General features: G+C 42.9%; 1 protein-coding gene and 1 pseudogene across 2 annotated transcripts; one reads left to right on the top strand and one right to left on the bottom strand.

Moving 5' to 3' along the window:
* The first annotated feature begins 937 nt into the window (after nt 1-937).
* On the top strand, nt 938-26,065 carry LOC311145123 (tricarboxylate transport protein B, mitochondrial-like). The gene is made up of 9 exons (XM_084181316.1): nt 938-1,224; nt 15,314-15,421; nt 18,650-18,749; nt 21,360-21,498; nt 22,972-23,056; nt 23,299-23,403; nt 23,636-23,751; nt 23,878-23,951; nt 24,102-26,065. Exons 1-9 carry the CDS (start codon nt 1,122-1,124, stop codon nt 24,214-24,216), a joined length of 945 nt encoding a protein of 314 aa, XP_084037442.1. The 5' UTR covers nt 938-1,121; the 3' UTR covers nt 24,217-26,065.
* Nucleotides 26,066-33,521: 7,456 nt separating this feature from the next.
* On the bottom strand, nt 33,522-38,972 carry LOC311145118 (arrestin domain-containing protein 3-like; annotated as a pseudogene). The gene is made up of 6 exons (XR_014615576.1): nt 38,548-38,972; nt 38,279-38,345; nt 38,035-38,182; nt 37,236-37,338; nt 36,385-36,650; nt 33,522-35,953 (listed from the first exon to the last, which is right to left on the bottom strand). The product of XR_014615576.1 is annotated as an arrestin domain-containing protein 3-like (transcript).
* Nucleotides 38,973-57,913: the final 18,941 nt, after the last annotated feature.

Genomic DNA, 57,913 nt, shown 5'->3' with positions numbered 1-57,913 from the left:
CTCGCTACTAGCACTGTTCCGGGACCAGTCCTGAGGGTCTGTCTGATGAAGGTCTCTGACTGATACATCAGGCTGTTTTTAACTTTGGATTTACAATAAATAGTGGAGAAAGGGTGGAGAGAGTGTTGTGATTTGTGCCTCAACTTCTGATGCCACAGTCCTGAGGATCACCAGTTGAAGCTGAGGAGCAAAACTGTCCCAGGATCAGTGGAGTTGAAATGTACTGCTGCACTTCATCCTCATCCTGGGAACCCCTACAGATGGAGAACGGCCTTTTTGTACACCTGCCCTTATAGGCCTTTTTGTACACCTGTTGTAGTAGGCCTTCTGTACAGGCTACATCACTTCTATTCAAAGCAGCATCTATTCAACTTGATAATCAGAATAGATAGCTGAAGAAAAGTTGGTTAGGTAACAAAATAAATGATGTAAGCATAGGTCTTATTTGTAAATGAGGTTGGGAACGGAAGAAAATGGTTGGTGGTTTACAACTTTATTTTGATATGATTTTTCTATTCATAGCAAGACAAAGACATCTGTATTAATATTGTTTTGGTTGCAGTCTTCTCATGGATGTAGCATATAAGGGGGATGGATGTTACTGAGGCACACCACTTGATTGATGGTGTTTTGGGTCTGAAGCGCCTTTGTACAGCCTTGACCACGGCTCTCTCTCGCTCTGATGGGAGCAGGGTGGAGGAAGGTGCTGTTTCAACATTACGCTCTCTACAGGGGTTGATACTTTAATTTACATCGCTGTGTGTTTGTTTGCTTAGCTGGTAAATTGATGCTTTGCTAATGTAACGCTCCACCTTATTGCGAGTTTGGCGCGTGCAAGGATGTGACGCGCCTTGACTAAAGAGAGAGAGCGAGAGGGAGAGAGAGACAGCCCCGCCCTTCTTGTGTGGAACGAAACTGCCCGGTCTCCCTCGGCTCCAGGGATAGATAGGCTTTCTCCGCGCACCTGCGAGCTGTGTAGTAGCTTACTGTCCACATACAGCAGAGGTCTGACATAGTGTCAATGGTATGCACTGAACGTTATATTAACTAGAAACTAGTTTAAGGACTTTCGTAGACTTAGTTTATAGTTAGATAGATATTTGTTTAATTCTTTCTTGACAATGGAAGAAATTGTCAGCCCCTTTCACAGACCCCGGTGTCTGGCGGCGGCGGCACCTGGAGGAAAAGCGAAATTAACTCACCCAGGGAAGGCGATTCTAGCAGGTAAGTTTTGCCATCCTTTGTTCAGACACCACCTATTGCCAATAGAGATGACTTAACATTTTTGTGATACACACTAAAGTGCCTTTACTGTATAGAGCATCGTCGTGGAGAGAAAGCATTAGCCTGTAGAATTAAGTAACATTGTTTCTGATCATGTCATTTTCAGTTGACAGCCAGGGGTTGTTGTAAATGATGTGCTGATGGCAGTGGCGGCTCCTGAAAAAATTCTCAGGGGGGGCAATTTTTCTGATGATTTAGGTGACCTACACACATTTTAAAAAAGATATGTCCAGCAACAACATGAAGACAGGGGCAGCATATAAGTCAATACCAGAAGCATTTATTGACTGATCTCAAAAGTGTTGGCTTACCAGGGTTGGTGGAGCCCTCAGTTTCATCTTTGCCTCGCAAAGCTAACTCAAACACTCCGCAAAACTTCACACACTGGATTAGCCGGCTGAGGATGTGGCGGTTCTTGCTAATGTCGTAGTAAATATATTTGTTATAGTGAATATGGAATATGATATGTTGAGTAAAATGTTGTGCTAAGATCTATTTAGGTCAGGAGCTGGTTATAAGTTCTGTTCCTATCCAATAACAATGGACAAAAGGGTCCTATCTTGTCAGCCTTGTCAGTTTCAGTTCTCCAGTAAACTTGTGATTATCAACACTAACCTCATCGTTGTGGCGGCGGACAGCTAGCCTGTATCCCTCATCCAGTTGAGTGGGAATGTTCACTCTCCCCAAAGCAGACAATCTCAAACAGCTATCCATGTGGGTCTTTGACAGCTCATGTTTCTTAATCTTTCCTGAAAGATGGTGCATGTCCGTTACACACCAGTCGCTGTCCAAGCGGTGCTGTCTGCCGTGCCGCCTTCAGGGTGAAAGAGTAAGCAGGGGGTAGCAGAAGACTGCATTAGCTACATCGCAGCCTGCTAGCCAGGTTTTTCGTTCGTACCAATTTTTGGAAAATCCTCGGGTGTAGGACTTCCCCCCTTTAGTAGAAACCTGTTGAATTATTAAATTTGGTCTGGGAGGTCCTAATTGTTTCGTTGCCAATTTATCTTCATTTGTTCGCCGACAAAAAGGAACTTCTTTCAAAGACACAATCGAGTTGCACTGAAGCCTAGCCATTTTGATAGAAGTAGTGAATTGATTGACGCTGCTACCCGCTCTTTTCTTAGTTACGTTCATGGTTATATGTTACGTATGACGAAAGCGCGTAAGTGCAAGCCCTCAGAAACCTATAGAGATTGTATTGAAAGCTCTGATATTTGAAAAAAATTGATTTTACATGGGAGTCTATGACAGACTTCTGGGCGATTTTCAACCTGACTGAAATCGCCCCAAAAGGGGGGGGGGGGCATTTGAAGCACGACTTTAGCCTGATTGGACATTTAGTGGCACTGTGGCAGATCAGACGTCTAGATTACAACACTGATAACTACTGTTGCCGTGATATAATTGATTAGAAAAAAAATCCCTTCCTTTTCCCGTTTGGCAGTGCGTCGCCCATATCGCCCTATTGAACACACCGCCCCTGGCTGATGGTGTTTCATTGGTAGCGGTGCACGAAGCGAGAACCACCATGTGAATAAGTTAGAACTGTCAACTGTCATGTGTTGTATTGTGTTCAACAGTTCATTCACAACAAAAGCTGGATATGCTTGTCTTCGATGTTATTATTGTCAGTTTCACATGCGCTGTATGTTTGCATTTCAATAAAGAGGCGATTGCCTTAGCTGCCTGTAGAGTGCATGACAAAATAATGGAACTCTTTTTAGACTAGTAGCTACATGGATCTGTTGAATTGTAGGCTTTATTATTATTATTATTATTATTATTATTAGTTTTCACTTAATATTATTTAGATTCTAATGAATACGATTTCGAATATACTTTCAAATGGATTATTATGAAATTATCTTGTGATCTTTTCTGTAACTGACAATCGTAACACTCTAGCCTTCTAATACTGTATTGCAGAACAACTGCCTGTTTATGAGAGGACACCACAAAGCCAACACCCCTCAGTTTTCTCCCTTAGCGGCAGACAGTAGTTACTCAGATAGAAGGACTGGGGAATGCTCAAATGTTTACCTCCTCCTGCATATGTTAGGATATACAGATCCTTCATTCATGTTACTGTGCAATTTACCTGAGATGACAGAGAGCATCTGTTGCATCTCCATCTGGTTCAGATGAATTAACAGGTAGACTCTTAGCAGGCCAAATCATGTAGTCCCCACTCTGCAGCCCTGTTGTTTTTAGGCAGCAGACACAGTCATCTTTCTGGGGTGTATCCTTCTCTGAAATGACATGTTTCTCTTCTAGACTGCCTCCTCTCCACACAGTGCAATTAAAACGAATAACCCTGAAATTGGACTGGAATGACTTTGAAGTAAAACCACCCAAAACCACCACCTCTGTCTCTGAAGAAAGACCATAACAAACATTGGATGAGGATCAAATATAGAAACCCAAACACTGTGGACTGAACAGGAGAATGTCTCTAAAATGAGTTTTGAGTAGCTCAGACATCTACCTATTAGTAGATGTAGCCTTCATCTCTGAAATCTCCATTCCTGTGAGGGATACTGGTAGAGCGAGGTCAGGTCTTACTACATTCTCAAGCACTGAATGAAGGAATCTGTTTTCTACTTGTGTCCTTATCCTGCCTGGCTGGCAGGGTCTCTCTCTGTAGCCCCAAACTGCCACGGTCAGATCAGTGCACTGACATTATTCTATTACTCTGATCTAGTCTAGTGATCACTGCTAGTGCCCTTTAACCACATCAGACTGGATATATTTAAATGTAGACACTGCTGAAGGAGAGAGATGCTGTCCTTCGATAATGCTATTGAGTTCAATTAAGGCTTTAGGAATCTGGGGTTGTGCTTGTACTATACATAAACCATTGATATGCCATTTTGTTTCAGTAGTTTGTATGAGTAGTTTGATTACAAAGTTGCCATACACTAGGCCTACATGTAGAAACCATGAGATTCACAATGAAACATATTCCTCAGTGGAGTGAGTGCATGTATAAAATGGCAGAATCAGGTCTGTTATAATGGAGTACTAGGTCGAATAATGCAGTAGTAATATACAAACTCATACAGACTCTTAGTAATGCTGCAGTATGCAATTATAACATAGGCTCATATCCCATACTCTTCCATAGGATATTACGCATAGTGGTTTGTCAAAGTAACCTCAGACTGAACTAGGTTGCATTTGAAACTCATGACCTAACACCCCCACCCCCCTGTGGCGAGTCACATTGTGTGTGATTAGAGTGAGCCAGGGCAGGCTTGTGCATTTCGTGGCCTTGAGAGGCAGCCTCATGGAGAGGCATTTAGCACAGCTCTATTGATTATAGCCTTGACAAGAGACCAAATTGACCCTGACAAACCTTGTACTGTAGTAACGTTGTTGCAACTGTGGAGCAACAATAAAACCAGCCAGCATGAACAGTTTCATACAGTACTCTTTGGTACTGCAGGTTTGTGCAACCATTTTTTCTCTGTAGATATCCTTTCACAACCCTAACAGCCTATGGTGCCATTTCATACACAGTCTCTCCTGACTCTCCTCCTCCTCTCAGCCATTGGTACATTTAAATGAGGCCATCAAGCCAGATGTTAGATTGGAGAAACCCGCCTGGCCTCCTCCCTCCCTTCCTATCCTTTTACCCAGACTAACCAGACAAGCTGGCCGGGAACGCTAACAGCCGAACAGCCAAAGAAACCGGCTCCATCTCTCTTCACTCTCTCTGTCAGCCCAACTCTTATTTAACCTGTTTGTCTAGTTGTACACTCCACTCCTTAAAGCCAGTTGATTACTCCTTATCTATAGAATATATTTCTCTCTCTCTCTCTCTCTCTCTCTCTCTCTGTTTTTCTTACTATCTGAATCTATGGGTGCAAATTTAGGGGGAGACCAAGAATATTTTGTTATTTTGATTAATGGCTTGTGTATGTATGTATAGTATATGAGTGTGTGTGTGTGTGTGTGTGTTGAAATCACAGTGTGGTACCCAACGAACTGATCTACTCTCAGAGAAGGAGTCGCTATGACTCAGCAAGATAAAAGCAATCAGGGAAAATGCTTTTGTGTCTATAACTCTGACCTAAGATATTACTCAATCAACAGCCAAGCCAATGCTTTACTATGCCAAGATACATAATCCTCCTGACACCCGGTTTGACAGTTAATACATTTGACTAGCACTTCTCTCAGTGCTTAGACATGGAACCACAGCTATATCTGGTTATTTAACCCTGCACTTGGAGTGGTAATGAGTGTGTGTGTATGCGAGAGATTGTGAGTGTGTGCTGCTTGTTAGCGCCCTCTCTCCTTTGCCCGCAGTCTTTTCTCAGTAACTGGCAGAGGCCCAAAGTACATATCCTTGAGAGTATCGTTGTTACAAGACATCTTTCTGTGCCATAAACTTGGTTGTTTGAACTCTGGGCTGTAGATAAAGACCATAGCCAGGATGCCTCTAGTTTGACTCCATGTGTCTGGTGCCATAACTGACTTAGCTTAGCTTGTGAGAAATATTCCACTTTTGGGACTGGTGTAAAGTAGGATGGGATGAGAGGGTGGAGTGAGTGAGAGAGAGAAAGAGAGGGGGAGAGAGAGCATGTCTTTTTAGATGACATCTGGCATTGTAAAATAAACATTGTTTAGTCTTAGCTAATGGTGCTGTCTCACACTTACAGTAACCCCCTGTGTGTGTGTGTGTGTGTGTGTGTGTGTGTTTGTGTGGTTGTATCGGTCTCTTGTATAGGCCTGGAGGCACTGGGGGGAAGAACATAAAAAGTCGTAGCTTAATGGAAGAAAAGTCCTACATCTCTTACAAACCCAGACAATGGCTATGAGGCACATTTCTACACGAAGGGTGTATGAGCTCTTTATACTCCCTCTCCTGGGCTCAACAGCCAATGGCGATGGCCGATGTTGAGAGGTGGAGGCTATGATATGAGTCAGGATTGGCCTGGTGCTGAGAGCTTTAAATGGGTTTCTGGCCCTGATTTTATTGTCATACATTGTGTGTGTATGTGTGTGTGAGTGCATGCGTGTATGTGCATCTGTGCGTGTGTGTGAGGTCTGAGAGAGTATTGTATTGCTCTGTGTTTGCAAGACTGTCCGGAGCAACTTTTTATCTCTCTCTCTCTCTCTCTCTCTCTCTCTCTCTCTCTCTCTCTCTCTCTCTCTCTCTCTCTCTCTCTCTCTCTCTCTCTCTCTCTCTCTCTCTCTCTCTCTCTCTCTCTCTCTCTCTCTCTCTCTCTCTCTCTCTCTCTCTCTCTCTCTCTCTCTCTCTCTCTCTCTCTCTCGCCGCAGGGCAGCCAATTAAGTTATTTGAGTGGCTGTCTCTTAGACTCAGAGGGCTTGTCAAAGTGTGCACTCACTCCCTGCTCATTCACACCCCACTGCACTCTGCACACTATGCACTAGGTAATACACTCTACACACTCTGAATCTACGACTCACAACCCACCAGCGCCTTGGGGGGCAAGACGTCAAATCACGAAACTCCTGTTGCCCTTTCTGTCAGACACATACACACTCTCCCTGCCTCTCTTTTTCTCTTTCACCTCTCTCTCGCTCTGACATATGTATTCATTGCTGTCTAAGAAAGTGGCAACAACATCCCACTCATCCTCATGAGACACAAACAAACAAACAATTTAAATTATTATATAAAATTCAAAAACAAACAAAATAGAATTATTGTAAAATTGACTGTGTCCATAAAATGTAGATAGTAAGTATAAGCTGGAAGTAGAGGCCTAAGCATTGTTGTTCACTAATTTACCCCAAGTAGGGAAAGGATGGCGGGGTTGAAAAGTAATAAAGGGGAGTATATATATAAAAAACATGGGGGATTGGAAGTGATGCAGACAATTACATTGATGGAAGTTACAATCTATCTGCAATATTAAGCTGATCCACCCCCAAAAAAACAAAAACAAAAAACAACAACAAACAAACAAACTGTTTTAGGAATACACAACAACATTGACAGAACAACATCAGTCTCCTTCCATCCTGTCTGCAGGGAACGGCCTACTGGAGGGTTAGAAGCAGTTCAAAAGATTCTCCATGTAAAATTAATAGACATGTGTAGTTAAACATTAGTGTAGCGTTTGGGAGCGGTGTTTTGAACAGGCGAAGCCTAAAAAGGCAGACGATAGATTAATAATTCCTTTCATCTTTCAGACGAGGCAAACAGCAATATTAAGACTGTATTCATATATCATGTTTGATGTTAAGACATCCTCTGGCTACGGTCTACGTTGGGTTTGGGGAATAGGGACATGAGGCACCATCTTTCTACACTCTCCCCTGTATTCTCATATTCTCATCTCTCTTCACACCAGGTCCCTGGTAAACACATTTTACATAAATGAGATGAGCCTGTATAATTAAAGGTTAGCTATAGAGAGGGTTTTGGGGTAATTTGGTGTCCAGGCTTTTGCACATTATAGTGTTCTGGTCCATAAATGTAGATGGTTAAATATATGAGTTGGCCTGAAACAACTTGTAGTTTAATCTCGCTCTCTCTCTCTCTCTCTCTCTCTCTCTCTCTCTCTCTCTCTCTCTCTCTCTCTCTCTCTCTCTCTCTCTCTCTCTCTCTCTCTCTCTTCTTGTTGAAGAACATGTTTCATTATAATGTGACTAGTCTGGATAAGTAAGAATACATTTAAAGTGTAAATGATTTGCACATTATGGTCCATAAACTGTGTTCTGGTCCATAAACTGTGGGGTTGCCAGATTTGTTTATGTTTATTGGTTGCCAGGTTGGTATTTGAAAGTTAGTTTTTCTCAGTGAAAAACAGGAAGTTCTCATCAGGAGCAGATGTGGCCAACACTCATTAGAGTTAACTCAACAGCAGAAAGATAGATAGCACTTCAGAGGTCTTTTCTTCTCTATTTACCTCTCCCTTTGCCAGGCCATCATTGTAAATAAAGTTGAAATAAATAAATACATTTATTTTCTCCCTCTTTCTCTCTGTCTCTCTCTCCATCTCTCTCCTCTCGCTCTCTCTCTTTCTCTCTCTCTCTCTCTCTCTCTCTCTCTCTCTCTCTCTCTCTCTCTCTCTCTCTCTCTCTCTCTCTCTCTCTCTCTCTCTCTCTCTCTCTCTCTCTCTCTCTGTCTCTGTCTCTCTCTGACTCTCCTCCATGTTTGATCTAATAGTGTGTAATGGTGTGAAAAGTGGGTGTCTTGGCTGGGATGTGTGTCTCTACTGCTGGGCTGCAGCCTATCCACTCAACCAGGCCCACAGTTATACAGTGCCTTCATAAAGTATTCATACCCCTTGACTTATTCAAAATGTTGTTATACTATTGTTATACTTATTCCAAAGTTTGTTATACTTATGTAAATTAGATATTTCTGAATTTCATTTTCAATATATTTGCAAACATGTTTTAAATATTTTTTCACTTTGTCATTATGGGGTATTGTGTGTAGATGAGTGAGATACCTAAAAAAATATATCCATTTTAAATTCAGGCTGTAACACAACAAAATGTGGAATAAGTCAAGGGGTATGAATACTTTCTGAAGACACTGTACATGCTCTGGACTCTGACGATCAGCTTCGGTGGTGTATGTGTGGGTGTGTGTGTGTGTGTGTGTGTGTGTGTGTGTGTGTGTGTGTGTGTGCTCTGAGTGGCTGTGATGCAAGCAGGAAACCAGCTGTGAAGTCTGAAGGGTGTTGATTAAACTATAAATCTGCTTTGCGAGGGCGGAGTGTGTGTGTGTGACAGAGGGATGGTAATGTTCACATTGTTTCCTTTCTCTTCTCCTTTTTTCGTAAAAATGTTTGCCGTGTCATCAATTGCCAAGTGTGCTTGCCTGCGGTCATCAACGTTCACGCGATCGCCGAGTTGATTTTTAAAACACAAACGTTTGCTGTAACTCTATTGTGTCCTGGTTGGTCGATGGGTTATATTAAGAGTAAGGTTGGACAGGGTGGTGTAGGGCTATATTTAGGAAAGTGTTATTTATATGAGGTGATACACAACTGCAAATAAACTCACTAGTTCCTCTATCAAAATGTATTGACGAAAATAGCAACATACTGTAGATTTTCAACATATTTCCTAGTTGTCTGATTGGTTTACATGCTGTGCATGCTCTGTATTTGATAGCCACTCTGTCTGTCCCTGCAGAGCCTTTCTCCCAGTGACTGCTGGGTAGGAAAGGTAAACTAGTTTCTAGGTACATCCATTCCAACTAATAACAAGTGTCAGTGTCGTATGAAAACTCATTGATTTTGTGACCTGACACAGAAAGGTAGAGAGAGAGCACCGCCTAGGGAAGAGGTAGAGAGAGAGGGAGGGTGAGAGAGAGGGGGGGAACTGGCGGAGAGAGAGAAGGAGAGTACTCTGATGAATGTTTCTGTGCGTCTGGTTCAGGAGTAGAGATGCATCAAGATGAAAGGTCTGCTCATTCAGTTGTAGTATAGAATTACTGGAGTCATTTAAGGGCTCATATCCTCATATCTGTGTGTGTGTGTGTGTGTGTGTGTGTGTGTGTGTGTGTGTGTAATGGATTGGATGGCAAACATGTTCCTGTACCTCAGTATGTCTGATGAGAATTAATAATGTGAGTTGTGTTAGTGCGCATGCATACAGTGGCTTGCGAAAGTATTCACCCCCCTTGGCATTTTTCCTATTTTGTTGCCTTACAACCTGGAATTAAAGTGGATTTTTGGGGGGGTTGTATCATTTGATTTACACAACATGCCTACGACTTTGAAGATGCAAAATATTTTTATTTTTTATTGTGAAACAAACAAGAAATAAGGCAAGTCTCTTGTAGCTCAATTGGTAGAGCATGGCGCTTGTAACGCAAGGGTAGTGGGTTCGATCCCCGGGACCACCCATATGTAAAAATGTATGCACACATGACTATAAGTCGCTTTGGATAAAAGCGTCTGCTAAATGGCATATTATTATTATTATTATGTCTCTATAAGCTTGGCACATCTAGCCAATGGGAGTTTTGCCCATTATTCAAGGAAAAACTGCTCCAGCTCATTCAAGTTGGATGGGTTCCGCTGGTGTACAGTAATCTTTAAGTCATACCACAGATTCTCAATTGGATTGAGGTCTGGGCTTTGACTAGGCCATTCCAAGACATTTAAATGTTTCCCCTTAAACCACTCGAGTGTTCCTTTAGCAGTATGCTTAGGGTCATTGTCCTGCTGGAAGGTGAACCTCCGTCCCAGTCTCAAATCTCTGGAAGACTGAAACAGGTTTCCCTCAAGAATTTCCCTGTATTTAGCGCCATCCATCATTCCTTCAATTCTGACCAGTTTCCCAGTCCCTGCCGATGAAAAACATCCCCACAGCATGATGCTGCCACCACCATGCTTCACTGTGGGGATGGTGTTCTCGGGGTGATGAGAGGTGTTGGGTTTGCGCCAGACATAGCGTTTTCTTTGATGGCCAAAAAGCTCAATTTGAGTCTCATCTGACCAGAGTACCTTCTTCCATATGTTTGGGGAGTCTCCCACATGCCTTTTGGCGAACACCAAACCTGTTTGCTTATTTTTTTCTTGAAGCAATGGCTTTTTTCTGGCCACTCTTCCGTAAAGCCCAACTCTGTGGAGTGTATGGCTTAAAGTGGTCCTATGGACAGATACTCCAATCTCCACTGTGGAGCTTTGCAGCTCCTTCAGTGTTATCTTTGGTCTCTTTGTTGCCTCTCTGATGAATGCCCTCCTTGCCTGGTCCGTGAGTTTTGGTGGGCGGCCATCTCTTGGCAGATTTGTTGTGGTGCCATATTCTTTCAATTTTTTTATAATGGATTTAATGGTGCTCCGTGGGATGTTCAAAGTTTCTGATATTTTTTTAGAACCCAACCCTGATCTGTACTTCTCCACAACTTTGTCCCTGACCTGATTGGAGAACTCCTTGGTCTTCATGGTGCCGCTTGCTTGGTGGTGCCCCTTGGTTAGTAGTGTTGCAGACTCTGGGGCCTTTCAGAACAGGTGTGTATATATTGTGATGTCACGAGAGGCTGTGTCCTGGAGGGACGTTACATCCCCCTGAGATGGCTGCAAACCCAGACAGCTATGGCTCCATCTGCTGGTATGGTCGGGAACTCCACCCCTCTATGGCCAATCTTCCCACGCAGCTGAAACAGATCAGGAGCTGATGAGCTGGAGGTTTTGAAGGGAAGAGACACACTGAGAGTGAGGGTGTGGGTTGTGAAGTAACACAGTCTCCAACCTGGGCTCTCTGGAGGACAAGAGTGCTGCACGTCCACTTCCATGAGGGATATAAGGATTTGGAGATACTTACCTTTGGGAAATACTCACCTTTGGATATATTCGCCTGTGGAACTACGGGAGAGACATTTGGAAGGACTTTTTGCTGGGTTGGCCACTAGCTGCAACGTGGACTACAGTAAGGCTGGGGAAAAGTTATCTGAGCGAGTGAGAACTATGATTTTGGATGTGGAAGAGACATCCCTGAACTGTTAACCCTTAAAGAGCCACAAGAGAACAGAATTTGGTTATATTTTCGTTAATTTCCCAAGACCTTTAATAAAATCCTTGTTTTGTTTGAACCTTGTCTCCTTGCACTACTTGAGCAATCCCGCTGAAAGCTGTGTAGCCTCTCGTGACGTCACAATATACTGAGATCATGTGACAGATCATGTGACACTTAGATTGCACACAGGTGGACTTTATTTAACTAATTATGTGACTTCTGAAGGTAATTGGTTGCACCAGATCTTATTTAAGGGCTTCATAGCAAAGGGGGTGAATACATATGCACGCACCACTTTTCCGTTATTAATTTTTTAGAATTTTTTGAAGCAAGTTATTTTTTTCATTTCACTTCACCAATTTGGACTATTTTGTGTATGTCCATTACATGAAATCCAAATAAAAATATATTTAAATTACAGGATGTAATGCAACAAAGTAGGAAAAACGCCAAGGGGGATGAATACTTTTGCAAGGCACTGTATGTGTTTGTGATGGAGACACTGCTTCCCTAATAGCCTTCGCATGTAAAACTGTTGTAGTGCTGTCTGGAATGAATGAAGCCTAATGTAGACATACAGTGCATTTGGAAAGTATTCAGACCCCTTTAATTTTTTTCCACATTTTGTTACGTTACAGCCTTATTCTAAATTTTAATTTTTCCTCACCAATCTACACACAATACCCCATAATGACAAAGCAAAAACAGGTTTTTAGAAATGTTTGCAAATGTATTAAAAATAAAAAACGGAAATATGACATTTACATAAGTATTCAGACCCTTTACTCAGTACTTTGTTGAAGCATTGATTATTATTGGGTATGACACTACAAGCTTGGCACACCTGTATTTGGGGAGTTTCTCCCATTCTTCTCTGCAGATCCTCTCAAGCTCTGTCAGGTTGGATGTGGAGCGTTGCTGCACAGCTATTTTCAGGTCTCTCCAGAGATGTTAGATCGGGTTCAAGTCCGGGTTCTGACTGGGCCACTCAAGGACACTCAGAGACTTGTCCCGAAGCCACTCCTGCGTTGTCTTGGCTGTGTGCTTAGGGTTGTTGTCCTGTTGGAAGGTGAACCTTTGCCCCAGTCTGAGGTCCTGAGCGCTCTGGAGCAGGTTTTCATCAAGGATCTCTCTGCACTTTGCTCCATTAATCTTTCCCTCGATCCTGACTAGTCTCCCAGTCCTTGCCGCTGAAAAACATCCCCACAGCATGATGCTGGCATCACCATGGTTCACCTTAGGGATGGTGCCAGGTTTCCTCCAGACGTGACACTTGGCATTCAGGCCAAAGAGTTCAATCTTGGTTTAATCAGACCAGAGAATCTTGTTTCTCATGGTCTGAGAGTCCTTTAGGTGCCTTTTAGCAAACTCCAAGTGGGCTGTCATGTGCTTTTTACTGAGGAGTGGCTTCCGTCTGGCCACTCTACCATAAAGGCTTGATTGGTGGAGTGCTGCAGAGATGGTTGTCCTTCTGGAAGGTTCTCCCATCTATACAGAGGAACTCTGGAGCTCTGTCAGAGTGACCATCGGGTTCTTGGTCACCTCCTTGACCAAGGTCCTTCTCCCCCAATTGCTCAGTTTGGCCGGGCGGCCAGCTCTAGGAAGAGTCTTGGTGGTTCCAAACTTCTTCCATTTAAGAATGATGGAGGCCACTGTGTTCTTGGGGACCTTCAATGCTGCAGAAATGTTTTGGTACCCTTCCCCAGATCTGTGCCTTGACACAATCCTGTCTCGGAGCTCTACGGACAATTCCTTCGACCTCATGGCTTGTTTTTTGCTCTGACATGCACTGTCACCTATGGGACCTTATATAAACAGGTGTGTGCCTTTCCAAATCATGTCCAATTAATTGAATTTACCACAGGTGGACTCCAATCAAGTTGTAGAAACATCTCAAGGATGATCAATGGAAACAGGATGCACCTGAGCTCAATTTTGAGTCTCATACCAAAGGGTCTGAATACTTTTCTGTTTTTATTTTTAATACATTTGCAAACATTTCCAAAAACCTGTTTTACTTCGTCATTATGGGGTATTGTGTGTAGATTGATGAGGATTTATTTTTATTGAATCCATTTTAGAATAAAGCTGTAACGTAACAAAATGTGGAAAAAGTCAAGAGGTCTGAATACTTTCCGAATGCGCTGTACTGACCTGTCCGGACTGGGTCAGTGTGCTAGTGTAGTGTAGTAGAAATGTATTAGATTTCATGTTATCTGCTGAACCTTACTTAACACTGGGATTAGAGGAATTAGAGTTGTTTGTGTGTGTGTGTGTGTGTGTGTGTGTGTGCACGTGCGCGTGTGTGGGGGAGGGGGGGGGGGGGGCATCATGACTCAGCTTTCTAGACTGTTGTACAACCTTATCTTGCCTGCGGAAAATACTGTACAAATGCATTATGCATCAGCTACTGTATACAGGCCTTTGCCTTGTTAGGGCAATTTGCTTTGCTGAATACTCTCTCAACCATACAGGAATGTGTAATTGACCACCAACCACTTAAAATCCTTCTATATCTACTGGACATGTATTGTATGTGTCAAAGGTTAAATATATCTCCTACCACCTCCAGAATGCTAAAATGCTAAGTGCTGTAGAGAAGAGATAGAGATAGAGAGGCTTGGCCTACAATAACGGCAGCAGTGGGATGGATGCCAAGCTGTCACACAGTTGGATGACATATCTGTATACTTCCCGTTATTTATTTATACAGAGAGGGCCTCTGGGATTAGAATGTGAGTGTGTGAGGGAAAGAGAGAGAGGGAGAGGGGAAATGTGGAAAGTGTGTGTGTTATTGAGCTAATGGAGGGTCTTGGGCTGTGTAAGGGAGCCCCTCCCTCTGGGCAGAGCAGATCATTTAATTAACGTCAGCCTCCTCATCCCTCCCTCCCTCCCTCCCTCTCTCTCTTCCTCCCTTCTTCCCAAGTGACTCATCTGCATAGTTCTGCTCTTAACACTCTCATCCCCATCCTCTGAACTCATCCACAATATAGAGCTGTCCAACATCCTACATCATATATTAATTCATTCATCGATTCATTTGTTTGTTTGTTCGTTCCTTTGTTCGTTTGTTTGTTTGTTTGTTCGATCTAATAGCTACACGTTCATACATAGAGAAAATGGCTGCATCTCCCCATAACATTCCTCTCATACTCTCTGAGCTTTTAAGGTTTATGGATGGCAGCTATCTTTAGGGTTATTGTTATTTATCATGATATAATGACTTTGCCCAAAGTGAAGCCTGCTTCAGCCAGCCTTTAATTTTGTAAGGCCATTGGTTAAAAGCAGAAACAGTCTGGTACCAAGGCTAGCAACCTGAAGATTCACAAAATATATATTCTGGTTGATAAGCTTTAGCTGACCATTGCTCTCTGTTCAGCCCAGTTCAAAGGAGTTCACTAAACTGTAATGGCATACACAGCCCCAGTAAGCACAGATGGTTCTGAGGACATTTTACAACGTTTGGTTCATCCCTGAATCCTTAGCAGTGCCAGGTTGAAGGTAACTAAATGGTGCTATCTATTCTACAGGTGGTATAGCTTTATCTGACCTCTGCTCTCTGTGTTTTCTACAGGTGGTATAGCAGGGGGTATAGAAATCTGTATCACCTTCCCTACAGAGTATGTGAAGACTCAGCTACAGCTGGATGAGAAGGCCAACCCTCCCAAATACAGGGGCATCGGTGAGTTTCTGACTGTATGTTTGTGTGTGTGTGTCCTCCCACCCCACAACACAACACACAACACATATACAAAGATCCCTGATAAGTACAAAGTCATCCCCCGCCCCCACTTCGGTCAATCAGATCACGTCTTTCTGTTTCTACTCCCAGCCTACAAGCAGCAACTCAATAGGGAGCCACCAACACAGAGAGTAGTGGACAGAGGCAGACTCAATGCTGCAGGACTGTTTTGAGAATAATAATTGGAATATGTTCAAAGATTCATCCACCCAGGACTCATCCATCAACAGAGAGGAATATACATCGTTAGTCACAGGCTTCATTAGGAAATGTGTTGATCATGTTGTACCCACAATAACAGTCCGGACATACCCCAACCAAAAACCCTGGATGAACAGAGATATCCGTACCATGCTGAGAGCCCGTACTGCAGCATTCAATGTCAGCAGAATGAACTCTGATGACTCGTACGAGCTCCGCAAATCCGGGACGCAAAAAGAAAATACAGACTCAAACTTGAATTGATGTTAGACATCTCAGACTCACAACGCATGTGGCAAGGACCACAGCCTATCACAGACTACAAAGGCAAATCCAGCTGTGTGGTGCCCACATAAACTCCAATTTGCCTCCCAGATGAGTTTAACACATTCTATGCTCGCTTCGAGGCACACAATACCGAGGCATCCAGGAAAACTCTCGCTGCTCCGGACAACAAGGTGCTTTCACTCTCCAAGGCTGACGTGAGGAAAACTCTCAAAAGAGTGAATACTCACAAAGCCGCCGGCCCAAATGACATCCCTGGCGGGTGTCTTCTCTGACATCTTCAACCTGTGACTGTCCCAGGCTGTAGTCCCCACCTGTTTCAAGGAGACCACCATCGTCCCAGTGCCCAAGAAAAACACTGGACCCACTCCAATTTGCCTACCACTCCAACAGATCCACGGAAGATGCCATTTCCATTGCTATTCATATGGCCGTAACACATCTGGACAAGAGGAACACCTACAGTACCAGTCAAAAGTTTGGACACACCTACTCATTCAAGGGTTTTTCTTTATTTTTACAATTTTTTACATTGTAGAATAATAGTGAAGACATCAAAACTATGAAATAACACGTATGAAATCATGTAGTAACCAAAGAAGTGTTAAACAAATCAAAATATATTTGATATTTGAGATTCTTCAAAGTAGCCACCCTTTGCCTTGATGACAGCTTTGCACACTCTTTGCATTCTCTCAACCAGCTTCACCTGGAATGCTTTTCCAACAGTCTTGAAGGAGTTCCCACATATGCTGAGCACTTGGCTGCTTTTCCTTCACTCTGCGGTCCAACTCATCTCAAACCATCTCAATTGGGTTGAGGTCGGGTGATTGTGGAGGCCAGGTCATCTGATGCAGCACTCCATCACTCTCCTTCTTGGTCAAATAGCCCTTACACAGCCTGGAGGTGTGTTTTGGGTCATTGTGGACAGATTTCCACCGGTCTAATGTCGATTGCTCGTGTTTCTTGGCCCAAGCAAGTCTCTTCTTCTTATTGGTGTCCTTTAGTAGTGGTTTCTTTGCAGCAATTTGACCATGAAGGCCTGATTCATGCAGTCTCCTCTGAACAGTTGATGTTGAGATGTGTCTATTACTTGAACTCCGTGAAGCATTTATTTGGGCTGCAATTTCTGAGGCTGGTAACTCCAATGAACTTATCCTCTGCAGCAGAGGTAACTCTGGGTCTTCCTTTCCTGTGGCCAGTTTCATCAAAGCGCTTGATGGTTTTTGCGACTGCACTCGAAGAAACTTTCAAAGTTCTTGAAATTTTCCAGATTGACTGACCTTCATGTCTTAAAGTAATGATGGACTGTCGTATCTCTTTGCTTATTTGAGCTGTTCTTGCAATAATATGGACTTGGTCTTTTACCAGATAGGGCTGTCTTCTGTATATACCCCTACCTTGTCACAACACAACTGATTGGCTCAAACGCATTAAGAAGGAAATAAATTCCACAAATTAACTTTTAACAAGACACACCTGTTAATTAAAATGTATTCCAGGTGACTACCTCATGAAGCTGCTTGAGAGAATACCAAGAGTGTGCAAAGCTGTCATCAAGGCAAAGGATGGCTACTTTGAAGAATCTCAAATATAAAATATATTTTGATTTGTTTAATACTTTTTTGGTTACTACATGATTCCATATGTGTTATTTCATAGTTTTGATGTCTTCACTATTATTCTACAATGTAGAAAATAGTTTTAAAAAATAAAGAAAAACCCTTGAATGAGTAGGTGTGTCCAAACTTTTGACTGGTAGTGTATAAATATTTTTTATCCAGTCGGATAAACACTCCAAACAGCCTACCCGACCACTCGGAGGCGTCGGCATGGTCCTAAAGAACACTGTTGCCTTGTTTTGTATCACATTCCAATGATAAACCCCGTCCCCAGTAAAAGTTGTGCCCCTGGATACGACTAATAAAACTTGAAACAATAATCCTAAGCCTCACCCTAACCCTCACACTAACCCTCACCCTAACCCTCACCCTCACCCTAACCCTAACCCTAACCCTCACCCTAACCCTAACCCTAAGCCTAACCCTAAGCCTAACCCTTACCCTACCCATATCCTTTAATACATGTATACCTTTTCTCCCCCAATGCATCTAACCCTCCAAAGATACAAGGTCGTCATTGTGTTTACCAAACCAATCAACGTTCATCTATCTTTTGTTCTCTCTCCATTTCTCTCTCTCTCTCTCTCTCTCTCTCTCTCTCTCTCTCTCTCTCTCTCTCTCTCTCTCTCTCTCTCTCTCTCTCTCTCTCTCTCTCTCTCTCTCTCTCTCATTCAGGATCTAATGATCAAATTATCCATCATCCTCAGGTGCATTAGTGATTCAGGCAGGCTGTCACTCTGCTTGTTAGTATGACTATAAACAGGCACACACATACACACACACACACACACACACACACACACACACACACACACACACACACACACAGTGTCAGTCTGGTTTCTCTTGGCTGGAGCTCTGAGGATCTGATACCATCTTAATGAGCCCTGCAGACAGATGTCTCTGTCTCATACTAGCTAGCTATGCTTATCAACGAGTTTTCATACCGTTGTCTCTTTCTGTGTGTGTGAATATGAATATGTGATTATAATGCTCTCTGTTTGTCTATAGCTGGTTGTATGTTAATTTGATGTTGTGTGTTACTTTTGTGTGTGTGTAGGTGATTGTGTGAAGCAGACAGTACAGGGTCATGGGGTGAGGGGACTGTATAGAGGACTCAGCTCACTGCTCTACGGATCCATACCCAAATCAGCTGTCAGGTATGTAGAAGGCACCTAGCCCCACACAAACACATGCACACTCACTCACATACCCACAATGCATAGCTCAGATGTCACGCTGGTCTCCTGTGTAATAATTGTGTTATTCTTTCCGCAAGATGACATTTCAATAGAGACCTCTGTAGGGTGGCAGACAGAAGCGTCTTAGACAGGGGCATTTAGCATCTCTCTCTCTGTGTGTTAAAGGGCAGAGCCTGTCTGTAGACTGGACAGACAGAGCCATCCAGGCGGAGCAGAGCTGCCACTCAGTGTCTCAGTGGAGATACAGAGAGGAAAACCTGTGGATGTGTGTGTGTGTGTGTGTGTGTGTGTTTGTTTGTGTGTGTGTGTCAGTGTGTGTCGGTCAGTCAGCCTAGGGGATGGGGACAGTAGGCAAACAGGGCATAGAGGTGGACAGGCCAACAAGAGTAGGCCACATCATCTGTCTACACTCTCAGTCTGACAGCCGTGTGTGTGTGTATGTGTGTGTGTGTGTGTGGGGGGGGGGGGTTGTCTTCTCCTCACCTCTCCCTCTTTTCCCTCTTTCCCTCCTCCCCCTACCAATCCATCATTTTCTCCCCTTTCCCACCATCTCCCCCATCCCATTAGCTGATTGCCTGTTATGTACAGTGGTGGAGGGGGGGGGGTGTATAGGAGATGAGGGCGGTGCCAGAAAGAGACACTTGGCTTTAACGTAGAGAGACTGATCTTTTTTATCCACCCACCTAACTTCACCTGCCTCCCCTCCTCATCCTTTTCCCCCTCCTTTCTTCCCCATATCTCCCCCCTTTCTCCATGTACTTGCCTCCTCCCTCCTGCCCCCCATCTCTTGGCAAAGAGTGACTGACCTTGCAGATAGAGCCCTAATGGGGTTTAGGAGACGTTCCATGGTCTCCGTGACGACCAAAGTGCCTCTGACTCATCCTGGACTATGGGTGCAGGCCCGGCTGTCATCCGTCACGTTGTAACAATTCACCTTTTTCTGTTCCGTTTGAATTGGCTAAAGAGAGGAGGTAGTTCAGCCATAGTATATTTTTGTCTATTTAGTCATTTTAATGGGCTAATCTAAAGTGTAGTTTAAAAAAGTATGTTGCCACTTCCTTGCAGTCCAGGTAAGGTGGATGGGAGAGAGTGAGAGACCGAGACAAAGAGAGAGAGAGAGAAATAGAAAGAGAGAGAGGGAAAAGAGAGACACCTGTATAAAGGTATCATTGCCTTCTGTTTGCCAGTCAGAGTGTGTGTTCCTGCACGGTAGAGAGAGTATGCGAGTCGTGAAGCGGCTGTCACTCAAGCAAACAAACATGAGTCTTAAGTAGAGACAGATAAACATATGCTGAATTTTAAAGAACAAAGAAATATGAGGCGAAAAAAAAGAGAAAGAAAGTTAGTGAGAGCAAAAGGAGGGATAGAGAGAGAAGAGATGATGTAATAGAACAGCGAAACAAACCCAGAGATAGAGACAGATCGTCAATGTCTGAGACAGACATGAAGACATCGCTCAGACCAGACACTCTTGGGTGAGAGGGCAGAGGCACAAGAACTCTAGCCTCGTGAAACCAACCTGATCTGTGAGTGTACTGCTTTAACAGGCTACAAGAAAACAAACTGTTAATCAACACTAAGTGGCAAAGTGTCTTTCCTTCCCCTCTCCTCCTCCTCCCCCTCTCCTCCTCTCTTCCACCATGTTCAGTTTGTTCCTGCTATCACCAAAATCCAATTCCTGCTATAAATAACTCTATGGCACAGCATCTCCTAACTGATTACACACGCGCACACACACACATACACACTCCCTGAGGTGAGACGGAACTCTCAGCTCGCTTCCATGGTAGCAGTTGCAGTTGCTGGGCATCCGTTGCTTGCCGAGGCATCAGACACCTTTTAACATGGAAGTGCCTTGTGCTGGGTAGTAAAAAAATCTAGTTCACTAGCAGTTTGTTTCACTTCACCTGGGCATCGAAGGAAGTCATTTGCCTCTTACCTTGAGGTGTATCTATGTATCCACTCCCATAGGACTGAGGCAAGACTTCTACTGTGATTACTAAGCAGTTCTGTGCTATGGGGCTCAGAGAGGAACCTGGTGTGAAATTCTGTAGTAAGGAACCTGGTGTGAAATTCTGTAGTAAATCTGTAGTTTAGCTGATTAAACCCAACATGGCTTCCTCTAAGGTGTCCAGTGGGGTTAGAACTCTTTGAAGATTTTTCGTTGTTTCTGTATCTCATCCAGATATATCAGTAACTCTGATCTTCACAGTAATACAGTATCAGTTTCTGTGCTTTACTGTCACCTAGGTAACAAGCTCAGCCACTCAGCTGAAGAGGAGGCAGGCTAGAGGGAGATTATATTGAGAGTCTAATAAGATTCTAAAACATTTTAGATTTAGGTTCTAGTCTGATATACTATGAGATAGACTAATATTCAAATTCCAAGTGTACCACACTCAAACCTGAGCAACAGCAGCTCTGCTTGTTATTGATGACTCTAACTCAGAAGAACCACATTGATTGAACTGGTCAAACTGACTGGACTGGACCGTTTACTAACCTGTTCTCTCTCTCTATCTCTCTCTTTTTCTCCTCCCCCTCCCCCTCCCCCTCCCCCTCCCCCAGGTTTGGTGTGTTTGAGTATCTCAGTAACCATGCCCGTGACGAGGCAGGGAAGTTGAACAGCACCAGGGGTCTGCTATGTGGGCTGGGGGCTGGAGTCATGGAGGCTGTAGTCATAGTCTGCCCCATGGAGACTGTCAAGGTACGTCTGAGACAGAGCATCTCTTTACCTACCTCTCTCATCCCACCCTATATACTCCCTCTCCTCTTCCTCTCTCTCCTGTCTCTCTCATTTTACATTTACATTTTAGTCATTTAGCAGACGCTCTTATCCAGAGCGACTTACAGTTAGTGAATGCATACATAATTTTTTTCCCTACCCCCTGTGGGAATCGAACCCACAACCCTGGCGTTGCAAACGCTGTGCTCTATCAACTGAGCTACATACCTGCCGGCCATTCCCTCCCTTACCCTGGGCCAATTGCGCACCGCCCCGGTCATGGCCGGCTACGACAGAGCCTGGATTCGAACCAGGATCTCTAGTGGCACAGCTAGCACTGCCTTAGACCACTGCGCCACTCGGGAGACTGTCTCTCCTCTATACCCCCTCTCCTCTTCCTGTCTCTTATCCTGTCCTATATACTCCCTCTCCTCTTCCTCCTCCTCCTCTCTCTCTCTCTCTCTCTCTCTCCTCTTCCTCCTCCTTGTCTTTATCCCCCACTCCCCTCCTCTCAGATTCAGTGTCACTGATATCCCCTACCCACTGGTCTGGGGTCAGATTGGCTGTTCAGCTGATGATAATAATATTTAATAATCATTTGGTGGGTGTGTATATTTGTCCTATTTCACATATGTACAAGTGTGTATTAATATGCATGTGTTTTTTTGTTGCATATCCCACTCTCCCTGAGACACCCTCAGAGATAGAGGTCACGGTCTAGCATTATCAGCGGCGACCCTGGAGAAATTAGGGTTAAGTGCCTTGCTCAAGGGCACATAGACATATTTTCACCTTGTCAACTCAGGGATTTGAACTAGCGACCCATGGTTACTGGCCCAACACTCTAACCGCTAGGCTACCTGTTTTAGATGTGGAGATGGGTAGAAAGAGCTGATCCCAAATCAGTTTCTAGATTTGTTAAACGTCTAATCCAACAGCTGAATGAGGGTGAGTTGACCCGAGCCTTCAAGGAGTGTACTCTTTGATATTCTCTGAAGTAAAGCCCAGACAGACAAAAACATCCCTCAAGGCTGTCTTGTCTGCTCTCAGTGCTCTGAGAAACTGATAATAAATTATTATTAAAAAAAATATATTCACCTTTATTTAACCAGGTAGGCCAGTTGAGAACAAGTTCTCATTTACAACTGCGACCTGGCCAAGATAAAGCAAAGCAGTGCGATAAAAACAACAACAACACAGAGTTACATATGGGATAAACAAAATATACAGTCAAAAACACAATAGAAAATCTATATACAGTGTGTGCAAATGTAGTAAGTTATGGAGGTAATAATAAGGAACAGTGGGAAAAAAGTGATAATGCTCTTTTCCTGGAGCAGGCATGGGTTTGTTAATACAACTGTATGTGTGAGTTTGTGTGTGTGGGTGTGTGTGGGTGTGTGTGGGTGTGTGTGTGTGTTTGGTGATCACGCTGTCCCTGTGTTCTTTCTCAAGGTTAAATTCATCCACGACCAGTCTTCAGCCAACCCCAAATACAGAGGCTTCTACCATGGAGTCAGGGAGATCATCAGAACCCAAGGTAAGAAAGGGGGAAGTTACCCCTAGACACTCATCTAAGGTCGCTTTTGCATTTCTCCATGGTAAGGTTAGGGTTTAGGGAGGATAATCTGGTCCTACCACCCTAAACTGGAGCGGTCAACAAAGGCCTTACATGTGGATTCACACTGACATCCACTGTTTTAAGAGGGTAATGCATATGCTGCTACTACATCCAGTGATGCTAACTGCTGCTAAGTGCTGCTGTCTGCTGCTGTCCCCCAGGTATTAGGGGGACGTACCAGGGCCTGACAGCCACCGTTCTGAAGCAGGGCTCCAACCAGGCCATCCGCTTCTACGTCATGACCTCCCTCAGGAACTGGTACAAAGGTATGAGACTTCAAGGTTGCGTGCAAGATGATATCCTATAGGGCTCTGTTCAAAAGCACCCAGAGCCATCATCATCATCATCAGGAAGCTTGAGTACATGTCTACGCCACACAGAAAATGCTGACCTCTAGTGGTCACTTGTAAAACGGTACTCTCTTTGACAAGCGTACTGTATGCATCCGACTTGGGTGAGTGTTAAACAGCATTCTGTCTGTGTGTCTCCTCTTCCCAGGGGATAACCCCAATAAGGCTATTAACCCCGTGGTGACGGGAACGTTTGGAGCCATTGCAGGAGCAGCCAGTGTGTTTGGGAACACCCCACTGGATGTCATTAAGACCAGGATGCAGGTACAGGATAGGGTACAATCCATAGTATGGGCACTTGTGTAGATCTGAAAGGATTGGATGTGTTAGAAATACATATGACATAACTCCACCTCTGTCTGAATAACCCTGTTTTTTTCTCTCTCTAAGGGTCTGGAGGCTCATAAGTATAAGAGTACGCTGGACTGTGCCGTCAAGATCATGAGACACGAGGGTGTACGAGCGTAAGTGCACCACTATACTCTTCTATACAATCAAACTTTATTCATGACACCCTTCAGGAGCATAAGGATTCTTGAGGTTCTACTCCATAGAGATCATGTGTTCTATATGCAATTCAGTGTTCTACTCTCTCCTTGTTCTGTGTTCTCTAGGTTTTATAAGGGGACGGTCCCTCGGCTGGGCCGTGTGTGTCTGGATGTGGCCATCGTCTTCATCATCTATGAGGAGGTGGTCAAGGTTCTCAACACGGTCTGGAAGACGGAGTGAGGGGGCGCGGCGCGGCTGGAGCCTCTGACCTCTCTGGGCCAAACAGGATGTGACCGTACAAATACCTACTATCACTCTGTAGTGGGTGCCCTATCATTCTGAGTTAAAGCATAGTGGTTCTGCCTTGGCCTCAGGGTCTAGTTACAGTAGCAGCTATATGAGTTGTAACTTATACCATCCCATGGAAAGGGTTTTCCTTTTGAGAATTTATGACCAAGCCTTTTATGCAATAACTTTACATGTGTGATATGACATTTATTTTTATAATGCATATGATTATAACAATTGATGTTTAATTGCAGTTCCAGATTCCATGCCCTCCAGTAGCAAGCTGCCAAGTTGTGACAAACCTAATTATTGTCACAGTTCTACTGTAATACAATAATTTAGGGCTGGCTAACAGCGTTTTCCTCAAGTGAGAAGTAATATATTCTGACCAAGAGAAGAGAAAAATGTAAATAATCTACTGATTCATAATATATTGATCAGAGTCTTTATCAATGTATTTATTGAACGTTGAATGTTGACTAATGTGTCTTTGTGTTCGAGACCGTTGCTGTTATACTGTGCAGTGTTATGAACTAACTAGTAAGCTAATGCGCTACAGTGTAGGGATTGGGTGGGTGCAAGAGGTCGCATTGGGTTCATTACAGCTCATTCCGACTCAACCATAAGTCAGTTTCCTAGCTCACAAGGCATCCTACCACAGATGTTTGTATTCCAGACAGATGAGCCACGTTCTGAGATGGAACCCTAGGGGAACATTCACATTCCATCCACACACATTCCAATCATTTCAGAGGCCTTTGTTGTCAAGCGTTCTAAAATTCAAAATCATTGACATTCTGTTATATTTGGTGCCATTTTGGGGGTTGTTTTTGTGTTTTACATTTACATTTACATTTTAGTCATTTAGCAGACGCTCTTATCCAGAGCGACTTACAGTTAGTGCATACATTATTAATTTTTATTTTATTTGTCATACTGGCCCCCCGTGGGAAGCGAACCCACAACCCTGGCGTTGCAAACGCCATGCTCTACCAACTGAGCTACATCCCTTTTAATTTCTTTCATTATTGTTGCCTTGCAGATGTGCCTATTCATTTACGAAAACAACAATTTTGAAACCATTACAAGTATTATGTATTTCTTAATCCATCATCTCATCTAGGTTTTCAGGGTCTTGATTGTACAGTGTAATAATGTGAGAGCAGTCTGAGTCTGCAGTTTGCCCTAACGACAAGAAAACATGGCTTTATTTTGCATCAGTGGAATAGCAAATTAAATGCATTGTTATTTAGCTTTTAGCGACCAATACCTTTGACTCTGTGTTCTCAGTAACGGTAGATTGACTGTTTTGACTCTGTGTTGTCAGTAACAGTAGATTGACTGTTTTGACTCTGTGTTGTCAATAACGGTAGATTTACTGTTTTGACTCTGTGTTGTCAGTAACGGTAGATTGACTGTTTTGACTCTGTGTTGTCAGTAACAGTAGATTGACTGTTTTGACTCTGTGTTGTCAATAACGGTAGATTGATTGTTTTGACTCTGTGTTGTCAGTAACGTTAGATTGACTGTTTTAGCTCTGCTTTTACATACAGTAAGTGCTGCATAAAATATGTACTGTAAGGTGCGGAAGGCCTCAGTCCTCTCCTCAGCATATGCTGTTTTAGGGCTGGATTCAATCATTTCCGATTGAGCCGACATATGCAGAGTTTACAGTGAAAATTGCCTTTAAATTTCAATCAAGCTATAACGCGGATCTTCTGTGATACTTCTGTGATCGGATTGAATCCAGACAGATTCCATAATATCACCATCAAAATTAAATGGATATCATTTCAAATTCCTAGAGGAATTCGCTGTGTTTCTTACCTTATTATAACCTCTAAATCTAAGGTGGTATTACATCAAGGACCAATAAATAACCACTTTGTCTTTTTCGGTCTTTCTCCAGCGCCATCAATGCCTCCTTGTATGTTTCCTTCTCCTTTTTCTCTTCCTTCATTCTCTACTTCCCTCCTTCCATTATCCTTCTCACTCTCTCCCTTTCATCCACATCCTCTCTCATCCGCTCCATTATCCTTCTCACTCTCTCCCTTTCATCCACATCCTCTCTCATCCGCTCCATTATCCTTCTCACTCTCTCCCTTTCATCCACATCCTCTCTCATCCGCTCCATTATCCTTCTCACTCTCTCCCTTTCATCCACATCCTCTCTCATCCGCTCCATTCTCCTTCTCACGCTCTCCATTTCATCCACATCCTCTCTCATCCGCTCCATTATCCTTCTCACTCTTTCCCTTTCATCCACATCCTCTCTCATCCGCTCCATTATCCTTCTCACTCTTTCCCTTTCATCCACATCCTCTCTCATCCGCTCCATTATCCTTCTCACTCTCTCCCTTTCATCCACATCCTCTCTCATCCGCTTCTTTATCCTTCTCACTCTCTCCCTTTCATCCACATCCTCTCTCATCCGCTCCATTATCCTTCTCACTCTCTCCCTTTCATCCACATCCTCTCTCATCCGCTCCATTATCCTTCTCACTCTCTCCCTTTCATCCACATCCTCTCTCATCCGCTCCATTATCCTTCTCACTCTCTCCCTTTCATCCACATCCTCTCTCATCCGCTCCATTATCCTTCTCACTCTCTCCCTTTCATCCACATCCTCTCTCATCCGCTCCATTTCCTTCTTCACCCTCTTCTCCATGTACTCCTTCTCTCTCTCTCTCCCTCTCATTCTTTTTCTTTTCCATTTCCTCCTTCACTTTTTCCACCTCTTTTTCACTCTCCTGAATCTTCTTCTTCAATCCTTCCAACTTCTCCATCAATCTCTCTACCTCTTCCTCCCTCTTTCTCTCAATCTCCTCTTTTAGTCATCTCTGACTTCCACTTGTCGTCCACCTCTGCCTTTATCAACCTCTCTGTCTTTCTTCTTCATCTCTGCTGTTACTCTGACTACCTCCATCTTTACCTTCTTCTCCATATCCAAAGTCACACGCTCCACCTCCTTCTCCCTCTTCTCAAACTCCTCCCTCCCTCTTGCCATTTCTCTGTCCTTTTCTCCATATCTTAATATTCTCCTTCAATCCCTCCAACTCCTCTTTCACCTTCTTCACCTCTTCCTTTGCCTTCTCTTCCACATCTATTTTCATTCTGTCAATAGCTTTCTCTTTCTTTTTAATAATCTCCTGTTCTTGTCATTTTCTTCCATCTATCATCCACATCCACTTTCAACCTTTCTACTATTATTATTCTTCCTCACTAACCTCTCTTTCTCCTTTTCCAACTCCCTCAAAAATGTCCAGCTTCTTGCTCTTCTTCTCCAGTTTCTGTGTATGGTGTCAGCTGGGTTAGCTACTGGGAAAGCAAAACACATTTTTCAGACATACGGAATATCTATGTTATTGTATTCTATTGTATTCTTGTCTAGTCCAGTCTAATCTAGTCCAATCAAGTCTAGTCTACCCAGTTATCTTAACATGGCAAAGTCAGATTTAATTACCCTTACTAATTAAAAACTGCATATACAGTGCCATGAAAAAGTATTTGCCCCCTTTCTATTGTTCTCTACTTTTGCATATTTTTGATACTGAATGTTATCAGATCTTCAACCAACCCTAATATTAGATCAAGGGAACCTGAGTGAACAAATAACACAACAAATACATACTTATTTCATTCATTTCATAAACATAGTTATGCAACACCCAATGCCCCTGTGAGAAAAAGTAATTGTCCCCTTACACTCAATAACTGGTTGTGCCACCTTTAGCTGCAACGACTCCAACCAAACGCTTCCTGTAGTTGTTGATTAGTCTCTCACGTCGCTGTGGAGGAATTTTGGCCCACTCTTCCATTTAGAACTGTTGTAACTCAGCAACATTTGTGGGTTTTCAAGCATGAACTGCTAATTTCAAGCCCTGCCACAACATCTCAATTGGGATTAGGTCTGGACTAATAATGTCATCCAAAAAGTTATGCTTTTGACTCATCCGTCCATAGAACATTCTTCCAAGAGTCTTGATGATCATCCAGGTGCTTCCAGGTGCTTTTTGGTATACTTGAGTCAACTTTTTGGGTCCCATTATGCCTGGCGAAAACCAAACACTGCATTCCACAGTAAGAACCTCATACCAATGGTCAAGCATGGTGGTGGTAGTGTGATGGTTTGGGGACGGTGTCACTCAAGCCAATAGGTCGCTGATAGGTTTGCTTGCATCCTGTTCCAGGTGTTCAGCAGAAGTGAATGAGAAATGGAATTTGTGCAACATCCGGATTGTTGGGTATGTTGTCATGACAACAGCATTATGATCCTCCAGAATGATGGCCCCAGTGTTCTGCTACTGTCACATTGCCTACATTCCCTGTGCTGGCCTAATGCCCCATGTAGACTACCATTCCTTATATCTGCTATGTAATGAGTGTTGCTGCTATTTCGGGACCGGTCTCGAAAATAGAGATTCTGGATCTCAATGAGATTACCTGTATAAACAAAGGATAAAAAATAACAAACGCCAACAATTATGAAAATATTTGATATCAGGACATTTTAGTGTAAGACACTTTTTGGAGTTGAGTGTTCTAAAAAAACATTTACACAAAATACACTTAAATTCACTCAGTTATAAATAAGTTATGATACAATAGACAGTGTGCACTTGAGACAGAGCCAACAGCGATGGGTAATTCAATCGCAGGGTCTTTAGCCAAAGGAACATCCAGGTGGACCTGAAAAGAAGAAGAACCGATATGTCTTTCACATTACTGAGCCCTTACTGTTGGGAAATCATTAACTCAGGAAAATGGGAATAACATGATGTACGTGATTTACTAACGTAAGTGAACTTCAGCTGAATGGCCATAACTTGCAGTGTTCTTCAATCCTGGTCCTGGGAAACACATGGCGTGGTACATTTTTGTTATTGCCCAGCACTTACAGTCCTGATGCATCTTATCATGGGCTTGAGGATTAGTTAATTAGTTGAATCAACAGGTAGTGGTGGGCTAGAGCAAACATGTGCACCGCATGTTTCCCTACAACCAGGATGAATAAACCGTGGCATCATTGTCTCCTACGCGACACTCATCCCTCAACCGACCAGTGCAGGCGGATCTGCCGTCAGACAATGCCCTGCCCTAGTATGTACCCTGAGCTTGTACTCCACTTTGATGATGGAGCAGTCGAGGAGAGAGCGGGCCAGGTCCCCTGGGATCAGCAGCTCCTTAGTTACACTTTGTTTAGACTAGAGGAAGATAGGATGGGCTCCCTCACCTCTTTTATGATCCGCACGTTGTGAACACGGGTATTACAGGTGGAAACAAAGGTCTGCCTCTGGTCCAGAGCCCTTTGAAGAACCGTTGAAGATCTCAGCTGTGAATTTCATTTTCAATTTCACCTGCAGTCACAATGAAAAAAGTAGACAGTTGTTTTAGCCTGGAATGCAGCTCTATGGTCAGCTCTATGTGGCCTCCCGAGTGGCGCAGTGGTCTAAGGCACTGCATCGCAGTGCTAGCTGTGCCACTAGAGATCCTGGTTCGAATCCAGGCTCTGTCGTAGCCGGCCGCGACCGGCAGACCCATGGGGCGGCACATAATTGGCCCAGCGTCGTCCAGGGTTGGGGAGGGAATGGCCAGCAGGGATGTAGAGCATGGCGTTTGCAACGCCAGGGTTGTGGGTTCATTTCCCATGGGGGGCCAGTATGAAAAATAAAATAATGTATGCACTCACTAACTGTAAGTCGCTCTGGATAAGAGCGTCTGCTAAATGACTAAAATGTAAATCTATCTGTGTATGCAATGTAAACTAGTTTCTCTACATCACTCACACCTATGACAGTGAATTCCAAGTCAAGTAAATAACTCACTTTATCTAATGTATAAACTCAAATTTGATAAAGATGATGAAATAAACTAAACCTGGCAGATCCTGTCCACTTTGACACTGATAGTGACGTTGCCGGATGTAGGGACCCACTGGGCAAAAACTGGTTGTTTCAACATAAAAGTAATCAACGTAAGGGAATTTCGTATTTTCTTCACCCAACTTTTAACCTAATTCCAATGACATGGTGAAATGTTTTGTTGATTTCACGTTAGTTGACAACTCAAATATAAATCAAAACTAGAAGTTGAAATGACATCTGTGCCCAGTGGGGAAACTGAGTTCCTTCTCCATGGTGCCATCCTGAGGCGACAGCAGGCGTGGAGTGGGTGCAGCCAGTTTTGAGACAAAGTTGAAAGCAGCTTGGGCTTTCAACGCATAGATCTGCTGAGTTCAGCCTTCACTGAGTAGACAACCTCCCCATGAAGGCCTTTATAGGATGATGGCATGTCTCTGATGACAGAGGTGAAAAGTGCATTTCAGGATATTATCTAGGCTATATGGAGAAATGTTTACTTTTTTTCAATAGAAGGGATATTGTAATATAATTTAACTGTCATCCAAAGTGTATTATAGTGAGTGAATAGAACTTACTTTTTAAGAATCTGAAAAGAAAAGGGGTAGGCTACTCATGCCGTCCAGTTTCAATAATGTTCACACACACACACACGCTTTACCCTCGGCTTTCATCAATAAAGACTGTATTTCGACATCTCCTAATAGACCTTTCCCGATATGACATCTCCATTCAAAAAAAGTATTAGACTCATGTATTGCCTCGTATGTCACTGACAACTCTGGATAACATTATTGACGCACGACGAGACTTTGCTGCCAAGCCAATGCATAATTGTAGGCTACTCTGTATACCTGATGCTCTTATAGGCTACTGTATATGCTACCTGGTGTAATGCTTGCTCTATGAGAGGAATAACACACCTAATCCTACTGTACATAGACTATAGTCATAAGTCATGTGGGGATGAGGATGTGGTTTAACCAGTTAAGTTGCCAAGGTGAACGGTCACCTGATACGCACTGAGAAAAGAGACACCTGACCTGAGTCACACCTGAGTGATCTATTACATCTGGTCACAAGACCGAGACTATTAGCCTGATGATCTCTCACTCGTGATTTATAATCTAGCTGTGATAAAACATACCTCCACTCCACAATTAAATGGATTGGAAACCACTGTATGGGCTCAGGATAGACCTACTGGTTGTAATATGCAGAAGGAAGAGGTTACTACCTGTACCTGCAACCTGATGCTACAGATAAGATGAGCCATGGAAATTCTCCATGAAATGTCCTTTGAATATTTCAAGAGTAGGCTTTATACTGTAGGACCCAAATGAATACACACACTTGACCAAGGACAGAGATTGAAATCCTTATGGCCTTGAGAAATTAGCAATCTCATTTATAGGCCATTTTATTTTGGGAGAATACTTAGGTCACACTTTATTTAGTTTGTCTATATTGGACTATCAACAAACTATCTGTTGATAAGCAACTGCTTGCTAAGGGTAAGGTAAGGTTTAGGGCTAGTGGATAGTTAGAACATCTACAAACCATCTACTTGGGACTATCCAAATAAAAAGTGTTACCAATACTTTTATGGGGTTTTAATACTTCATAATAGACCTATCATAGTACAAGGGAAAAGCCTAATGCTGCTTACACAATTGGCTTTTTCAATGCACTATATAGGCACATTGTACAAATACTATTTGTACTACCACTATTTGATATAGTATTTTTGTCGCATATATTCATAAGGCACTACATTTAGGCACTACCATCAATTAAGGAAGGTTGAAGCAATGGAGTTATTGAATCAATGAAACCTCGTTACCTCAATAAATACAATACACTACCATCCATTTACCAGTTTGGGAAACCCTGCACTAGACTACTGCAACACCATTTCCCCTGCCATAACCCCTCACATTGGTGCCACAACAAAAAGAGAGAAGTTGATGTGCAGGTCCGCGGAAAAAACGTGTGCTGTTTTTGGATATTGATTAGCGATTGTCAAGGATGCACAGAAATTCAAAAATATATGTGGAGTTTTTAGTTCAGATTATTTGTTTGCAATATGTGATCTATAAATTAGAGAGGTTCATAAACTGTTTATTCGATTGTGGGGTTTGAATAGCGTAAGAAGACAACTTATTTCGTGAGAATCACAACATAGGATACAAAATCAATTGTAGCTCTTAAAGGGGCAGTAGCCTACATTGGGTGTATAATTTTCAATTACAGCATTAATTATTCTGCAGTTATTCTTCTGCTATTTATTCTGTTACCAATAATATTAACATGTTAATAGTATCTTTTGATTACAATTATTATGCCTAATCTTTTAACTAAATGCAATATATTAGCTTCCAAAATGTAAGTAGGTCTATCTAGCTGTCCGATAACACATTCTGATGGAATGGCTTGTCCTGCTCTTTGGAAAAACCCAGAGTGCATTGAGTGAATTTTGGAAAAAGATCTTGGTTCCTTTCTAAACATAGCAATGTGAATGCAAAGAGGACCACAAAATAGGTGAAGTGAACTGGTCCTCATTCAAAGGCAGTGTGAATACAAAGAGAACAGAGTTTTTTTTCCTTTTTTTCTCAGAGTTCACTTTAAAGAAGACTGAGATTGGTTATTTTAAAGAGGACTATACACTAAAACATTAGGAACACCTGCAGTTTCCATGACAGACTGACCAGGTGAATCTAGTTGAAAGCTATGATCCCTTATTGATGTCACCTGTTAAATCCACTTCAATGAGTGTAGATGAATGGGAGAAGACATGTTAAAGAAGGATTTTTAAGCCTTGGGACAATTGAGACATGGATTGTGTATGTGTGCCATTCAGAGGGTGAATGGGCAAGACAAAATATTTAAGTGCCTTTGAATGGGGTATGATAGTAGGTGCCAGGCGCACCGGTTTAAGTGTGTCAAGAACGGCAATCTGCTGGGGTTTTTCCACGCTCAACCGTTTCCCGTGTGTATCAAGAATGGTCCACCACCCAAAGGACATCCAGCCAACTTGACACAACTGTGGGAAGCATTGGAGTCAACATGGGCCAGCATCCCTTTGGAATGCTTGACACCTTGTACAGTCCATGCCCCGGACGAATTGAGGCTGTTCTGAGGGCAAAAGGGGATGCAACTCAATATTTTGTACACTCAGTGCATGTGAAAACACCCTGACCCATACTGCCCCCGGTAGGTATACAAAATTAATGCACCTTCATCTTTGAAATAAGGACAGGAAATTCATAGTGTTTATCCTCAGAACAAATGCAGATGTATAAAATATGAAACATATTTAACCAACATTTTGTTGCTGTACACTGTAGGTATAGTATTGTCACAAACACTGATGGACATTGGGACACAAGCAATCATGTTCAAATGTTGTTGTTTTTAAATGGAAGTTCATGTGTTTGTTACAGGTCAATAACATTCATGGCATATAAGTAGAATCCTTCAAACAGTACTAAAATGTTTAATTCTGTCCTGGCGTTCACCTACAGGTGGCCAGTCTGTAAAGACCTACTTAGAAATTATCAGTGGTCTTTCCTAAAGTGCTACCTTGATACTCAGTTTGACAAACATAACAAAATATACAGTACATTGTGAAAAGGCATTGTGGTTGAAACATGTATATGTATACAGACAATTCCCAAAAAAAATTCTCTGAATACTGTCCATGTTTCTAGGGCTCAAATTCTGCCCTTATTGTGATATGACAATGATACGTTTTTGGCAATACACAGAGTCTAGAGATGTGTACTTCCCTGTCTTCATTAAGAAGGTTCAAGGGAACTCAATGGCAAGGACTACGTCACGAACAAGTCCAGTTTTGACATTTGAAATCAAATGTGTTTTTTTTCACGTTCAATACAACATAATGCATTTACCACCAATACATCTTCAAAACATCTTTTAACGGCAGTACTGAACTCTTCAAGGGAGTTTGATAGTTTAAAATGAGTAGATGTCCTCATGAGTAGATGTCCTCAATGGATGAACTTGGGAGTGTTAAAACAGACATAAAAACAAATGTTATAACATTTTAACATAAATACAATATATAGTTTACACGAACACATCAAATACAATTCATATGAAAAAAATATTATTGTGCGTGAATTTGAGTGGTTCTTCATATAGTAAGCTCAACCATATAAATGTAAATGTTTCAGACTTTCTGTTGGATTACTCTCATCCAACTAGGAGTGTAAAAACATGGTTTTGTTATTCGGACCACAGCTAGAGAACAGTGACGTAGAATTACAGTGTAATTCTAAAACAGACGTACAAATGAATTAGTGATTGAATCACAAGCATTCTGAATACTCTGACATTTTTCCAAATGTATGGGGCAAAAAAAAATTGACCATGAATAACAAATCTAATCCTTAAGTTAACCATGATAAAAAAGAGAGTTGGGTGACAGACAGACATACACCACAGAGTGATTGATCAAACGTGGGTAAACACTGTCACAAAGCCCAATTATCTTATGTTAACAATCACTCAAGCACTTTGAAAGAAATGCTAAGTAACATGACCTGGCAAGAGATGAACGACGACTGCAGCATTAGACATTTAAAGCACTGTCTGTCTGTCACCTCAAACAGTGAAGGATGGCAAGGCATCATTACATACATTGGTATGTAAGTAGTATGAAATGTATATATAAAACTGTAAATAAAACTGTATGACTATAAAAACATGTAACAGAAATAGTCATGGAACATAAACACCTTTTAAAAGTTCATGCATAAAATATTAGAAAATCTGGTACCGTATGAGGTACAACCCTGAGAACTATTGCAAATCTACAAATCAACCTTTTTAAGAGGCATTTAACATAAATCCTACAATTTGTTGTGTTGTATGATTTATTTGTTAGAGCCAAGTTTAGTTGGCTATCAAGGCCTTCTTCCTTATCAGCTTTAGTATTGAGTTAGTCCCCTTAGCAATAACATTGACCAATAGTTCCTCATCTCATGACCCGGATGGAGGTGAATTAGGGAGGAAACAGGCTCTGAAATGTCTGTCTTAAAACTCTTAATTTTCGAAACAGTTATGTCTATAGTAAGCAGAAACAGCACAATACTCCCATAGGTAGTGGTAAGAGACAATATATGAAGGAAGGATTTGACATGGTGGTCGATGACAAAACTTGCTGTAACAATTCTTATGGTGATAAACATGTAGAAATTGTAGAATTGGAAACCATCTTAAAAGGGGTTTGGCAGTGTCTAATCTCGGAATCCAGAACCAAATCTAGAGTGAACGTGGGCCTATGGCCAGCTACTGGACATGGTACTGGGGGGCGTGTTGAGATGTTTGGCCTAATGTGAGTGGCAAAGTACACATGCCCTCCTCTGAAATCCTTTTAGCAGTCTATGGGCCTAAAGTAACCCCTCCCCTTCCGAAATTCTATAGATGCCAGGTTTAGACCAACCCGGCAAAATCGTGATTTGTCCAAATAATCAGTGATGCAAAAACCAGCTTACCGGAAGAATTGTTCATAGTAACCCTCATATTCCCTATGTTCAGATGTTGTGAGAGACTATGCATGTCTCTAATATGACTAGGTACAAGTTGCCCTTCGTATCTAAGAGCTGCTTATCCTGCCTAATTCCTAACCTTAACCACTAGGTATAAAAACACTGAACTGACCTTAGATTAGAGTCAGGGGCAACTTGATCCTAGTGCTACTCCTACTGATATGGAGGTGGAGGCTGGGGAGCATAAACAGGAATATTACACAGCACAATGGGGAACAGCACCTTGAGGTCAGAGGAACCTCTGATATGTAGACTCACCTGCAGGAGAGGAGAAGAACCGGAAGAGAAGACAACATCAGAACAGAAGGATAAGCATTGGGCAAGTCCAATCACCTATTTAACCTTACGATTTTGATGAGATCTGAGAGGGTTATACAGATGTAAGCAATACGGCAAAAATTGCACCTGGGCTATCGAGAGGGCAAGTAGGGGTGATTTCCATAGTGCTTATACCTCTCAGACTCATATTCACAACGAGTCTCTAGAGTAGGAGTACTGATGTAGGATCAGTTTTGCGTTTCATATCATGAATAACATTACATGGACGGGGGGGGGACCTGATCCTAGATCAGCACTCCTACTCTGAGACGCTTTGTGAATGCGGGCCCAGATCTCCTGGAGTGCTTAGGGGGTAGGGGTCGATTTGGGATTGGCAGTAAAAGCTGCATAATTTCCAGATGGATACCTACATCCACAGTGTAATCCACCTCCAGTATAGGACAGTTGGTGATAGTGAGAGCCGTGTTGGGAGGGATGGGAAGCATCATATCGCTGTAGACCTCAGAGCTACTGGGGTTGACCGGCTGACCATCCACTGAGGCCAGGTTTTTCATCTGCAACCTCCTGTTGCACTTGTTATGGGTGTAAAACATCTGCTTCTGGATAAGGGTCGCATGCGGAGTCACCGTCCGAGAGGAGCCATTACTAAGCTCACAGATGATTTTCACCATCTCTCCTACAGAAAAAAAAGGGGATTCAAAGGTGAGAAGATGTCCGTTTATACGAGTGTGTAAACACGACTATCTTGGAAGACTTGACAAGTGATTAGTGAGCAGGAATTTCTATCGAGTCTCCATTTATTTGCCAATAATAGACATGAGTAGGCTATCATTTTGTTCACCAGTCATGCGCTTCAACTCACAGGCACGCACACACAGCATTTCTAGCTAACATTCTGACACAATTATTCCCTTGTTCACAAAGAAAGACCCACTTCATAGACCAAATCTGGGTGCATACCAAAGTCTGCTGGTCTTGTAAAATACTAGCCTTGTGAACAAGAACTTACTGCTGCATTCCTGTTTCGTTTCACATCGTGCACGTAGAATGTGAGCTCACAAGGTCAGGATTGTTGAGGGCTAGTAAAATACAGCAATGTCAAAGATGAACAGTTTCAGGGTTGGAGCCCCTCTAAGGAAGTGTTTTTATTGTTCCAGTACTAGCTTCCTGAGTACTTGTACATCAAGCTGCCTAACGCTACAGAAACAGGAGATAGGCTCCTGCCCTTTGGGCCATTCGGGCTTGGACAAGGCTTACTTACCTGGGACAAAGCCTTTCCTCTCAGTGCAGACAGTCATTGAGATGGGACCTGAGGCACACCAGAGGCAACACAGGGTCTTGGTGTTGCTGCCTGCCAGAGGAGCCTGGAACAACATTTACATTACATTTTAGTCATTTAGCAGACGCTCTTATCCAGAGCGACTTACAGGAGCAATTAGGGTTAAGTGCCTTGCTCAAGGGCACATTAACGTCATTTAGCAGACGCTCTTAGCCAGAGCGACTCACAAATTGGTGCGTTCACCCTATAGCCAGTGGGATAACCACTTTACAATTTGGGGGGGGGATCAGGGTTCAACACACAGAGATCAGGGTTCAGGTTAACTGTCCTCCTTAACACGGACCGTGTACTGATCACAATGACTGCATCCCAAATGGCACCTTAGGGCCATTAGAGCTCTGGTCAAAAGTAGTGCACTATATATATGGAATAGGGTGCCATTTAGGAAACAAACAATGTTACAACTCTCTGCTCATACTGTTTGATTATTGATAGAGACTTAGTAATTATTCGGATTATATGTGATACTGATTATATGTGATACTTGTGTGAACGATATTGTGAAACATAGGCTACACATTGTATGGCTATGTGACAAATGCTGAAATTCTTTCTTCAACTCAAGCCAATCTAATATGAGTCATAGGCCTATATCAAAAGAGAATTAGGTGGATAACCTACATAAGGCAATTATAAGAGGATGACATTTAGCTCATTGACATTCAAGGTTGGCGTAGTGCCCAGGTAGGTTTAGATAGACAATGGGAGGACATGCCCTTACCAGAAGATGTGGTTGGTTGGCATCTATGTGGCTGGCAAAGTTGAACTCAGTCTCATACTCCTTGGCTAGATGCCATGGCCTGTGTATCTCCACCTTCATCGAGTAGATTATACTGCCATGCACCCCATGGAAAGAGGAGGGGAAGTTTCTGAATGAATGGAAACAAGTTTAATAATAATGGTCAGACCTTGAGTATACAACGTTGAATAAAACATACAAATACAGTAATAGACTTCATACACACCCTTGTGGGATTTGGCATGTGAATGGGTACACATGGGTTCCTGGTTGAAGTGTGGTGTTAGGGACCGCTGAAGGTGGAAAGCAAAACAGTTAATTTAAACACAACAAAACAGCTAGCTAGCTAGCTAGCTATGATTATAACTCCAATGTGACACACAGATACACTGACGCACACACACCTTTTAAATACACCGGTGTATCAGAATTCAGATTATGATGCATCTTTGTAAATAAGTAACAGTGTCGTTAGCTAAGTAATAACGTAGATACCGTTATTTTCTTGCATTACAATTTGAGAGAAGTTGAAGAATTCCAGCCTTGCCGAGTGGACTCGTCGTTGCCTTCTGCGTCGTCCTCTTCTTCCTCCGCCGCCTCCTTGTGTTGTCCACTGTACCTTTGCTTTTCCATTTAATGTCAATGTTATAGAACTGAGCTTTGTTTCCTTCGAAAGATCAAAGGAAATCTGACCTGCCATAAAGTCACCACTCGAGAAAGTCACTCTCGGATTAAAGGCGTTGAAATTTATAGTGAAATTTTTAAACGTTTCTCCAAACATTTTGTACAATAAAAATGGCTCTGTGAAGAAAAAGCAACAATTGTGGGTGTGTACTGTTTAGACCAGACTGCGCAAGCCCACGATATTCACACAGGGGCGTCTAGTGGTTCTTCTTGAATGGGAATTTTAACCCGTTCATGTCCCTTCAGTCAATCTAACTATTTAAAAAAACGTAGCTAGAACAATTGCAACCCGTAAGTTTTAGATATGATGGCGATTATTTGAGTGCTGTATGGTTTAGAGCAGGGGTGTCAAACGTCCGGCCCACGGGCCGGATCAGGCCCGCAAACGGGTTTAATCCGGCCCGCGAGATGATTTTGTAAAGTATAAAAATGAGCTGCAATTTTTCAATAAAAAAACTGCTGTTCCAATTGTGTCCACTGGATGGCGCAATAGCAATTGTGTTAAGCAAGCAAGCTGTTTATACCGGGGCAGAGCAAATAGGTCAAGCAAGTGCAGCCAGTCCGGATGAGCTACTTTGTTGTGCCCGCGATATTTATTACGGCTTCTACTTTTAACATTATGTGCTTTGGCACCCTCATTGCCCCAATATGTCTCTGTCAAAAAAGAGAAAAGTGGACGCAGAGTGTTCCAAGAAAAATTGTTATCCTTCTATTTATTCACGGAATTGAATGGGAAAGCTGTATGTTTGGTGTGTTCACAGCATGTTGCAGTGCTGAAAGAATATAACCTTCGTCGCTACTATGTGAGTCTTCATGCCGACAAATATGACAACTTTCAAGGACAGCGGAGAAGAGAGAAGGTGAATGAACTGTTGGCGGGTCTGAAGAAACAGCAGTCTGTGTTTACTCACAGCCGAGACATCAGTGGCGCTGCAGGGAAAGCTAGCTACCTCATTGCTAATGAAATCGCAGTGGCTTCAAAACCATTTAGTGAGGGTGAATTTGTAAAAACATGCATGATGAAGGCAGCGGAGATTGTGTGCCCTGAAAAGCACCAGGCTTTTGCAAATATCAGCCTGACAAGAAACGCAGTTGCAGACAGGATTTCCGATCTTTCAGTGGATTTGGACAGCCAGTTGAAGCAAAAAGTAAAGTAATTTATTGCGTTTTCGGTTGCAATTGATGAAAGCACGGACATTACAGATGTTGCACAACTGGCCATTTTCATCCGCAGAGTTGATGACACATTGACCATCACCGAGGAGTTCGTGGAGTTGGTGCCGATGACACATACAACGACAGCAGCTGATATTTTCACTGCACTCGTCAGCGCGCTGGACAGGGTCGGAGTGGACTGGTCCCGCGCTGTCAGCCTGGCTACAGATGGTGCGCCCTCAATGATCGGGAAAAAAGCAGGCGTTGTGACAAAGTTCAGAGAGAAAGTGCAATCTGCAAATGGAGGATGTGATTTTTGGACATTTCACTGTATTTTGCACCAGGAGGCTTTGTGTTGCAAGTCATTAAAGATGGATAACGTCATGAAGGTGGTCATCCAAACTGTTAATTTCATCCGATCCAGAAGCCTGAATCAACGTCAGTTTGACAGCCTTCTCAGAGAGAAAGACCACATCTATGGCCTGCCATACCACACTGAGATAAGATGGTTAAGCCGAGGTGCTGTGCTGAGGCGTTTCTTTGATTTATGAGAAGAAATTGAACAGTTCATGGAAGAAAAGGGCAAACCAGTGTTAGAATTTCATTCCGCAGAATGGATGCAGGACCTTGCATTTATGGTGGATGTTACAGAGCACCTGAATAACTTGAACAAACAGCTGCAAGGGTGCAACAAAGTTGCCATGCAGTATTATGACAGCATACGTTCTTTGAAGTTGAAGCTGTCATTGTGGGAGACGCAACTCGCCGGTGGTGATGCAGCTCACTTCCCCTGTCTGAAAAATGTGTGCGCGACCCAACATGTGGCAGACATGAAGCGGTTCAAAGATAAAATAACGGGACTGTTAAGGGAGTTTGAGCAACGCTTTCCGATTTTTGGTGAACTGGAGAAAGACTTCAACGTTTTTTGTTCGCCATTAACCGTGAATCCCTCTGATCTGCCCGTCAGCATCCAACTTGAAATAATACACTTGCAGTGTGACTCGGATTTGAAGGGCAAATTTGCCGCAGCTGGCTTGGACACATTTTATCAGAATCTCTTGCCAGGTTACCCCAACTTGACAGCCCTCGCTGCAAAACTGTTGTGCATGTTTGGAACCACATATCTTTGTGAGCAAGTTCTCTGTAATGAGCATAAATAAAACAAAGCTGCGCTCAAGGCTCACGCACAAGCACTTGAATCACATCTTGAAGTTGGCTGCCATTCAGGATGTGACGCCTGATATTGATGCGCTGGTGAAAGCTAAAAGATGCCAGGTATCAGGAGTCAAATAAACTATGCAACCCCACTTAAAGTGCTACATGAGACACCCTGATATAGTTCTGTGATCTGTGATATACTTCTGTGAATCACTGAGGCATTGTGTGTTTGTGTGTTGTTTGTCCTCAGAATTTCAAATAACTTGAGGTGTTTTATGATTAATAGTGATGTTGTGCTTTTGGACACACTGTCCTCAGGCTCCAGCTTTATGTTTATATGTTTTTATGTTGATGTGCTATTGTTTTTAATTGATTTTTTTTTATTTGTATATTTAACCTATTCTTGACTCTGTGGTTCTTGCACTTGTTTGGGGAACAGGATTTCATTATTTGTATCTACATTTCTGCCTGAGAAATGACACCCTGATATAGTTCTGTGATCTGTGAAACAGTTCTGTGAATCACTGAGGCATTGTGTGTTTGTGTGTTCTTTTTCTTTAGAATTTTCAAATAAACTTGAGGTGTTTTATGATTAATAGTGATGTTGTGCTTGTACTATTTTGGACACACTGTCCTCAGGCTCCAGCTTTATGTTTTATGTTGATAGTATTAAAACAAAGAAAACAATCTGAAGTTGTTGTTTTTAAGTTATATATACCATGATTTTACCGGTCCGGCCCACTTGGGAATAGATTTTCCTCCATGTGGCCCCTGAGCTAAAATGAGTTTGACACCCCTGGTTTAGAGATTCGAAAGTAATGAGATGTAGCCAAATTAATTAAGTTCAATTCACTAACTGCAATGACAGTTTAGCTACCGACAACTAATCTCTAAAATAGCAGTTTAGCTAGCTAAACAGCTTCACAATCGATCTACTCATCATTCATTCCACTGAGCGCAGCCCTTGAGTGAGTATTTTGAGGGAAACTTTTAAACCTCGCACGTGCAGGTCAATTTCTGTTGTCGTTAAACTAAGGTGGTTTGATTGGCTTTGTTTGTGCATGAAGAAAGCGACCACCTTTCTAGGCGATTGTTTGTGCACAGAGAAAGCGTGAAAGGTGTTGTCGCTTTCTCCATGCTCAAACAAAGCCAATTTGCTAACATGTTGTCAATTGGCCTGAAGCAGTGTCAACACCTGGGCGGTGATCAGTAAGGCACAATCCACAACGACAACATTCAGATAGAAATAGATCGGGCAGATATGCCTCTGCCATGTACAGTAGAGTAAGGAATCTTGTCAGGCCAGCTCAGTATTGCAGATAGAAATTCCATGCAGGCACTGAACAGGACTTACTTAACATGTCAGAGAGGCATGTCTGTTCTACACTATATACACTCAGTGGCCAGTTTATTAGGTACATCCACTAAAATGGTTAGCTCCTACAGAAAGTTGCCTTGGCTTGCTATATAAAGCAGGCAGACAGGCATTCAGTTACTGTACTATTGAAAGTTAGAATGGGGAAAAACTAGTGACCTAAGCGACTTTGAGCATGGCATGATCGTCGGTGCCAGGCGTGCTGGTTTCAGTATCTCAGAAACTGCTGGCCTCTTGGAATTTTCACTCGACAGTGTCTAGGGCCCTCAAACTCAACTCTGGACCTCGAAGCCAGTTCCACTGCATTGTTGCCCTCTAGTCAGGAACTGATTTAGACCTGGGACACCAGGTGGGTGCAATTAATTATCAGGTAGAACAGAAAACCAGCAGGCTCCAGACCTCGTAGGGTAAGAGCCGAATACCTCTGGTCTAGGGTTAACAGAGAATGGTGCGACCAACAAAAAACATCCAGTCAGCGGCAGTCCAGTGGGTGAAAACAGCTCGTTGATGAGAGGTCGAAGGAGAATGGCAAGAATTGTGCAAACTAAGAGGTGGGCCACAAACAGGCAAATAACCTCGCAGTACAACAGTTGTGTGCAGAACGGCATCTCGGAATGCACGACTTGTCGGTCCTTGTCACGGCTGGGCTATTGCAGCAGACGACCACACTGGGTTCCACTCCTATCAGCTAAAAACAAGAAGAAGTGGCTACAGTGAAGCGATCACCAACACTGGACAACAGTGGAGTGGAAAAACATTGCCTGGTCCGACGAAGTCAGGGTTTGGCGTAAGCAGCATGAGTCCCACTCCTGCCTGGTGTCAATGGGACAGGCTGGTGGTGTAATGGTGTGGGGAATGTTTTTCTGGCACACATTAGGTCCCTTGATACCAAATGAGCAACGTTTCCATGCCCCGAATAATTCAGGCTGTTCTGTAGGTAAAGGGGGTCTGACCCAGGACAAGATGGGTGTACCTAATAAACTGTCCATATAAGTTCCACAATATTGTGCCCAAGTAGCCTACTGAACTAAGGAACACAGTATGATTAAAAAACAGCCCCCCCCTCTTGCTTCTTCAGGTGTGTTCTCAGGCCAACCAGGAGGCGACAGGTGCTGCTTCTCCCAGCCCTCAGGTCAGAGAGACCTCCCAGGCAGGGCAGGACTCGCCGGGCCCGTGGAGTAGGAGGAGGCCACAGCCACTGCAGCCTTCTCCGCTTCAGTGTCATGTTAATGACGGTAAGACGCATGGTCACCAGCCAAACCAGCCTGGTCAGACGCTTACTCCCCTTCCTGTCCTGCCTGGAACGCATCGCTGTGGCAGCAGAGGGGTACACCACCAGTACTCCCTCCACCAATGCAAATGCTCCTTCTATGGTGTCTTCCTCCACTCATTCTGCCTTCGCCACCCCAATTACTGCCAGCAGTGCACCCTCTAACCCAGCTAATCCACCCAGGGCACTCTCCACCACCTCCCAGAACTCGCACAACAGGCGCCCGTCGATCCCTCATCCGTACCCAGACCAACCGCAGAATGGGCCTGTTTCGTATCATTGAGAGCCATCTGTCCAGACGAGGCTCCCTCCATGAGAGGGCCAGATGAGAGCTCTGAGGGATTCTGATGGGGCTGCTGGTTCTGTTTTCTATGTTGCCCACCTTGTTTTTGTTAACCTGTTCCTTGGTTTGTTTTAATAAATGCCACCTCCAAATGTAGATGGGTTTGACAGTTTTGTTGAGCTGCTAGCATTGCTGGCTGCACATGCAGTATTATCCGATCCCAGCATTGTTGATTTTTTTCTTAAATGTACATATTCATTCCCCTTACAGTACATATCATTTTCATGTAGGTTCATACTGTAAAAGAGACGTCCTACTCCAATTCCTTTCCCTGGTGATATAAAATAAAAACAATGTTTCCTGTAGCCTTAGTAATAATTGCAGACTATTCCTCAATGGTTAATGATAATTGTTTGGTCCAGTGAAAGCACTGACTCTGCACTATAAGGCATTGGTTATTTTTGGTTATTGTTATTTGACGCTGTGGCACTGGGTCTTTACAAATTACATAGTGCTGCTGTACAAGCCAAGCACTGGGCCTCTAATGGTAATGGTGTTTAATGCAGTGCTACAACACTCATTCTTCTGAGCCAGACTCTGACTCCTCATGTAGATACTGCTCTGTCCTCTCGGCAGGTTTGGTGCCCATCGTCTAACTATAAAGACAGACAACCATCGCTAATGGACAACATCACATGGTTATATTTGCTGAGCAATGCATTGCAAGAGATTGGGGAAGATACCCCACTGAGGTAAAGGACGGGAGAGAGTTAATCTGTTAATTGCTTTCTGTTATTATATGCATCTGTCAATGTCAAAATGGACATCAAATGTGATTTATAAACCAAATCATTTGTATACTATTGCTTTACTTAAAAGGTTACAAGGTATATTATACTGGTGATTACTTTTATGTTAACTTATTAATTTGTTAGTTCCTGACATAAAATATATTTTTGACTTGATTTTTGTCAATTAATTTGTGGAAGAGTGTTGCACAGAGCACATTCAGAGATGGTGACAACTGTTATTTTCTTGCCACTAGATGGTGATAGTTCCTTTTCTATTGTATGATGTTCAGCGGTTGATCTGAGTAGCTCAACGAAGACAACTAATGCTGCGTTCATAACCAAGTGGGAAGGTGGTATTTACCGCAGACGACTGGGTAAAAATCCACTTGAACGTCCCTCCAACTCGTAGTTACTTGTGGGAAACTAGTCTATCATCCCTGAGCTCCGACTTCTCCCACATCCTGACCTCTAATGTCACCTACTAAGGAAATGACCTCGATAACAGCATTTTCGGCAGTTAAACATAACAAAACATTATTTATAAAAATCAATCTATTGATATGATTTTTGAACATTATAATTTTTTTTACAAGCATGATAGCTGTACTTTTAGTTTATGGTTGACTGAGCTTGTTGGCCATTAGCCAATTGGCGTTTCTCAATTAGTTAAAAGCACGTGTATGTAACTGGTATTTACCCCTTGGTTATGAACGCAGCATGCATCATAGGTTGTCATCCTTTTAGACTGGAGTCATGCTATAAATCTGTGCAGGAAGCAATGAGGCACACACAGTCACTTTCATTGTGCGGTTGTTGAACAATGAATGTGTTTAATCTTAAAGGGAGCCTATCGGTAACATTTTAACCACTTTAAATGTCAATATCTTCCATTTCAGATATCAAGCTTCAGAAGTGTTTTCAAAGCTTCACTTTGCACTCTGGTTTTAAGAGAGAATACAATCTCCACAATGTTGAAAATGGTCTATTAGAAAAACACTTCTAGGACATACAATTCTAGGACATTTATAGGACATAAAATCACTTGACACAAGTTTACTTGGACCACATATCTTTCCATTCCCACTGTCTCGTTCTTTCATGATGAACTTAGCAGAGAGAAATCGACTGCCAGCGCTCTTGTCTTCACGATGGGTGTGTCCCAAATGACACCCTATTCACTACTTATATATTAGTGCACTACTTTTCACCAGTGCCCATAGGTCAAAGGAAGGGTACTAGATAGGGAATAGGGAGCCATTGAATCTTTCTCATTGGGGCAGTGAAGTACAACACTTTGAACAATTGACTTGTCAGTGGTCATGCCGGGCTGTGTAAATGTATTGAGGCCATGCGTTACAAGACGTAGAGCATATCTTGGTCTTGTAACAATGAGATTTCATAGATGGTTATCGTACCACACTGCATGGCTCACTGCTCAATGCTGTCAGAACATTGTACCTTGACAGTTACACACTGTCCCCTCTGCTCATAAGTCATGGCTCTGTTTTTGTGTCCTCTTAAGCAAAGGAGAAGGATGAGGGCCTTCAAATACAGCTGTATCGAAATATTTTTATATACAGTACCAGTCAAATGTTTGGACACACCTACTCATTCAAGGGTTTTTCTTTATTTTAACTATTTTCGACATTGTAGAATAATAGTGAAGACATCAAAACGATGAAATAACACACATGGAATCATGTAGTAAACAAAAAAGTGTTAAACAAATTAAAAAATATTTTATATTTGAGATTCTTCAAAGTAGCCACCCTTTGCCTTGATGACAGCTTTGCACACTCTTGGCATTCTCTCAACCAGCTTCATGAAGTAGTCACCTGGAATGCATTTCAATTAACAGGTGTGCCTTGTTAAAAGTTAATTTGTGGAATTTATTTCCTTCTTAATGTGTTTGAGCGAATCAGTTGTGTTGTGACAAGGTAGGGGTGGTATACAGAAGATAGATTTTACCTATTTGGTAAAAGATCAAGTCCATATTATGGCAAGAACAGCTCAAATAAGCAAAGAGAAACGACAGTCCATCATTACTTTAAGACATGAAGGTCAGTCAATCCAGAACATTTCAAGAAAGTTTCTTCAAGTGCAGTCACAAAAACCACCAAGCGCAATAATGAAACTGGCTCTCATGAGACCCGCCACGGGAAAGGAAGACCCAGAGTTACCTCTGCTGCAGTGGATAAGTTCATTCGAGTTACCAGCCTCAGAAATTGCAGCCCAAATAAATGCTTCACAGAGTTCAAGTAACAGACACATCTCAACATCAACTGTTCAGAGGAGACTGCGTGAATCAGACCTTCATGGTTGAATTGCTGCAAAGAAACCACTACTTAAGGACACCAATAAGAAGAAGAGACTTGCTTGGGCCAAAAAACACGAGCAATGGACATTAGACTGGTGGAAATCTGTCCTTTGGTCTGATGAGTCCAAAATTGAGATTTTTGGTTCCAAGGCCATGTCTTTGTGAGATGCAGAGTAGGTGAACGGATGATCTCCGCATTTGTGGTTCCCACCGTGAAGCATGGAGGTGGGGGGGCTTTGCTGTTGACACTGTCTGTGATTTATTTAGAATTCAAGGCACACTTAACCAGCATGGCTACCACAGCATTCTGCTGCGATACACCATCCCATCTGGTTTGCGCTTACTGGGACTATCATTTGTTTTTCAACAGGACAATGACCCAACACACCTCTAGGCTGTGTAAGGGCTATTTGACCAAGAAGGAGAGTGATGGAGTGCTGCATCAGATGACCTGGCCTCCACAATCACCCGACCTCAACCCAATTGAGATGGTTTGGGATGAGTTGGACTGCAGAGTGAAGGAAAAGCAGCCAACAAGTGCTCAGCATATGTGGGAACTCCTTCAAGACTGTTGGAAAAGCATTCCAGGTGAAGCTGGTTGAGAGAATGCCAAGAGTGTGCAAAGCTGTCATCAAGGCAAAGGGTGGATACTATGAAGAATCTAAAATATATTTTGATTTGTTTAACACTTTTTTTACTACATGATTCCATATGTGTTATTTTTGATGTCTTCACTATTATTCTACAATGTAGAAAATAGCAAAAAATAAAGAAAAACCCTTGAATGAGTTGGTGTGTCCAAACTTTTGACTGGTACTGTATATACTGTATATATGAGGAAAAACATCTTCAAGATTATCCCAAACCCATCTCAAAGAGACATTCAACATAAGAGCAAGTTGTCATCACTAATTGAGGAAAGCGCCTTTCCCTGGTGAATTCCCTTGAATTGTCCATTAGAGGTGATGACTCCTCTTGATCCTTTTTATCGCAATACACACATAAATAGTGGAGAATAAAAAACATGTTTCAAGTTTAAATTGAACAGAGGGTTGCAGTGACTCAATCCCACTGGCATTCTCAACAGAGTGATCATGACCACCCTCGCTCCACCAGGTGGTCCTCTGCCATGATTGGGCATCGTTCACAAACGCTTGTTAGGACAAGATGGCCAGTTGTTGGGAGTTAAGAGGAGGAGTTTTGACTGACCACGTCCTCAGAGTTGTTCCTGGTCTCCTGGCCAGGGCTACAGTGGGGAAAAAAAGTATTTAGTCAGCCACCAATTGTGCAAGTTCTCCCACTTAAAAAGATGAGAGAGGCCTGTAATTTTCATCATAGGTACACGTCAACTATGACAGACAAATTGAGGAAAAAAAATCCAGAAAATCCCATTGTAGGATTTTTAATGAATTTATTTGCAAATTATGGTGGAAAATAAGTAATTGGTCACCTACAAACAAGCAAGATTTCTGGCTCTCACAGACCTGTAACTTCTTCTTTCAGAGGCTCCTCTGTCCTCCACTCGTTACCTGTATTAATGGCACCTGTTTGAACTTGTTATCAGTATAAAATACACCTGTCCACAACCTCAAACAGTCACACTCCAAACTTCACAATGGCCAAGACCAAAGAGCTGTCAAAGGACACCAAAAACAAAATTGTAGACCTGCACCAGGCTGGGAAGACTGAATCTGCAATAGGTAAGCAGCTTGGTTTGAAGAAATCAACTGTGGGAGCAATTATTAGGAAATGGAAGACATACAAGACCACTGATAATCTCCCTCGATCTGGGGCTCCACGCAAGATCTCACCCCGTGGGGTCAAAATGATCACAAGAACGGTGAGCAAAAATCCCAGAACCACACGGGGGGACCTAGTGAATGACCTGCAGAGAGCTGGGACCAAAGTAACAAAGCCAACCATCAGTAACACACTACGCCGCCAGGGACTCAAATCCTGCAGTGCGAGACGTGTCCCCCTGCTTAAGCCAGTACATGTCCAGGCCCGTCTGAAGTGCATTTGGATGATCCAGAAGAGGATTGGGAGAATGTCATATGGTCAGATGAAACCAAAATATAACTTTTTGGTAAAAACTCAACTCGTCATGTTTGGAGGACAAAGAATGCTGAGTTGCATCCAAAGAACACCATACCTACTGTGAAGCATGGGGTTGGAAACATCATGCTTTGGGGCTGTTTTTCTGCAAAGGGACCAGGACGACTGATCCGTGTAAAGGAAAGAATGAATGGGGCCATGTATCGTGAGATTTTGAGTGAAAATCTCCTTCCATCAGCAAGGGCATTGAAGATGAAACGTGGCTGGGTCTTTCAGCATGACAATGATCCCAAACACACCGCCCGGGAAACGAAGGAGTGGCTTCGTAAGAAGCATTTCAAGGTCCTGGAGTGGCCTAGCCAGTCTCCAGATCTCAACCCCATAGAAAATCTTTGGAGGGAGTTGAAAGTCTGTGTTGCCCAGCGACAGCCCCAAAACATCACTGCTCTAGAGGAGATCTGCATGGAGGAATGGGCCAAAATACCAGCAACAGTGTGTGAAAACCTTGTGAAGACTTACAGAAAACGTTTGACCTGTGTCATTGCCAACAAAGGGTATATAACAAAGTATTGAGAAACTTTTGTTATTGACCAAATACTTATTTTCCACCATCATATGCCAATAAATTCATTAAAAATCCTACAATGTGATTTTCTGGATTTTTTTTTCTCATTTTGTCTGTCATAGTTGACGTGTACCTATGATGAAAATTACAGGCCTCTCTCATCTTTTTAAGTGGGAGAACTTGCACAATTGGTGGCTGACTAAATACTTTTTTTCCCCACTGTACATCTCGAATTCTCCACCCTTTTCCAAAAGTGTACACTTGCAACTTCCATCACTGATTTAGAAGCATGGGATTAGTTTAAGCATTGGCTGGAGGGAGTGTCCACTGTTGTAAAATCCATGTGAGAAAGGCTGTGTTTTTCTCCATGTCCAATATTGTTTTTATGACTCCACATTCTGTTTTACGTGACCCATATCAGATTCACGGATTCCCACTGATGTAGCCTCTAAAATAGTGCACAGGTGCAATGTTTGTCACTTTTCCTTATTTTTTTGAAGGGGGTGATTGTCGTGGTAATGATTTTATTTTTTGAGCGTCCAGACTGAGGTCCCTATGAAACATCAGAATTGTATCAGGATTGAGAAATGTGGCCTAAATCCGAATTCAAAAGATCAGATTCCATGTGGTTTTTCTTGTTTACACATTCAGGAAGAAATCTGATGGGTATGTGATACGCAAATACATTGGACTTGGGTTGCGATGGAGAATCAGGACTCAGCCCAGGTCACATGGTCAGCCCTATCACAAGAGAACCAAGGATGGTTAATTGAAGCATAAACCTGGGATTGGGGGTATCCCTTCGTTTTTGGATGGATTGGGGGTATCCCTTAGTTTTTGGATGGATTTTCAATATCAAAAGATTGTTACTCTAGGTAAAACCTCACTATTTGTACATGATTAACACCTGAAAAGTTGGATTATTTCAGCTGGGTTCACTTTCCTTGCCTCAGTACATAACATTCCACTGTTAGTAAGAGTGGAAAATTGAGGGCCTTTGATTTGCTTTGAGGGGGCTTAATTCCACTCAATGAGAGGTTTTCAGTAACAGTGGAGGGTAGAAATCTGTATCAAAGGTACCTAAGCTTTGTACGCAGGGACTAATCCGGGAGCAAGGGGATCCGGCTGGTTTGAAAGTAGAAGTCTATTTGTTGTGGGCGAGTGTTTGGCACGCTCTGCTACAAGGCTCCTGCTCCCAGGCAACGGGACCTTTGACTACATACTTTACACACACATACACAGGCGGACACACACACACACACCCACACTCTCTTGTGGCTGTGGCATTTATAATGAGCTTTGACTTCAGCTGTCTCTAAAAAGGGCACCCTATCAGGTTAATCCTGCTACACACACACACACACCTATCTATCTATCCATCCATCTGTCTCTCTATCTGTAGTATCACATTGCATAGTCTAAAGTTGATCATCCAGACATTATTGATGTGGTGGTTGGTGTGTATCTGCTTTGGATTTCACCTACTAGGTTTGAGGTAAATAGAATCACAATCTCTAAGGTTTTCCTTGGCATTTCTTCCTAGTTTAGTTTGTTTTGTAGGCTATTATCTAAGGATGTTTGATACCTTTGTCATTGTGATAGTGTTATTGTCTATAGGCCAGTCTTCTCCATTCTGTACCTACAGTAAGAGCTTACGTAGAAGCACTGATAAACAAACCTTATAATGAGGTACCAGGTGTTCTGTCCTACCTCTTTCTCTCGTTAGAGCGGTGACGTGTCTCTACCCATTTTCCGTTTACCTGGCAATTTTCATGTGACATACAGGCATTCCAATGTACTGTAATTGCACAGGGAGAGAGAGAAGAGCAAGTGAGAGAGGAGACGTAATATAAAAATGAATTAATTCCATATTAAAATATCTCAACAATATTTGTGCCGTTTCATTTCAGTTTAGGCCAACTGAACTGTATTTCATACTCAGAAGAATATGCATGTCCTCCTATATACAACCCAGGCATAAAGAGAGCTCATTCAGAAATGTCTCAATTAAAAGCAGAGTAAGAAACCACAGAGGATAAGCTGAATTATTGATCTCTTGTTTCTCCGTACTGCCTCTCTCCTCTTGTTAATCGACAGGTTCAGGCCTGGTGACATTGAGGATCTCCTCTGGTAGTGCACTGCTGCCATTTGCAATTCAGATGGAGGGCTGAAGGAGAGGAGGAGAGGGGGAAATGGGGAAAGAATGAGTGGGATGAAGAGGAAAGATATAGCACAGGGAGGAGTGAGAGAGGAAAGAAGTGGAAAAGGGAAACCAGGCAGAGAAGAGGTAGAGGTTCAAAGCAACTGTAAATAATAGGCCTACGTATTGTGACGTGGAATCTACGTAGAAAATACATTGGATTTGAAAAACGTCTATTGTTTTGAGGGTGAAATTTCATCATGGTAACCAAATCTCAACATAGACAAATCTTGTATAAAATATGTTGAATTTGTACCTTTAAAACAACGTCAGATCTTCAATGTTATATCCACTATCAGAAAGAAAAAATGTCTGGGCAGCACCTCCTACTGGAGAATTGATCTATTTACAACTATTAATTTGGTCTACTATCCAGGGTTTTAACTAAGCTCTGCCCTGCTTCACTATGATATTTGTCACTGGCTATTACCAATGTGCTATCGTGAGAATGATTGGAGAGAGAGCTCCACTTCTAAAACTAAATAGATTCACTGTTGCTATCGAAGTCATTCCAAAGGGTAGGTTTTGTGTTTGGTTATCAATGCAACCAAATATCAACATGTGTCTTCTGCTTGGATAGTTCCATCTGTGCCACTAACTTAGTCTGGCTTTAATTCCAGTTTGTCTACAAATTAATAATTGATATGTTGGATTCACGTCTCCATCTCAACCAAAAATCTAAGTTGAAAAATGTGACTAAATCAAATCAAACTTTATTTAAAGTGCATTTAAAGTTTGATTTGATTTAGTCCTATTCTTTAACTTTGATTTTTGGTTGAGATGGAGATGTGAATCCAACATATCAATTACTGTGTGGAGCCTTTTCTGTCCCCAGGGAATATCACTTCTTATTTATTGTAAAATATTGTAAAATGTGGATTCCAAAAGGCTTTAAATATGTCAGGTTACCTTAAAAACACAAAAAGGGAATTGTATGCATTTGTAACACTTTCTGTGAATGTAGGTGTTTTTTCCATGTCCCGGGTGTTATTCATACATTTCCACGAGAAATATAAGTCATAAAATATATGGGTGGGTTAACTGCCTTGCTCAGGGGCAGAACTACAGATTTTTACCTTGTCAGCTCGGAGATTCAATCCAGCAATCTTTCAGTTACTGGCCCAAAGCTCCTACCCGCCAGGCTACCTATGAGGTGTATACTTTTGTTTCAAAGTAGATTTGTTTAAGAATACCAAGAATCACTCTGTTTGATCCTGATTTAGCCCACTGCAGTAAAAGGTGAATGTAATCTCAACTGCAATCCAGGTCATTTGGTTCTGCTATTAGATGAAGCACAATAACACATCTTTGTATAACTAAACAAAATATCTGACATTGTTTTTCCATTGGAATTTGGTTGTGCTTTTAGATGGTTGAAAGCATAGTGATGAACACATTGGATATTCAACTAACTTTTGGCTGTCTTTTTGAGTGGGTGAATATAGCTTGTAATCTCATTAAGGAACGTCTCAACCAAATATTACCCAATTATCCACCTTGATATTACATGGTGTGCCAATTGGGCTGTGCTCAACAACTGGAGATGAGGTGCTGTGTAAAATAAGTGGATAATGCATATACTAAGTATACCAAATATTAGGAACACCTTCCTAATATTGAGTTGCACCCCCCCGTTCGCTCTCAGAACAGCCTCAATTCGTCGAGGCATGGACTCTACAAGGTGTCGAAAGCGTTCCACAGGGATGCTGGTCCATGTTGACTCCAATGCTTCCCTTGGTTGAGTCAAGTTGGCTGGATGTCCTTTGGGTGGTGGACCATTCTTGATACACATGGGAAACGGTTGAGAGTGAAAAACCCAGCAGTGTTGCAGTTCTTGACACAAACCGGTACGCCTGGCACCTACTACCATACCCTGTTTAAAGGCACTGAAATCTTCTGTCTTGCCCATTCACCCTCTGAATGGCACACATACACAATCCATGTCTCAATTGTCTCAAGGCTTAAAAATCATTATTTAACCTGTCTGCTCCCCTTCATCTACACTGATTGAAGTGGATTTAACAAGTGACATCAATAAGGGATCATAGCTTTCACCTGGATTCACCTGGTCAGTCTATGTCATGGAAAGAGCAGACATAGACTTTATTAAGATACAGTTTAAAAACAGTTAAACAAATTTCATAATTGAAAAAGAGGCAATGAAAGGGTTAACCCTGTCAGATTTGTGCAGTTCTGTGCCTTAGCACTCACCCAAGGAATTCCTACAGCAAAACAGGAAGCCACAGAGAGAACAGTTGGCAACCTTAATCTGGTGCAGATCCTTTGATAACACTTTCTTCTCCTTAAACCTTGCTGGTGAGGGCTCTGCTAGAAACAAGCTCTGTCGAAAGACCGAACAACTAGTCCTCTATGTCATTTTCTACTGATCTTCACTAAGAAATGGTTTAGAATCAAGAATAAAACACTAAGCTGAATCGTCTCTCTCTCTCTCTACCCATCTCCCTTTCCAACTATTCCTCCCCCCTCTCTCTTTCACACACACACACACACACACATACACACACACACACACACACACACACACACACACACACACACACACACACACACACACACACACACACACACACACACACACACACACACACACACACACACACACAGTGCAGATTACTATCCATGCAAAAACTTGCTATAACCACCACCATGTCTCTCCAGACCACAGAAACCCTTGTTTTCCACCAGTAGGCCTAAGTGTGTGTGTGTGTGTGTGTGTGTGTGTGTGTGTGTCTCCCCAGCCAAAGCCTGTTCATCTTATCCAGTGCCACTGCAACGTAATATTGAAACAATGAGAAAAAGGCTCTTTGGGGTTTCCTGAAAAGCCTATTGCATCATGAAGTCAGGGTGAAAGAATCTGAACATTAAATGCGCCGACGTGGTTCGTGGTTCGCCCGCTCTCTCTGCGGTCCAGCTGTAAAAGCCCATACTGTCTCTATGATGTCATAACCACAGCCGTAACACCACTGCTAATGAGAGTGAGACTGGCACACACACACACACACACACACACACCCACACACTGTAACCTTTAACCACGCACTAGTCATGTCTGAAGTTTGAATAACATGCTACTATGACAACTGAAGTGCTGTATAGAGAGTTACCTTGGTAAACTCGTCAGGCTAAATCCTCCCTCAGCAATTACCGTTCACCTTCCAAAGACCTTGAAGAGGAGGAGAGCAACACTCTCACTTTTAACAGGAGCAGTGAGGCGTGAACGCACTGACACTGTGTTGTGAACATGAGTTGAGTCTGTTCAATTGTGTTGTAAGAAGTTGTTCAATAGCTTAGAAGTTCTCAATGTTTGTTGGGTCTTGTTAGTTGGTAGAGAAAGCTCCGGTACCGCTTGCCGTGCGGTAGCAGAGAGAACAGTCTATGACTAGGGTGGCTGGAGTCCTTAACAATTTTTAGGGCCTTCCTCTGACACCGCCTGGTATAGAGGTCCTGGATGGCAGGAAGCTTGGCCCCAGTGACGTAATGGGCCGTACGCACTACCCTCTGTAGTGCCTTGCGGTCGGAGGCCGAGCAGTTGCCATACCAGGCAGTGATGCAACCAGTCAGGATGCTCTCGATGGTGCAGCTGTATAACTTTTTGAGGATCTGAGGACCCATGCCAAATCTTTTCAGTCGCCTGAGGGGGAATAAGCTTTGTCGTGCCCGCTTCACGACTGTCTTGGTGTGTTTGGACCATGATAGTTTGGTGATGTGGACACCAAGGAACTTGAAGCTCTCAACCTGCTCCACTACAGCCCCGTCGATGAGAATGGGAGTGTGTTCGGTCCTCCTTTTCCTGTAGTCCACAATAATTTCCTTTGTCTTGATCACATTGAGGGAGAGGTTGTTATCCTGGCAACACACGGCCAGGTCTCTGACCTCCTCCCTATAGGCAGTCTCGTTGTTGTCGGTGATCAAGCCTACCACTGTTGTGCCGTCGGCAAACTTAATGATGGTGTTGGAGTCGTGCCTGGCAATGCAGTCATGGGTGAACAGGGAGTACATGAGAGGACTGAGCACGCACCCCTGAGGGGCCCCCATGTTGAGGATCAGCGTGGCAGATGTGTTGTTACCTACCCTTACCACCTGGGGGCGGCCCATCAGGAAGTCCAGGATCCAGTTGCAGAGGGAGGTGTTTAGTCCCAGGGTCCTTCGTTTGTGATGAGCTTTGAGGGCACTATGGTGTTGAACGCTGAGCTATAGTCAATGAATAGCATTTTCACATATTTATTTATTTTTGTCATTTAGCAGACGCTCTTATCCAGAGCGACTTACAGGAGCAATTAGGGCGAAGTGCCTTGCTCAAGGGCACATCGACAGATTTTTCACCTAGTCGGCTCAGGGATTAGAACCAGCGACCTTTCGGTTACTGGCACAACGCTCTTAACCACTAAGCTACCTGCCGCATAGGTGTTCCTTTTGTCCAGGTGGGAAAGGGCAGTGTGGAGTGCAATAGAGATTGCATCATCTGTGGATCTGTTGGGGCGGTATGCAAATTGGAGTGGGTCTAGGGTTTCTGGGATAATGGTGTTGATGTGAGCCATGACCAGCCTTTCAAAGCACTTCATGGCTACAGACGTGAGTGCTACGGGTCTGTAGTCATTTAGGCAGGTTACCTTAGTGTTCTTGGGCACAGGGACTATAGTGGTCTGCTTGAAACATGTTGGTATTACAGACTCAGTCAGGGACAGGTTGAAAATGTCAGTGAAGACACTTGCCAGTTGGTCAGCGCATGCTCGGAGTACACGTCCTGGTAATCCGTCTGGCCCTGCGGGCTTGTGAATGTTGACCTGTTTAAAGGTCTTACTCACATCGGCTACGGAGAGCGTGATCACACAGTCATCCGGAACAGCTGATGCTCTCATGCATGCTTCAGTGTTGCTTGCTTCGAAGTGAGCATAGAAGTAATTTAGCTCGTCTGGTAAGCTCGTGTCACTGGGCAGCTCGCGGCTGTGCTTCCCTTTGTAGTCTGTAATAGTTTGCAGGCCCTGCCACATCTGACGAGCGTCAGAGCTGGTGTAGTACGATTCAACCTTAATCCTGTATTGACGCTTTGCCTGTTTGATGGTTCATCGGAGGGCATAGCGGGATTTCTTATAAGCGTCCGGGTTAGAGTCCCTCTCTTTGAAAGTGGCAACTCTACCCTTTAGCTCAGTGCGGATGTTGCCTGTAATCCATGGCTTCTGGTTGGGGTATATACGTACGGTCACTGTCGGGACAACGTCATCGATGCACTTATTGATGAAGCCAGTGACTGATGTGGTGTACTCCTTAATGCCATCGGAAGAATCCCGCAACATATTCCAGTCTGTGCTAGCAAAACAGTCCTGTAGCTTAGCATTTGCGTCATCTGACCACTTCTTTATTGACCGAGTCACTGGTGCTTCCTGCTTTATCTTTAGCTTGTAAGCAGAATTATGGTCAGATTTGCCAAATGGAGGGCGAGGGAGAGCTTTGTAGTAAAGGTGGTCTAGAGTGTGTTTTCCTCTAGTTGCACATTTAACATGCTGGTAGAAATGAGGTAAAACGGATTTAAGTTTCCCTACATTAAGTCCCCGGCCACTAGTCCCCGGCCTCTGGATGAGCGTTTTCCTGTTTGCTTATGACCTTATGGCCTTATACAGCATCGGTTTGTGGTGGTAAATAGACAGCTACGAAACATATAGATGAAAACTATATTGGTAAATAGTGTGGTATACAGCTTATCATGTGATACTCTACCTCAGGCGAGCAAAACGTCGAGACTTCCTTAATATTAGATTTCGTGCACCAGCTGTTGTTTACAAATATACACAGACCGTCACCCCTTTTTTACCGGAGGCAGCTGTTCTATCTTGCCGATGCAGCGTAAACCCTGCCAGCTGTATGTTATCCATGTTGTCGTTCAGCCACGACTCGGTGAAACATAAGATATTACAGTTTTTAATGTCCCGTTGGTAGGATATCCGTGATTGTAGTTTGTCTATTTTGTTATCCAATGGTTGTACGTTGGC

Source organism: Coregonus lavaretus (genome assembly GCF_964263955.1).
Source record: "Coregonus lavaretus genome assembly, chromosome: 17".
NCBI classification, from domain to species: Eukaryota; Metazoa; Chordata; class Actinopteri; order Salmoniformes; family Salmonidae; genus Coregonus; species Coregonus lavaretus.
Note: the sequence above shows the minus strand (reverse complement) of the source record. Positions and strands in the feature narration are given on the sequence as shown.

Bases quoted from the DNA above. Each gene is read 5' to 3' on its own strand.
- LOC311145123 (XM_084181316.1), top strand. From the start codon at position 1,122: ATGGAAGAAATTGTCAGCCCCTTTCACAGACCCCGGTGTCTGGCGGCG. The intron at 15,422-18,649 runs GTGAGTTTCTGA...GTGTGTGTGTAG, and splicing joins TCCCAAATACAGGGGCATCG to GTGATTGTGTGAAGCAGACA. The intron at 23,952-24,101 runs GTAAGTGCACCA...TGTGTTCTCTAG, and splicing joins AGACACGAGGGTGTACGAGC to GTTTTATAAGGGGACGGTCC.